At 34.2% G+C, this 72,089-nt stretch overlaps 1 protein-coding gene across 3 annotated transcripts; it reads left to right on the plus strand.

Annotated features, from left to right (window-relative positions):
• The first annotated feature begins 27,596 nt into the window (after positions 1–27,596).
• LOC123544433 (neurogenic locus notch homolog protein 3-like) lies at positions 27,597–58,424 on the plus strand. 3 transcript variants are annotated; one of them, XM_053532013.1, is made up of 27 exons: positions 27,597–27,783; positions 29,118–29,200; positions 31,722–31,793; positions 32,028–32,124; positions 32,979–33,076; positions 33,891–33,950; positions 34,550–34,643; positions 35,848–36,063; positions 36,532–36,639; positions 36,880–36,990; positions 37,457–37,567; positions 38,168–38,278; positions 38,817–38,927; positions 40,023–40,133; positions 41,331–41,441; positions 41,750–41,860; positions 42,962–43,072; positions 44,304–44,414; positions 45,600–45,713; positions 46,109–46,219; positions 52,635–52,745; positions 53,273–53,383; positions 53,712–53,822; positions 56,266–56,399; positions 57,156–57,255; positions 57,579–57,743; positions 58,149–58,424. In XM_053532013.1, the coding sequence occupies exons 1-27, from the start codon at positions 27,711–27,713 to the stop codon at positions 58,391–58,393; spliced, it is 3,102 nt and encodes a 1,033-aa protein (XP_053387988.1). In that variant the 5' UTR covers positions 27,597–27,710; the 3' UTR covers positions 58,394–58,424. The 3 variants fall into 3 exon arrangements, with proteins under 3 accessions (XP_053387988.1, XP_053387990.1, XP_053387989.1); XM_053532014.1 differs by lacking the exon at positions 52,635–52,745 and having other exon boundaries at positions 27,601–27,783; XM_053532015.1 differs by lacking the exons at positions 52,635–52,745; positions 53,273–53,383 and having other exon boundaries at positions 27,599–27,783.
• Positions 58,425–72,089: the final 13,665 nt, after the last annotated feature.

Genomic DNA, 72,089 nt, shown 5'->3' on the forward strand with positions numbered 1-72,089 from the left:
GACAGAGGTTATTTATCATATATTCATATAATAATATCAGTTATTTTTCAATTCACATGCTTGTTGTGCCTGTTTTTATAGACGTTTTGTATTCAATACCCGTGAAGCGTCTTTTACTCAAACACTTACTTGTATACTATCAATCATTTAACAACATATATAATCATACATTTGCTACATTTACTTGGCACTTTTAAATACAAGTATGATTAAATACATATAAATTAATTGTCTTCTGTTATTTTTAGTCGCACGAGTACTTATTAAATTTCATCTAGGGTTTCCAGTTGCCTGGCCTGTAAGGCTCTCTTAGCACGTTATATTTAAGGGTAAATATGTAACCCCTATACAATTTTGATAAATAATTCTTTTAAATTAAGACGACCTTCATACAAATTAATCTTAGACCGCTGACAAAAATAGATTTTGATATATCTGCGAATGTTTATATCCCGTCTTTTTCGTATACTTTACAAATAGCACCTGCCGTTGAATAATATTCAGTTGCAAAATGAAACGATTTAGTTTAATAACTTGTGAGAGTGTGCTCTACTTCTGAGCCATTGTATTTATATAGATATCAACATCACTGAAATAATTTTCACATAGTAACCGAATAATTTGAAAGAAGTGAAACTTAATACTCTGATACATGACTACGTTGCTAAACAACGCAAATGCGCTCAATTTTGGAATATACAACACTTGATTTCTCTTAACTAACATAACGGCATAAAACAAATATGGAAATTCACATGCCTTTGGAACTGTTGTTGAACAGAATCAAAGTGAAATCATGGTCCTATTTGATTTTCGTTAGATGCCACGGAGCTAATGTACCCTGTTTGCAGCTTTTTTCGTGGTGCTAAGGGAATAAATGAATAAAGGAAAAAAAAAACAATATTACGGTGTTATTATTTCCTATTAACTTCGTAAACCTTTTCTTTTCAACTATCTTTTCAAGCAAAACATCATTGTTCTAGTCCTGGTTTACTTTTAAATCCATCATGTTTCCGGTGCATGTGACCTTCACTTTTGTCAAGGGAGTTAATTCTAATTTCGCAGTTCGGCATCCGACTTAATACAGCGCTTCCTGTGAAATTGTATAGGATCCCTAAATTTTCAAAATAAATTTCGTGAGTAAGACATTAACAATTACTGCAATGTAAAATTAACATAGTGGAATGGTAACTCCGTCAAATAGTTGGACAACAAACAATTCATTACCAACTTAACTGTGTCAAATGACCGGCGAGGGCATTTAAAAATAATTTACCTACGTTTACAAAAGTAGGGTGTGAAACGTAATCATCTTCCAAAGTAGGTCAAATTTGTTTACTGTAGAGAGTGCTGCACATTGTTGTTCTCGCAAAAATCAAATACCGCGAGAGCAGATGTAACGCGAAAATAGTAGCAAATGGGGTGTGTTACACCAAAGCGACCTGGTGAAACATATGAAATGTGATATCCGTCATATAACAAAATGCCATATTTCAAATTCACGAATTACATTAAACTAAATATCACTTGTAAATTCGATGTAAGTAAACTCTACAATAAGCTTTCATTATCGGAAACAATCGTTTGATAGCGTTGTTGATTGCGTAGGTTGTACGGTATTATGGTAGAATGTACTGCAAAATATGTAAACATATACTAAATATGAATATTTCTGCCTTATATTATCACATGTCTTTATTTTATTACAGTGATATTTGAATATACATTTCACAAGTTTTGAAATAAAAATATTCTCCAGTTGATGTTTTGTGCGTGTGTGTTCTGTGTTTTCTCATATTGTAGAATAAACGATTTACATCATAATTATATCGTTTACACAATATAACATTGCCGATCCTAACTACATGTATATTTTTCACTTGTTCAAAGTTTGCTTAAGTTACACATTTGAACAATGCTTCTTTCAGTAAATATTCAAAACAAAAACTAATTGAATTCTGATAAGCTGTAATTACATCGGTTTGCGCAGCTGTTTTCAACATCTGTTATACAAAACTACTGAGATTTTATAACTTGGTCACTGATACGTATTTCTGTAAAAACAATGTTATTGTGAAATTTATAGAAATATAAAAGAGTAGAGCTTACTATGCAAGAGGGCTTTTCGTGTTTGTTTTTTGTAGTAGGACTATAGGCGTAGAAATCAAACAATAGACTATATAGAAAATGACACTTGTTTGTTGAACTTTAGGTCAAGGCAAAATAAACAATGAAAGAAAGGAATGTTAGAGAAACATTTTTGACTTGCTTTAGCTTTGGGAAAGCCAATGTACCACCCATATACAAGCGATGTGTGCAAGCGCAGTTTTCATTATTTATTGTTTCAAATTCCGACGGTCTGTGTATAATGGAGATATTAATATTTTGTGACGTTTTGCGAAAACAATGTTTTGAATTTATTTCATAATGGGTACATGGCACAGGCGGCATTGCGCAATCCCAGCTCGGACATCATTAGGGCCGCTCGCTGATCGTGCAGCCGACGTACAATATTCCATGGGAAGTTTGCGGAGACTGTACGGCAACTGCATGAAATTACACGATTTATGTATAATTTCAGCGTATTGTTTAAACGGATTTCTTTCGGCCTTTCCACCGAGAGCTTGAAACAAAAATGCACGATGCAACGCATATGCCATAGCCCGAAAGCACCTACGATGCCCCAAACATTGCAAAGAGAATCGTAGAGTAATTGATAGCACGGTGCCCGGGTGAAATGGTAATTTTGCATTAACCATTCTTTTCATAATACTTTATCAGTAGTCAGGAATCTGTATTAAATTTATTTCAATATAATAATTGACAATAGTTAAATATATTTATACATCTCCATGTTAAAAATATCAGAAATCTATGATTCACAAAACCTATTTAAAAACGACATGACATTAAGTGGGAGGTCATTACACGGCAAACATCATGCATTTAACATTGTGTGAAAAAATGGTTATACTTGGTTCTAACAAAATTAAAAGTTCATATTTTAATGTCCAACTATCTTTCTATAAACTGATGACTTATACATTTTGTGATTAGACAGATAGTTGAAATGCTATGATTAGGCGTATTTACTAAACAAAATATTTTCCCAAAATAAGTTTTATATGAACAGAAGTCTTATATTGAACACGTTTTTCTCTTTTCAGAAAAAAAATACTGAAATTTCATAGAAAGGCCCTACAATCAATTACACTTTTAAAATATTTACATCAATGAACAAATTTTCAGCGCACACTTAAACCTTAAAAGCGGAATTCGATTATAAATATTATGTGATATATTATGCATTCAGATAATGTTTGTCCAGTTTGAGGCACACGTTATTGAAATGCTCATGTAGGTTCTAAGCAACAAAATAATAGAAATGTAAAAATCATGTATTGCTATTGAAGTAAACCCTTCTGTATGTACACAAAGTCAGTAAGCAATGCAACATACACAATACGTTTGTTTTTAGTTGGGAGATAACAGTTATTTCAGGTGTCTTATAAGTTTATCGTGCTCTGACGTCTACATGTATGCTTTTTATTGAATTCATTTGTTTTAATTTGTACCTGTGCTCAACCGCTCATATCTGTTACCATGTACAGTGTAATAATCTCGTTGTTTTAGTGTGGCTATTCCTGTTTGACTATTGTCCTTGATTATATAGTCTTACAGAATAAGTCATACAGATTAAATATTTAATGCGTAGGTTCTGTGCTTTAATGCATTTGCACTATTACAGATGGTATTTTAATTGTTTAAGTACCTGTAAAATCTTTTTCAAATAAACATGTTGCGTTATTCAATTGAGTTTCACGGAATTGAATAGTTCATTACATATGAAACTTAATGGAAAAAATTTAAACATATTTCAAAGATTAGATGTCCGTAAACTTGAAAACGATTTCTACATGTAACTGTATAATACACAAACATAGCATAAACATCAAACTCATGCTAAACAAATCAATTCCAAAACATACGATAGCAATCAATACACCTTCTAAATCTGAGGATATTCATGTATCAACATTTGAGAATTGCGTGTTTCTAATGTCGCTGTAATAATATAATAACATCATATTATTTCAGGCAGAACTATTCATGTTTTTTTATTTGTTAACATAGTTTGCGGTATTGTTCTACCGTGACACAGTGTAAAACTGTCGAAGTCAACAACGCTATGCACAGATTGCCTCTTTGCGATAATGCAAGCTTCTTGTAGTGATTTACACTCATGGAAGTTACAAATTGTCATTTGGGTGAATGGAATTCGTGATAACAAATTTGGAATTTGAAAAATATGAAAAATAACAATTTCTAATATGGCGGATATCACATTTCATGTTTCACCAGGTCTCTCAGGCGTAACACATACACTAGTTCAATGGCCGTTATATTCAAATATCTAAAAAGAAATTAAATATGGCCATGATTTGGATTTTCAAAACAACAGCTACAAAGACATGTAGATTTCCATTTTGCTAGGTAAATAGAAATCAGGCATTGTATTTTCCAATAATGAGCGCACATTTGTTGAGTCAAAACGCAGTCATTTTAAGAATATCAAGTGTTTTGATTTCTTCAAAATTCTTTGGTTGATAGGTGAAGATTATTGCAGAGATTTTGCAATTTATATAAATACACAGGCTCATGAAAATGCTATTTACAGAAGTTTAGCACACTTTCGCAGATTATTAAACGAAAGTGTTGCATTTGGCAGCTAAATAGTATTCGACGGCAGGTGCTATTTGTGAAATAAGGAGAAAAACAGGATTTTAACATTCACGGAATTATTATTATTTTTGTTAGCGATTTTATATTTACTTGTAAGAAGTGTAAGCTATAGTCATTTCATGGAAACTGAATTTAAAAACGTCTATGAAAACAGACACAACATGTCTGAAAATTAAAATCACTGATACTATTTTTTTAATAGAATGGCTACCCTATATACATTATTTAGTTTCATATCAAACTATAGTGTTGATTATCATATTTACCATTGTCACATTAAATACGGAACTATATGTATACGTATTTTGTTACAGAATTATCAGGATTATTCCAAAACGTATACCAAGATATAAGAAAGATTAAAGATAAAGATGAGAAAGTTGAACAATATTTGTCATCATTTACTCTTAAAGGGAAAACGTTATATCCTATGAAGATGAAAACTGAAAAATAAATATTTCAATTGAAAATGTGTTTGCCTTTGATAAGGAATATAGATATACGTTAACATTTGATTGAATTTTATGTTTTAGGTTTTTCGACAGTTGGAACATTGTGTTTACAAGGAACGGAAGTAAGGTAAGGCATTATTATGATGTAGAGCATGTAAGAAGTTTATCTCTTTCAGCCTAATATTTATTAATGCTATAAAGCAGTTAACCAATTTGTACCGAAATTTGATTAATCATCCTGTAGTCCCCATTGTTCTAACATCATTGTGTCAAATAATATACTTTATTATACCCTCTTACAAGATATAGCACAAAATCGGCATGACTAATAAACTTTGCTTTATTTAGTCAATATCAAGATATCGCTTTTGCGGGAACTTTTTAAATCACAGATTCTGTCAAAATTTTGCATCGAAACCGTTACCATTCTATTGGAAATGTTTGAACTTAGAAAATGTGTGGTCAAATCATAGGTTTTTATTCAGAAACAAAAAAGTTATTGCTATTTCTCACTTTTACAGCACTTAAGCCGGAAATTTTGAAAAAAACAGATTTTCCTAATTTTTCACTGATTTAGAAACCATTATCATTGTATTAGAATCAGTCGGTCTTTCCAACGAATTCTCTGGTAGGATAAATGGAATATTAGATTACTGTCTGAAAAATTAAGATTTATTAGGCTCGTCTACGAAAGAATATGAGGCTCCGCAGAGTATAATATATATTTTTTTCAACTCGCCTTATAAATTAAAAATTTATCAGACAGTAACCTAATATTCTCTATTTGTGCACTCAGATGTGTTCGGTTTTGTCTTTTTTACAATTGGTTGAAGAACATTAAGACTTTCATCGTTTTGACATATAAATATGATTACACAAAGCTAGTACTAGAACGATTTTGATATCATACATATCATACAAGTAAATTAAATCATTAAACGATACCAACTTCTATTATTGTAAAGATTTGACAAATGATACAAGAAAATAACCCACTTTTGTTACATTTGATGTAATTCAAATTGCTCAAATCCGAGGGAATGTAACTGTTATGCAAACATTCGTTTAGCAAAACTAATTTACGGTCTTAAAAATTCCCTTATCTATAGAAAAAAGTAAGAGAAGACATAGAAAAACATATGTTTAAATTCCATGTGGCTGCTAAATCAGTAAAAGTTAAAAGGATTCAGTTATATTATATTTTGAAATAGATGGAATAAGTTAAGATTGATCAACTACAATTACTTCACGAATGATTTAAGCGCTTGTTGGATCAGATAAAGGACGGAAGAAAGCAACACCAAGGACAAAGAAAGAAGTATTAGAGTATATATTAGCTTAAGGATGTCAAATTATAGAATAAAAACATGATATATATATATATATCAAACAGTGAAGTTGTCGTTGATACTTGCATGGCTCATTTTTTGTCAGTTAAACAAAGAATAAAATCAAGGGATGTATAATCTGCTATATATGTACAAGAATTGGCGAGCGAGCAAGTGACCTAACGGTTCAGTTATTGTGATTCTGAATCCTGAAACTTGGTTATGTAGACGATAAAAAAGCGAAGGCATTGACTTCTGGATAAATAAAATCATTGTTTGAAGTTTTTACACGAAGGAATTATATCAAAAGTGCTACACCCAAAAGATAAAATAATACGCATTTCAACGAAAAACGGATTTTATGTAACAAAAAATCGCTGTTCGAGATACATTATTTCAATTCTTACAAAGTTCATTATCTGTGTCCTTGACGATATCTACCAAATGTTAACCAGTCTGGTCTTTGTCATACAGACAGTTATTTTAATACATAATGTCGTCATAGTGCCTATCTACCTTGTTTGAAAGAAAACATACACATCCTGATGTTATGGAATGCTATTTATTACAAAAGGAACTCAATATTTAATTGAACGTCTGGTAAATTGCCAATTAAGTGAGGTTTATCTTTGCATGGCGTTATATTTACTCCGCAAACATACTGTTGAATATTTTTTCAGCTTTTTAAACAATGTTACTAATTGTCTTAATTGTATCATCTAAAGGAGAACCAAAGATTGTTAAATGGTATGCAATTAAAATAACTAAACAATTGTTGTCTTTTGATAATTGCAATAAACATGATAAAAGTTATCCTGACAATCATCATGTTAACCTCCAGTTTAAGATATACCCAGTGCAGTTAACACGATCTATCATGGTATTGTTCCTTGCACATTTACAAGTCTCAACAAGGTACAATTTCGTTCAAAATAGCTTTATATTTGAGACATTTTGAATAAGCTTAAAACGTTTTACTGAAGCAGAATTAACGTTACAGCGTTTTCATATATCCATTGAGTAATAAAAATATAAGACAAAATACATGTTAAAGGTCAAAATATTTCTTTGCAAAGTCCGTCTTGATTGTATATTCACTGCAACTTTGTGTACTCAAGCTTTCAAGCGTGAGTTCGAACGTACAAGGTTAGAAGCAATCAAACTTCTTGAATGTACTTTACTGTTTACGGTAAATGTAAATACATAAGAAAATATCGAGGATATAAGTAACCATCTAATAAACTGACAATTTCGATAAAACCGTATACATTACCTTATGTTATGTTACTGATTAACAAAGAAAATAAATGAATTCCAGGGAAAAATGCGGTCATCCAATATTTCGAATATTTCCTTTCACGGAACAAATATGTAATAAACTTTGATGGTTGAAAAAAAAGAAAAAAGGAAACATTTCTTTTTCTTTCATATTTCATTGTTTTCGATGGTTAAAATATATTTGCGGGTTCAATGACCGACATTTACATTTGTAGAGTATATTCAGCTGACTTTGCGTTGTCCTCCTTATGAACGTGATTGTTTAAACTTTGTCATCTATATGATTGTACTGCTGACTTGTTCATGATTTAATATATTTGAAATTAGAAAGAAAGAAAGAAAAACAAACAATATGCTAATTGAAATATCTGTCACCATGGTAACTGCTTATGCATAAATGACACGACGCTCTGTCGAGTAACCACAAACTCAGTTTATCTAAGCCGTCAAGTAATTCTTTTACGTCTGCATGTTCTTTTCTTCAAAAATAGAAGGAATACAATACAATATAAAGATTGCTTTTCTTCTAACCACTACATTGTTAGCGAGTGATTTTACGCATTCATTCATGTATCACAGTAAACGAGTCTACTTACACTCTAATGTGTTAGACGAGTTTTTAGTACCGTTAAAAACACGGAAAGATATGTCCTTCATGCACAAATATTCTCAAACACAGAACATCACAATAGATACAAAATATAAAGTACAGATCATCAAATGAAAAACCATCCAACAAAATAAATCTTTATTTTAATTTAAAATAGCAGTTATATTTGTAATAAATATGTCGAAACAACAGAACACACGTTTATATATATATATATCTTTTTTGGAAGTATTTGCATTGACCATTTCTGGAATAAACAATAGAAAATATTGCTTGCCAATAAACCTGAAACTAAACTAAATGTGATGTATTTTGTTTTAGCAAGGTAAGAAGAACGTTAAACGAAAATACCGTAAAGCGGGTTATTTCTGCGGTCAAAATATTCTGCGTTTTGGCCCAAAAAATGTGACACAAATTTCTGCGTGTTGAATTACTGCGTTTTCACATAAAAGGAAGAAAAATTTCTGCCTTTTTGATGCCAAAGAGGAGGTAATTCCTCGCATGATCAAGCGTTGTGAGAATGATAGCGTATGAAAACAATAAACTAATTTATCAGTAACTGTTGTAAAATAACTTTGCATTAATTGAATACATTGTAGGATATAACAGCATGTGTATTGAAAAAAAGTCCAACAACACTTGCACAAACAGCAACTGCAAACTACGGTATATCGGCATAACTGTTACACATATATAAAGGTTACAAGAGTATAGTTTGGAAAATCTTCACACGGGATAGATAAGAACAACACAAATGAAATTCTCTCAATTTATTTCATTCACAGAAGAAAATTGTTTTTTGAGGGATTAACAGTTAGGACTTTGATTGACCATCACACCTAATTATACAATTACCGGTAATTGTCAGATGGCGACGGTAATTTCCAGTAATGGATGGATCCGATCTGTCAATTAAACCAATAATATTGGCCAATAAGATAAGGCGTTATCCGTCGAACCGTAGACTTTGTTGTTAAGGCGCCATTGTGTCTCACAAGCTTACCGTAACTAAGTATCTACAGACTGTAAAGTTCTAAATAAAAAGAGTACTCTTTTACGTTCTCTTCACGGTCATGTGTGGAAAAAGAGATGCTTTACATATAAAATGTAGATATGACATCTAGGAAAAGGGGGAAAAAAAACAGTTGTCACAGGACTTTCATTCCATGCTACACTCGAGAAAAACGCAATTTTCTAAGGCAAATAAAACATATACATGTGAACGGCGATCTCAAATTTCGGCCGCACTAAGAATTTTGATGCTAGATGTTCGTTTACTGTTCGTTTACTGTTTTTTTTTTGTTTGTTTTGTTTTCTCCTAAGAATGTCAGAAGTAGTATCGAATGCATTATCATTTTAGTTTCAACCGCACTCAACAGATTTTGTGTAAGAATTTAAATGCTAGATATTGCGCGAATAGATTTTTTTCTGTGTTTCTCGTTAGTGATGTCAGAAGTAATTTTGGATGCGCACCATTCGTTATTCATGTTTCATGCCTTATTTAACGTTGCAGATGGTGCGTGAAGCAACTGAAACGAAGAAAGATTGTTATGAAAATGATGTTGTTTGCGTTTCCACACTTAGAAAAAAAAACAATTGTAGCCAGTAACAAGAGGGCCATAGAAAAATAACGCCTAATTAACATAAGTTGCTGTTCTGGTTTTGATACAGATATAAATATGTATTTTTCATAGGAATCATTCGAGAGAGTGTGTTTCTGCATCTCTTTTCCAACTTATTATGTATATATTTCGGAATAATGTTCGTGAGTGCGTGTGTGCGAGTGCATGCGTGTCTAAATATCGCAGTAAGCAGAAAACTCCGTAAAGATGTATAGACATATATTTCTTAACTTTCTTGCTTTCAAAGTACAAATCTCAATGATATAGAATTAACATGCGTTAAATGATTTTAAGGCTTCTATATCTAATAGCCACTTAGATGTCCATAAACATTATTGTGTACATCTTGTAAGAACAAGTGTAACAACAAATGGTTTATCGCGGCCAGAAATTTGTACAAACCGGACAGAAGTTGCGAAATTGTCATTTGTGCAGGAAAGAAGCGTTTACCATAATGTCCAGTACTGGACAGGTATAGTGACCATGCACGGACACAGTCAATTTTCTCTGAGGGGGTCCGATCCCCCCCCCCCCCCCCCCCACTCTGGAAATTTTGAAATTTAGCACTTCATTTTTTGTATTCTGGGACAGTTTTATGGACTAACCTGTTAAATTTGGGAAAATGATAAAATCAAGCTTTCTTGAAGGTAAAATTTTTAGTTTATTTTAGATAAATAATATGAATTATGTCGGGGTCGTATGTAGCAGCAGCCGCATATACTTTACATGCAGTCCTAATGTTGCCTTTTTCAAAAAACATTTTCTTTCCTTCTTGTCTTCTTTCCTTTTTTAAAGATTTTCCAGAGCGGGTCCGGACCCCCGGTTCCCCCTTCCCCCACCCCCTCTGGATCCGCGCATGGTGACATATCATGCTTTCTGTTTATGCAGGTAAACTTGTGTTTGGTTAAATTTCAACAGAGCACAGTTGTCTGAACAGTGTACAAACTCATTACTGTTTTTTCAGGCAAGGGTGGAAAAAAAGTGGTAGACAATGAAAGCAGTAACATTTTTATTAAAAAAAAAATAAACAATTAGACAAACATTTCCAACATCTTTGGACGGTTCAAAAATCCCATGTTAAACATACGATAAAGCCCGAAACGCGTGAAAATGTTCCGAATGTAAATCGGGTGAAGTAAGCGCTCTATGTATAACAGTTAGATTATGCGTCTAGATTGATTAAACTGGGCGAGTCTACTTACTTATTTCTTGAGGATGAAAAAAAAAAACGTGTTTTTTTAAATGTTGCTCTTAAACAAGGGTGGCGGTTGAACTACTTAAAGTATAACAACAGTTAATTCACAACAAATCGCTCGGTATGTTTTATAATCAGTAGAAGCTAGTCGTATTTACGCTTATGAGACCTGTTTCACCCACAAGTAAAGAATTCACAGGTCCATCATGAAATATTTTCCCGAACGCGCATAATATTATACTTGTCCTCATCGGCCGCGATCAATAACGTCTATTTGTAGCATTGACTGATCAAATAATAAGATAATTTAATTAATGACATGAAAAAATGTGTCGCATATTGAAAAACGTGTTCTTTTCAATAAAATCATGTATTATCAATTACAGCTTATAACAGGCACCCTCTACTTGTGATTGACACCGATGTGACAATTGATCTGTTTCCTTTTGTCGTTGGCAGTGGATGATAACCGTAATATCTACTGCAAAAGTTTAATTTTTCAAATCGCGGGACATTCCTTCAGAAGGTAAACATAAATATTACAGAATTTCCACACCAAACGATGTTGTAGCTACCAGTATCTGTCGAGTTTCCACAAAAATACAACATATCAAATAAAATACAAAGATTTTAATCTACATTTAAATATTAAATATAAAACTCGTTAAATATAAAACTCGCAAATATAGATATGAATGAAATTTTGAATCATAATATTGCGATTGCGTTAAAGTAAACATGATCATGCACGAACATATAGAATTTACAACGCGCTGGTGTTATTCAGTGAAATAAACAAATTTAACTTTAATTTATTTATAGACATATTTCTTGTATCGTGATTTCTTTTTATTATATGTATCATACTATATACCAATAGTCTGTGAACATTTAGTGAGGTCCCAAAATAAACAAAATTATCAAGTTCTACGACTTTCATGTTTCTGATGACCTTATTAGAGCCGACATTTAATGGCTACATTTCACCATTTTTTTTTCATGGAGTTAATATAACCTTAAGTATAATCATTAAATGATTCATTAAGCGAGTGATCCGACAGGTTTTGATCTGTTTACAATAATGAGTAGAAAATTTAGACACTTTGTTAAAGAGAATCCGTCATAGAGGTATAATGTATATCCGCCATTTTGAAGAAAGCTTGTGAGACATAGCAACAATATCCAATGGGGCGTTCCTTATCAGAAAAATCGGATCTATCCATTAAACCATGCCATTGTGAACTTCGGATTATCTAGGGAAACATAGCGTGAAACAGCGTTGGTGAAAAAAATGCAGATTTTTTGCGTTTTATATTTTTGCTGGATGAATATTCTGCTGGAAATATTTTTGCGATTCTACAGAGAAACCGCAGAAACGCAGAAATATTCCCCAATAGAAATAACCCGCGATACGGTATATGATAAATTTTGTAATCTTAATCTCCTTATATATATTTCAAGTCAACAAAAGAAAACAGTCCATCAGTTTTGATAGTTTTGTATTATCCCAAAAGCTTGAAGTAAACTGGAAAATTAATTATAATTTTTATATTTTTTTTATACGGAAATATTTAAAACGTGCACACATGACAAATTTAACCAACTAAAGACGCTCTATAAGATACGTGCACATCGAAAATATCAATCGTGGAAATCTCCCGGCGTCTCGGACAGTGAACAGTATTTTGCTAAAATAGACCAATAAATATAAAGACAGTATTCTCATTGAAGTAGTAAAGATATTTGTTGAATAGGTGTAAATAAAATTTAATATGATTAATCTTCACTTAAGAAGCATAACAAGCAGCCTGATTTCTATATGTTTAAATATTTTGATTTTTGATATGATAATTTTTTATTATTACTTTTTCTATAAAATGTGTTGAAATAAGTTAATTTAATCATGTTGTGAACCATGTTATAAAAAAACTGTTTAGATAATTATGCCCCCATCCCTTCGAAGAAGGAGGGGTATATTGTTTTGCAGATGTCCGTCGGTCTGTTGCTATGTCTGTCTTTCTGTAGACCAATCCTTTCACGGATGATTACACTTCGTTATATGATCATAAATGTTGATAGGATGGATGTTTATAATCAGCAGATGACCTATCTTTATTTTGAGATCGGTAGGTCCCATATAAAGGTCACATGTGGAGTGGGGTCATTTCTTGTTCCATGAGCTCTTGTTCGAAAATAATCTTTATGTCTTAAGATCCCTTTAACTATATTGATATGAAGATTGTCGTTATACTTTAAGATAAGTTGACTAGCAAGAATTTTTAAGTTTAAACTATATCATATCTTCTTTTTACAATTTAGAGCAAAAAGACAGACATCAACGTGAACTCATTCCATCACTGTACGTTGTATGAAAGGAACTAAACAGAAGTTTAAAAAGATACATATTTTTATATTGTTTTATTGTTACAAAGTGACAGGTTAGAACCATATGACTATATAAATTATATTTATCCTGTCACTTGCAGTATTTTCGACCCGATATCAGGGTGCCGTATATCTTTCTTGATATACCGTCAGTTGACACGTGACCAGTGATATACGGTCAGTTGATCATGTGACCTTATGATCGATATTGTTGTCATAAGAAATTTTGCATTGAAACCATCACCATTGTGTTGGAAATGTCCGAACTAAGAAAATGAGTGGTCAAATAATGAGTTTTTATTCAAAAACGAAGAAGTTATTGCGATTTTGTCGGTGATTACGTCATTATATAAGTGACGTCATAACAAATATGACGTCATTAAAACGGTTGTCGCACACTTATTTTTATAAAATAAATTGCCAAATATCGGAAAATGAAGTAATAACAAGATAAATAGAATAATAGGTTAGTGCCTAAGATGGAGAAAGTTTATCTGGCTCGGCTCCGGACGTTATCAGGTTCGCCTTCGGCTCACCCAATAACCTCATCCACCTCGCCAGATAAACTTTCTCATCTACGGCACTAACCTATTATTCTCTATCTATATTCATATAAAAAACTTTCAACTTGAAGTTGTGACAGTAACGCGTGGATATTATTTCTTTATTTTTTTGTACGATAAACTAATAACATATAATGGACATTTTTGTTGGAAGTAGACTCGTATTGTAAACATTGTGGTAATAATATGTGTCTCGGCACCGCTTCGCTTGACAGGATTCTCCTCATGGTGACAAATTTACGGTTCCTTTCAAAGCAATACAATATTTTATGCTGTTTTATCTTGCTTTAGGTAAGTTTCAGATAAGTTTTACATTTTCCCACTTGCTAAGCGTTAATCCAACAGTCTGTTGCGATAAATGTACCAGCAACTTCATCATTCATATCTGCTTTTTACAGTTTACACCGGTTTTTGTACCAGTGCTGACATGACTTAACTCCATTTGTAATAGAGTGACTACTGGACCAATGACGACATTACTTATGTCGGTTTCGAACAGTGCAATACGATAACTGCCCCAGTGACGACATGATTTATACCTGTCTTTCACAGATACAGTGACAGTAAAGGTATAACATCATTCTATGGCAGTGTACTTCGATACTGCACTTGCGACGAATGACTCATGTCTGTTTGTAACAGTGTATTGTGATTACTGTACAAGTGACGACATGACCTATATTACAAACATTTTTATGAATTAAACCAGTCCTAGTCCTAGAATGAATAGATACCTAAAATGATTTTAGATATAATATTTCATTTTAGCAAATTGAACAATGGTATGATCAGTGATCCTGCATGACCCATGCAATCAAAATAGCAAAATATTAGTTAGACTTGTACAATGTACGCATTTTGAGTATTATGTTTAAGAGAGAATTTTTCTTGAAATTAGTTTTATTAGAATGAAGTTATTTTCGTCTCAAGCGTATTTTTGGTAATTCCTGATTAATTGCTGTCAATACTTATCCATTTTAAGGTCTTTAAAAGGCATATTCAAACTGCACATGAAAGAATGATAGATTGGTGGCAAAGCATTCGTGCACACACAAAAAATACTTATCTAAGAGCAAATGAAACAAGTGTTAAGCTTAAATCTGTCTTGAGCAAGCGTTCCATGTGACAGTATGCCCAGTATGATCCAATTGCGCTGTTTTGTTGTATATAATATTTAAAATGTTTTTCTCTTACTTAGATGTTCATGCAGTATAAGATAAAAGTATTTTAGGTTATATTACTGTTACTTGCGAAATGACTCATATCACACACACAGTGTATATCTAAGTAATGTTCTACTATCTTGTGTGTAACATATTCATACTACCAAGAAGGTTAATGGCTGAAACAAATGTTCATAACGTCGTGCTGATTTTGAACCTTATTTACGAGGTATGGAAAATACTAAAGGGTCTAGTTTCAAAAACGGCTGATAAAACACATTATTTATTTGAATGTCATAGCTACATTTTGAATGCACAAGGTACGTGCTGCAAGTGTTGAGAACTTTGTGATACTCTCATGTCATAATTGACGCTACTTGTTACAGTAAAAGCTTTTTAATGTATGCAAATTACACAAAATAGATCTGATGTTTCTAAGTTACGAGCATGTAACTTGAAATGATAAAACAATTGAAGATAAATCAAAATAATTCTCTATCACGACATCGTAAAAATGCGCAGCCAGAATGCGGCTATAAAAATCAAGATAATGACAGTGCTTAGTCGCACATACTCACCGTCGCAATGAAGTCCATATGATATTACGTAATGTTTGATAATTATATCAAGAAACTATCAATTATCTATTATTTATTAATTAATCTTAATTCATAAAGACAGAGAAAAAGGACGTCACTTTTTTTTTTTTTCAATAAAGTATTTTTTCAATGACTCAATTATATTCAATTGCCTCAGTTATAAAGATTTGTATTTCACGGTCGTGACCTGCGAATTACTCCGTTGTGTACTGGTAAAGAAGGTCGACATTTTCATTGCCGAGGCGGTCTTGGTTATATTCCTGGCTTGGGCCTGATGTATTGTTAATGTTGCATATTTATGCCCCCATTTTTGGGGGAGGGGGCATATAGATTTGCCCTTGTCCGTCCGTCCGTCCGTCCTTCCGAGAATGTTGTGTCGCGCCTAGCTCCAAAAGTATTTGACGTAGAGTCACAAAACTTTACGGGAATGTTGGTCAGCATGTGTAGTTGTGCACCTGGGGTTTTGCGTCCGGATGCATTCAGTCAAGTAGAAGTTATGGCCCCTGACTTTGTAAAAATAGGTCATTTTAGTGTTGTGTCACACATAGCTCCAAAAGTATATGACATAGAGTCACAAAACTTTACAGGAATGTTGGTCAGCATGTGTAGTTGTGCACCTGGGGTTTTGCGTCCGGATTCATTCAGTATTGTAGGAGTTATGGCCCCTGACCTGGGAAAAAATTGTCATTTTAATGTCATGTAGTGGGGGCATCTGTGTCCCATGGACACATTTCTAGTTTTAAGAAAGCTTAAAATCTCGCACGTTCTGATGTTCCTTAATTCAGTTCTATTCATATCATTTTGGCCAATAATCGGGAGTTCAGTCAATTTAATTACGCCATTATTGGTGTTGTTTGTGTTTGATTTGGAAGTGTTTATTGGAGACGAGTTTTTTATTTACACTCAATCCATTCAGTATTGTGCCACTACTTTGAGTGATGTAGAAATTCAGATGATATTTAATAATGGCAGACATACATAAGTAATTAAAGTTCGTTTTGTATCCAGTGCTCCCTGTTAGCTTGTTACTAGTATTCTGTAATTGTACGGTACTGCTGGTCGAGCGGTAGTGGTAATAGTCAGCCAAACTTGGGGTTCGATATTTTTTATCAATTCCTCGATCATTGTTTGTTCTTTCTGTTACAACGTTACTTTGATGCAGTGACATAACTTAAAGACCAAACCATTGTCGTTTCTTTTTATAAAAATATCTGTTTATATGTAGTGTGTAAAGATTGTACATTGCACTGGAAATTGCAGTAAAATATTTAAATAATTGTTCTCAATTCGAAGTGTCATGAAGTTTCATGTTGTCATGATATCTTCCTAGGTGTAGCGAGAAGATAGGTGTCACGTACTTTGCAAGATTTAAGGGTGTGTACTCGAACACAAACAGGTCAAATGATCTCAGAAGAGTTGTGATAACAGTAAATTTCTTATATAGGTTTTAAATAGTAATTCAATGAAGAACTTACTAAAGATAACAGATCATATTTATATTGCACTGCAGGGAAACATGAATTGATATTTTGGTATTATATTTCTTCAGTATTTAACAATACTGTATCAGAAAACATGTTATAAGATCAAGTCATTAATATGCATTTACATATATGTATAATAAACATGTAGCCAATATCATGTTTACGATGTAGCAAAGTGATATACAGTTTATATAAAATGAGTGTAGTTGTATAATATGTTACCGTCTTTTGTAATTCACACATTATCAAACAAGTTCAAAGACTAGATACATCATGGAAATACAGACGTAAATATATTATATAAGTTTCTTTACACACATGTCTAAGTCATTAGAAAACATTTATGAGTAGTACTGGGTAGCTTCATGAGTATGCTAAGTCAACGGAATGTATGTAGGCATTTAGTAATGCAGAACAACTCGTTACTTAAGGTGACGAGACATCTTTAAAAGTGAGTCTCATTTTTTTCGTAATTGAGGTAAGTATTTTATTATGTACCGTAACGATGGTTGATTCAAAGTGCGTAGACGTTTCCTTTAATAGTTTTATTTTGTAAAGTATAATATGATGGAAAAATAGTATCCTCATATTCAGTTAATGCTAGTTACTAATTAAAAATGATATGATTATGTAAATATATTTAAAATTTGTCAGACGAAATATCAAAGTCACTACACTGTTTCCGCGGATTTCCTGTAGCACTGCAAATATTTAGCTTTCAAATATCAAATAAGGTAAATAATGTATACGTTAGAACTGAAACTTCGTTAAAGCATGTTGACTTGTTTTTCAATTATGATGTAAAGTATAATTCTGTATTACAAAACAGCATTATAAATTTATAATTCTGGATTATAAATCAAAATTACCAATGTATAATTCTGGATTACAAAAATAAACATTTTAAATTAATATTTTTGGACTACAAAACAACATTATAAAAGTATAATTCTGGATTACAGCAAGACACTTTTTCTAGATTAATGCAAATAAAAATACTTGTTTTTATTGTTTTGTAAACTTCTTAATGAAATTTATTCTTTCAAAGCACTGTACAAACAAAACACTTTTTCGTACATCAATCAGATTCACAGAGGTAAAAAGTCATTATTCATTGTTTCAGGGAACCGTGTAACTAATGTTTTATACGCCAATTCGTCCAATACGTAGTAGATTTTAAAATAACATTCGCTATATTACTTTACATAACTGCTTATTATCAAGCATCTACATAAAAATACACGGTTTTCAGATGTAATTCTTTTCAGTGGTTTTCAATAACCACATAATATGAATTTGACATAATGTAACGTTTTTTACACGTTATAGAACTTCCATTTTATCTGTTTGACTTGTTAAAAGTCATGGCTCCAACACGTGGATAAAATAATCTGTAACATCATTGTTGCTGTTGATCTTTTCAGTGTCGGTACTATTTAAGCAGTCAATTTATCAGTTTAGAATGACACGTGAATTAAATTCGCGTAAAATGACATGCGTACGTGTACGACGTCGGACCCATTTATATATCATTAGTATAATTAAATGTACTTGATGTTTGAATTTGGAAGTACTCGTTTGCTATATATCTTTCCGCTACTGTTTCGTTTTTTGCGAACCTACTTTGCAACTGAAACTGGCCTTGTGTGTTGTGCTCTGTACTTTTGGGAAATCTACCATTACATTTTATTGTTTTGAATTATCAAAGATGCCTCGCGATCTTAAACAACAACAAGACATAAACAACAGCAAAGACAACAACATTTATTGCCATAAGATACCTGAATCAACAAATGCTTTTATTTTGTTGTAGATCTCACCCTCAACAACTTTCTTTTATGGAACAATACATAACATGCTAAAAGTTTGATTAGATATGTATCGCTTTCATACATAAGTTATGTCAGTTAAATGTGATGGTAGCAGAATTATTAATTTGTCACTTTATATCGAACTCTAATAGACCATCTTTTTCCCAGACAGACGATGTTTCAATTGTTAACATTTCTCCCGTATCTCATCGTTAAAATCACAATAAATATCTTTTATTCTTTATTCTATCAAATTGGTGCAATTCGAATGGTTGCACTTCACATCAAGACACATTATAAATGTAGGTGTTATTGTAAAACTTTTTCAGGGCTGAATAAAAAATTAATTAAAATGTCAATGACATGTATGATGTAAGACAATTATTTCCATTCTTACAAACACCCTATTAAATCAGCTAAAACTGAGACCTAAAAGAGTTATGGTAGTGTATGACTTAAGCTTCAATGACTAATGTTATATTGCAAATTATTTCATGTTGAAACTTCTACAAAAATGAAAAGCATAACACTGTCATGTGATTTGCAGTAAAAGAATATATTGACTCTAACGGAAAATAGTCTACAGAGCATAACAAACAGAAACGACCATATTACGACAATCATTTGAATCTAGAAAAGATTTACTTAGTCATATAATATACAATACTGTTTGTCTAGGTTACTGTAATAGTTTGTTTGCTTGATTCGTGTCTAATTTCATTTATGTAGTTTCGCTCCGTTAACCAAACCGGTTGACCTGGATTCTTTATCACTACTGTTTAGTTCGCCGAGAATTCCATATGAATCAGAGGTAGTGACCGAATACCTTCAGAGTATTTACTGTTTAACTGTCACAGAGAACAAAACGCTCTCGATTCATACTATTGTGCCAACTAAGCGTACTTGCCTGTTTTAACAATTCATGTTACGTTCCGTTCTCTAAATGAATATTATTTTCCATAAATAATATTCTGTTCCATGCAAGTCAATACAGTTAAACTACCTTGGCTCGAACTCGGATCTCTTGAACAACCGGGTCGCCCGACCTCATCGCTTGGTCCCGAATTTATTCCTTCTTTATTCTATATGGTTCATTTGGTGGTCTTTGCAGCTCAATTGCAGTGGTAATAACACCTATTCAGTCGAACAGACAATTTGCCATCGGACTGGCTTATTTTCACTAATTTGTTTATTACTAATGTTGGATTTCTTTCATGAGTCTATTTATAGCCTTTGTCTACATGTGACGTCATTTAGTACTGTTCTTAAGTATGTCTGCGTACATGTCCGTGAATTAATTGTTTTAACGTGTTTCTATTTGATAAGATTTGTTCTGGACTATCATTTATAAAAGTTTGCTATTCATGTCTCTCTTTTTCATGCTGTCTCACCAAATTATTCTAATTATATTAGCGTTTTTTTACAGTGTGTGTTTTTTGTCGTATCTGTGACATGTCTAAAAATAAATAGTAAAGCATATTTCTGCGTTTGTTTTTAATTTATCATCGTATCATACACTCATTTAAGTACAATATGAATATATATTTTGATGTAAGGTTTTTAAAATATCCTGCCCTGGGATTCCCAAATTCAAACATGGCTGTCATTTGGATGGCTCGAACAACGGAAAAATCGAACTTATTTCCACTCGACCTTCGAGTTCAAGCCACCGAAGTTCGACTTTACTTCAGTTTCAGTCTCGATCCAAAATTGGCTATATATTTTCAAATACCATCGTATTTGCATTTGCAAAATGCCCGAAGTTTGAAATCTACCGGACTTGGGACTTTGTGTTTTTGAAAAAGTGTCATAATTATTCTTTCGGTTAGGTCTAACATTGTAAGGTACCTCAAAAAGGGTGTAAGACATAACCATATGCAACACTATTTTTACTATTCAAATTAGCATTTTCTGTCATCTGTTGAACTATATCATATATTGAAATATTATTTATCAAAAGTGCATAGATACGTAATCGATTAATTGTTCTTTAACTGATATTCTATATCACCATGATATCTATCGAGATAATGTATACACTACGAATATAAATGTTCCTATTTGCTGTAGTTATCATAAAAACATTTACGTTCGAGTCGATATTGCGATATGTAATCATACGGTCTTAAAATGCAAACGATTATAATATAATGCTTGTCTTTGATATGTTTTATAAATTGAGGCTGCTCTATTAAGGATGGTTGAATGCTATTAATAATTTATCACAAATTAATAATATTTTTGTGAATGTTGCATTTTTATATTTTTAAGATTGGAGAAAGTGTATTATATGTCATTCCTCAAAAATACTTTGCTGTTGGAATGCATTCTGCTGGAGAAAGAGTCAAAGTTATACTTGATGCAAAAATGCCAATGATGTGAATGAAATGCCAACTGTCTACGGAGTTTCAGAACAATTAGCCACAATAATAAGTATAGACATTTATATACAGTCATGATCTAGTTTACGATGATATGAACATGTTTAGTATATATACATAAAACCACAATTGTGCTACTGTGTTTATGAACTTAGTTTGTACACGATGTTTGTGAATATTTTATTTTCATTACTTAAGGAAAGGTCATGTATAATGTACTTAGTAGTACACGAATACAGTGTGTGGTTTTCTCTACTTTCGACTAACCTGCAACAAATGCTGGTTTGTGCTTCAGTGTCTGTTGTTTTCGTTTTACATGTATATATAATAGGTTCAGTGTCATCCGTAATGATTTGTACTTAACAATAAAAATGTAATTAAGGCCTTCGAGAAGTTTGCCGTTTGATTTAGTCGCGAGCTTCAGAGGGTTAATAAAAAAATATCGAAACATCTGAACGATGAACTGTGGTAATTTAAACGGCAAAGAAGAAGACGATCTTGATTGTTTTCATTTTTACATCTTTCTTTAAATATTTTAACAAACAATATTCTCTTCATTTATTAAAAAAGTTATGAATCAGATGTCATGCGGCAATTTTACATCATGAGTGTCTTCTTTGTTAAACTCGCATTCTACTCGGTGCATTTAAACACATGACTAACAAGTGTGTTTCTGAAATACGTAAGATCAGTCATATGCTCATTCGTAAGATATTTGTAGCATTGCTTGACACACAGGCTATGTAGAATTGTTGACAAGTGAGGTATATATCTAAAGATTATTTCAGTTGATCTGTAAGAAACAAAGACTAAGGTAATAGTTAACAAAAGGTGTGGTATATATTCTTATGTTTATAATAATGTAACTAGACGAAAGCTGTGTTTAAAGTGTTTGCAATGTCTGATTAATTATCTTGATGTTTGATATTGCTTGCAAATATCTTTTGTTTCATACAGAAATATTCTAGAAGGTAAATGTAAATGTAAATACAAAATCCAATATTTCTTTTTCCTTTTTCTTTGTTAGCCATAGTACTTGGGAGCTCGTATCATTTCCGATCTAAATGTCAGTTCATTCGATACAAATACGTACAAGTTGGTATTAAAATGTCCTCTTACTACAAAAGATTTGAAACAGAAACATTAACGTGTTTAAAAGTATATTTAACTGTTGTCGAAATTTGCAATTTACTGCACACTTCCATTTCTTGCTATATTCACGTTGACGTGAATTTGTCTTTTGACTGTTTACACTGATCAATAGTGACTGTTGGTTCTAAAATATAAACTTTGACATAATGGAAGTCAATACGTTTACGTTAATCAAAATTCAGTTTCATTTTTATCAAGTGTGCATTTTTTCATTACTATATGTGCATAATGTTGATATGAAGTTATAAAATTAAATTATTCCTAACTCAAATTTAAATATTTGAGCCGCACAATGGGAAGACCAACACAGTGCATTTTCCAGACGAGCCTGTGCATCCGCGTAGTCTGGTCAAGATCCATGCTGTTCGCTTTCAAAGCCTATTGCAAGTAGAGAAACCGTTAGTGAACAGCATGGAACCTGACAAGACTGAGAAGATGCGCAGGCTGGTCTGGATCCATGCTGGTCGCAAATGTAATATGCGGTTTTTCTCATGGTGCGGCTCATTTTATAAATTGAAATTACATTCTTTTTTATTTCTGCTGTACTTAAACGTCATTTTTAACCGCGTTTAGTATATTATCTGGTATTTCTTCGAAAATTTTCTGTAAATATTTTTGCTTTTATGCACTCTAGCGGGAAAAACTATATTTTGAATGTATTGCCGTATTAGTCTATTTTTTCTGCTTGAAAGCTGCAGGTATTTTTATCTAAAAAAGATATAAGATCATGTCCATTTCCCAATATTTTATTTCAACAAGACTTATCACTACAAAATTTCACAGGCTCTGATCAAACAAATGAATAAGCATACTGAATAGCCAATAATTACAACTGTATTCAAATCAAAGCAACATATTCATAAATTATGATAAAACTTTTCAATTCCTAATCAGAAAATATATGATCAATTAACATGACACATTTTAAAGACAAATTCTTCTAAAAGTCTGTTTCTCTCACCATGTTTACTGGTCCTATTTGTTCAAGATTTTACTAATAAATCAAATAATCAGGTTGTCATCTATCAAAATTCTCTAATGAATGAATAATTCAATAAAACATATGAAAACTTCTTAAAAATCATTTCTTGTAAAACACTTCCGCATAAATTATATTTAACTCAAAGATCACTATTAGCCGAAAAGAAGAATTGAGCCAGAGTAGCCGAAGTACAAGAATCTGACAAATCGATTACATCAAGCCGATTCGTAGAACATACAAATAACCTGTAAATACTGAACAAGTACAGTCTTCTATATTTCTTATGAATCTAAATTCCTTTAACAAAAACTGTTCATAGACAAATGAAACTTTTCCAATAGTTTTTAAACAATCAGTTACTTACCATAAATTTCATACAAAATCAGTCAACAAATAATTCTATCATAACTTAAACATCCAAATAATTCATTATCTACCTTAGATGTCTTAGAAAGCAAAAACATTAATTTCATCATTTTACAAAAACAAGGTACAAACAACTTACCTAAAAAAGATATAAGATCATGTCCATTTCCCAATATTTTATTTCAACAAGACTTATCACTACAAAATTTCACAGGCTCTGATGCCTGCGGACAGTGGGAATGGACATTTATTGCAATAGGATTGTATCTTTCGGTCAATCTACAGCCAATCATTAAAGCGTATTCACTGAGTTACCAAGGTAACCTGACCCTACTTTGGATTATTTGACCAATCACAGACTTCGGGTGGAACAGAAACAGACCTTCATGACCTTAGCAGGCGGCATTCCTTATCTTACGTAACCTCAGCAATTAAAGCGGACTGTTAATTCAAAATACGATAAGATGACATCTGTTATATCTATGTCACATATATGTCCCTAATAAAGGTGTCAGATTATACTGGCTAAGATTATCATTAAGCCTGCAGAAATGGGATTAACATAATTTATAAGTCTGTAAAAGGCGATAAGAATCTGACATGTAGACTGAATAAGATACGTATCCGAGCGACAGGCAAGCTGTTCGCGTACCTCCTTTGTTTAATAATTCTACATCTTATTTTCTTTCTTTTACTATTTTTAAATACAAAAATCAACTTCAAGTTTCAAAGTTATTAAATCATCATATCCATTTATTTCTAAAAATGGTTTTAAAATCAATCAATAACTCTTTAACTTTATCAATTAAACATAAAATTTATTTACAACAATTTACACTAAAAAAATGCCGCATGGCACTTTCACTAAACAAAATAACAAGGAAATTGAGACGGGGTTCCTCCACGTATTTTTGTTACTTTTCAAAAACAAATGGCAGAATGAATCGCTGAAGGGCAATATAATATTTATATGTTTGTTGTGTTGCTTGTATTATAAATCAAATTATATAAATCTTCCAACGTCCATGTATGTACTTGTTTGTATTTCCTTATATAACGATGGTGTCATACATGCAATTTATATTTATAAACATTATGTCAATTACAAGGTTTTCAAAGAAGAACATGTCTGTTATATGTCATGATCACGAAACATTGATCTGATTTGCTACAACGAAATCTAAAAATCATCACATAGGTTGGTCGTTACTTCCTGGTCAAAATAGCAAACGACTTTTACAGAACATACGAAGGTCAACGACAACGCTTTGGTATAAAATGTAGGGTTATTCCTACATGTACGAAAAATGTATACATCCAAACAATTTGAAAGTCCATACGACAGGTGTATAGGCTAAAGATATACATACTATTAGGATTTTACTAGGCATTTGGCAGATGTTTGTTGCCTATTCGAGTTGTCACATCATACAATAGTTCTAGCTGATGTAAAGAATCATAGACGACGCGATTTTACAAGATAATATGCATAATAATAATATATTTGTGATAACATTTTGCTGCTACTTTCTATTATTTTTAAAAAGGTAAAGGTAAAGGTAAATTCTATTTACCGTCGCTTTGTGAAACAATTAACATAAGCTCTGTAGAGCTTTTTAGCGACCCTATATAAGGACAGTTAAAACCAGTTATACCTAACCCCCAGCAATTTGCTGGTACCCATTTACATCAGGGTCGACTGAAGCAAACGTGATAAAGTGCCTTGTCCAAGGACACACCGCAATGGGAGTAGCAAGGATTCGAACCAGGGGCCTTCACCTACGTAGGAAAGCGTCTTAGCCCTCTCGACCAATGCGTAGTACTTTACTTAAATGTAGTATAAATATTTTAATATAAGATATTAAATAAAGAAGTCATGTGATCACGTGAAATTCAAACACATTACTGTCCCCTGATAAAAGTGGGTCATGCACATGTTGTTCGAATACCCGATATTAGGTACACCAACTTGTAAAGGTAGCAGATTTTCTCAATAAGCGTTACAGCGTACCCGATATACAGAGTATTCTTGATGAGATATATTTCCAAAATTTATACAAACTTCAAAATCGAAAAAAAGAAACCACGAAAAGAACCAAAAGATTGAAATTAAATTTGGTCATGATGATCCTATATCGCTCATATGGGTCAAGCGAGGTCATAATTTCTTTGTAGCGGACCTATATACAATGCTAAATACTAAGTTAAGTAAATAAGCTTTAGCTTTACAGATATGATGAGTTTTTCAAGAATGTTTTCCTATAATTTAAAATATGTCACTTGAAAAAATGAGAACTTTACGGACCTGGCCATTTTGGACCCAAAAGGCACGTTCTGGACGAACTTGATAAAGGACACCTAGACAATGCGACATGCCAAAATGTCTAAGTTGAGGGTGCCTCAGCTTCAGACAGAAATATTTATAAAGTTTTCTTCAAAAAGTCTATGAAAGAAAAATGACCAATAAGCGGCGGTAGGGGAAATGCATGCTACCGTCCAGGCCCTCTTACCCCGGGTTGCGCAGAATGCGACATTTTCAATTACAGAGCAAGTCATTTCGCCGCCCACTTTTCGGCCCTTTCTTTTAGTCTTATTTTTTTTATCAAAGTTTCCTAGATTATGATTAATATAATTATGATGTAAAATGTGTGTCGTTTTAAATAATGTTCTACATAAAAACATGAAAATATTACTTTAAAAACTACATTTTGTTTTGCTTTGTAAATAACCGATCGTATGTAAAAATGCAGACAGCATGCACGTTTCGTAGCTTAAAGTGTGCATTGACTAATGCGGCCGTGTATCTTTTTTAAAGATACTACTGACAATATTATCAAGGCGGAGCGGTGGAAAACAAACACGATTGAACGTAACACATGTAAACATTTTAATAATATTTTGCAACACGATGCCCTGTTTTTGTAAAATAATGAACACCGAAATAGGCAAATAATAAATTACATGCAATTTCAGAATTTCAATTCAATTTCCAACTACAGAAAAAAGAAGTTATTGAATAAGTAACCTCATCTGCATTGATCTGTTAATTTATCACAAACGGGTGTGCCGCTCTATGTTAACGTTGTCACCTCATAATTAAGTGACTATTACATCGCAGACAGAAATGTAAACACAGTCGGGTAGCATTAAAGAAAGTCATCACCCACACATTGGATTATGTAGATAACGAATCAAAGCATCCGAATGTTGATTGATCGGTGAACATTTTAATTGCATAGAGCAATCACTCTGGATACAAAATTGACCGTACGCCGGCAACAAAATTATGTTGATGATCGAAACCATGGTAGAAGAACATAATAAATATTATTTTTAAACAGTTTTATCTGTTTCCTTCATATTCATTTGACTATAAACCACCTTTGTGCTTGAACGCATGATAATATTTCATGCTTATCAAGATTTATTTCACTTTCGTCATCAAAATTTCGATGAATCATCGTTAACCTTAAATTTGCATAGAAATCTGGCGGAATTATACCAAATTATTTTAGAAGTGGTGGAATCTAGTATTTTGTAGCAAAAATATATGTGAAATACGGACATATTTTTTTACAAGATATTCAGTGAAAAAAATGAAATTTTTTTCAGGAGCTGCCTCAATTTTCACTTCGTTTGTTTTCTTGGCGGCATGTCTTCAGTCAGTCCGTAAGTAACACATTTGCTTCCATGTGAATATTCTCTTTATATTTAGTATCTTCCTCCAAATCGTTACTCCACAATACTTAAACATCGTCTTGAAAATCATTTAAAGTATTATATGTATTTCCAAATAGTTTTTGTTTTAATTTTTTTCAGCATACTTGCTTAAAAAACTGAAACATATTAGTGAGGGCAGCATATAGTCAACAAAGTTGGTACTAAAGTGTATTTTGTCATTATTTATTTTTAAAGCGGAATCAACTCACGTGCAACTAGTTCCTTGTGTATAGGACAAAGTTTCACGCGCAACATACTTCATTTTATTGATGAAAAGGATAAAACTTCACAGGCAAAAAGTGCTAGACAACATTTTCCGTATAGAAAAGCGTGTTTTCTGATGTATCAGACAACATTTTATTTCAGACAGATTATTAAAAACAACAAAGGTAAATGAAAAAATTGTACGCGCAAATATAAAACTAGTCATTTTTAGAACTACATTTCATGTATGCAAACAACATGATTCGTGTAAATGCCAAAATGCGTCGTACATTAACAGTAGTTTACTGATGTAAAAGACAAAATTTTCACGCGCAAAAATAATTTCATTGACGCAAAGGACATACTTTTCACCCGCAGTTCTAAATAACTTTACTGATGTGCATAAAAATCACGCACACAAAATTAGTTTAGAGATGAAAAAGGACATAATTTTACGCGGGAAAAAAGCTATCAGATTGGCTTGATTCAACATCGAACTATCTCGATCACGTGATCGATAACCGAAATGCGCCGTGTTTTTTGTTTTGTTTTTTTTTTTCAATCTGGCTATTCGGCATGTCCCGCAACCAGTTCGAATCAGGCGAAATGAGAGTACTGGGCGTAATCAGGGTACACAATCGAGCCCGTCTATAGATATAAAGTACAACCTTTAAGCGTAAAGTTTAAACAGCTTCAGTTTTCTCATGTGTGTAACAAAAGCGTGTAGAACAAAATGTTAAGTTTATAGGTGTATGGGACAAAAGATTATTTCTATTGATGTCTAAGACATTTTCATTTTCATTTTCGGGACAAGAACCTTTATGTATACTAAAAAAAAATGAAATCTTACACTGTAAAATTTAAAGTCCTTCTATTCGTTATTGACTTATTTTCAATTCAGCTGAGATATACGCACTGAACCTTAGGCTGGGTATTGTGGTGATGCTTTTGTCAAATACAGCCAAACGCAGTTACAGAGTATCCCAACTATTCCTTAGAAAACAGTGATCTATTAAAATGTATATAATTTAAGTTGTGACGAGTAAAATAATTATCTTAAAAACGACATGTGTTTACAGTTTGTACCTATACTTGTCTGTTTGGAAACGACCTTCCGGAACCACAGGACGGAACGTTGGTCGCCGACTGCGGTCCCCATGAGGTTAGTATAGATGATTTATATGTATACATGTATATTTATGCATATTTAAGAAGTTTATACATATTAACATATTTTAACTTTCAATGCTTGTTATATTATTATTTATCATTATTTGTATTGTTTTAAAGAAGGACTTTTGACCGTAGATTATTCTTTTGCTGTCATAGCTAGTGTAAAGCATCGACACCTGGTTTCCTAGTAAGACAGAGTTACCACTGGACCACATCTTCTGTGATGTCTTGTATCAGAATATTGCTCTTATAAATCCTGTATTAGCCTGCCAGCTACGGGTTCGAAACTATCTGGCTGCACAAGGCAGATTGTCAATACGGGTAAATTACGGTAAAAGGGTGTAACTAGGTATTCTGTACTGGTGGTACGAACCAGCAACCTAAAGTAGCTGCTATATGTACCAACACATCCGTACTTTCATAACCGTATAACAAAATGTTGCGATGAAAAGTCAAAATCATGTCTTTAATTAGTGTAAGGAAGTGATAAAATTAATCATTATTTAAAAGTGGAATTTTAACACAATATACCAAACTCTTTCAGTCACCAGTACGAAATAATAAATTTCCAAATATGACTTTCATATCTTGATTGGGGCAGTCTTTTTAAGAAAAGACAAACCGTACGCAGTAATTCCTTCCCTTCAGCTTCAGAAATCTCTACGTAAAGGTAAGGGAGACCACTGCGTAGAAGACTAAAGGATGCGCATAATGCCACTTTAAAGTACTTTAAGTAGGGGTGACTATTGAGGCCAATTTTGACTATTGCAATACTATTGATATTGCTTAAAAACTATTGCGATACTATTCTATTGCAGGTTACTATTGCGATACTATTGCAATAGTTATCGGCCATCATATTTTATACAGTAAAGCTACCAACTGGCATTGTTACACGGTGTAAGAGACGGCACTGTTTATAATTGCTGTTAACACACATTGAGATGTTTGTACAACTGAAACGGACAGAAATAATTCTAATATAAATATTTCTTGCCTTCCTTGGCTTTGGAACAATAAGTAAAACAATAAACCTATGCAAGGTATACTCAAACGAATCGGCCATTTTGTTGCGAATGTCAACATGTTTAATAACCCAAAGCATCGAAAAAGACGAAAATTAACGGATCGGATTAAGGTGTACCAGCACTAAATGAAGGGTCCTACCGAACAGTTTGCTGTATAATACAAGTAGCCTTCTTTCTCCATGTCCATAGTACATTTTCTCATCTAATATTAACAGGTTACTTAAACATATTTAATCAAAGTTTGTAAGAAACTAAATTTATTAATTATCTCCCAGACTTCTCAGTCCTTTATGGTAGTTTAATTCCGTGAGGGTAATTATTGTAATGGAGTCGTAAACATTTTCTGAGCCGCAAATAAAGGCTGGCTCTGTTTCTTGGTTATTTCTGTATTTACTAAAATTTCAAAACTATCGAAACTATCGATTGTTGAAGGAACTATCGGCGATTGTTATTGGATCGTGACTTTTCTATCGATGCATGCTATCGGGACACTTAGTATCGCAATGCATCGATAGTTCGATGTATCGTTACACCCCTAACTTTAAGGTAGTGGATAATAACGTATTCTCCGAAGAACGCCGAAACCGCCGAATGAGCATGTGTTATAATCACACAGAGAGTGCAATGTTTCATTGTGGGTCCACAACCTTTGATAAATAGACAAGGCGAAAGATTTCCTGCGGCCAGAAGTTAAACAGACCAGAAATTGTTATGGATGTTTGTGTGACCACAGTCTAAAAAGTAATTTATGGTTGAAAATCGAGCTTGTTTTTTCTTATCGTACCATTACGCTTTAATGTAGGAAATATTACTCCATTCTACGTGTTTTACAAGTAGATCTATGAAATATACATTTCCAAATAAGTATGCAATACACAGAATCGCAACAGGAGATAATCTTTTTTTTTAATCAAAGAGCTATATGTATTTTATACTTCTTTGTTTTAATCTAATCTAAATTTATTTTTATAGCTCTTTTTTATTTCTTAATTCTGAAAGTCATTGTTTTGAGCAAAATAACTATATTTCCCTTTTATGTATAACATAGCTTTTATCTCAACTGGTCACATTCCTTGACTATTGAAACACTTTATTAGAGCTGTCACATATGTGATTCATGCTTTCACCTGGACGTCGTTGACATATAGAGTAAAACAACACCGAACCATAATCCAGGAAATTAAAGAGCATTAAAAAATCTGTTACGAAAAAACTAAGTATCAATATTGATCATTGCTGAAAGTTTGAATAAATTATATGAAATAATGAATGAGTAATTCAGATCACAAGCATTTCTCTATTTATCATATAGCTCGCCAGCTATATTGCGAAAACGGCGTTCCGTAAATGCGATAAACCAATCACATATCGGTAAAAATCACGTGATATCACCCATTCCCCATGTGCTACACTACTTGTTGCATTCCAATATGCCTGAAGGCCGCAGGTAATAATAAATGATGTTTTTTGTTTATTTCACAGACATGTTACCTAGAACAATATATTACCCCTGCTGGGTACGTCAGAAACAAGGTCGGCTGTAAAGACACACAGGTAAGATCAATGATTGACAAAAGACTTTAGACTTGCTTTAAAGATTCCTGTGATAATGTCAGTATATTATTACTGGTGATGGATACGTAGCAAGCAAAGTTGATGGTAAAGATGTAAAAGTAAGATAAATTTATCACCCGGGTCTGATACGTTAGTATGACCAGTTTACCACTCAGGCTGCAAGGTTGTTATAAGGTTTGCAGTGCGTAAAATTCTATGAATATTTCATTTTAGTTTTGTGGTGCGTCAACTGTCTCGGCACCGAACATGGGAATATGTAGTGATTGTTGCTACAGGGATCTGTGCGCTACAACGTTATGCGGAAATACAGGTAAAGTTGACTACCTTGTTAATAACGGAAGATTTATTAGTTTGAATTATCATAAAAACAGAAATGTATTTTTTAAACAATCAATACAGTCAGCATGATTTCCTGCCTGTAACTTCAATCATGTTGAAACAGAGTAACATTTTAAAGAAACCCTACAAAACAATTGTATTCTTTTGTATTTCCATGATAATTATACATGCTTTGCATGAAGAAAATGAGAAATAACAAGTATCTAGTTACAAATTGACAATGACATATATAAGGCCAAGACAATGTGTTTAATGTCTAAATATATTGTTAAACTACTGTAGCAGTATGCACGGTACTTGATGTATTAACGTGAGTTTATACCAAACTTTTTTTTACAGTGTTATTATTCTATGTTTATAAAACATACCGAAAAGAGAATAACTGATCAAATTGTAAAAACACATTCATTCAGGTAGGGCCTAAATTGTCTACCTGTCATTTTGTAGAATAACTGTATTATACCAGTGTTATCAGAATGATTTGCACGAAGTTCATGTGGCAGGAAAAAGTAGGTCACTAGGTCGTTGTGGGTCTTTGATTGACATACACTTTTCCTTATTGCTCTTTGTTCTATATGTGACGTCAACAGGAAATAGTTGCATTTTTTTTTTAAATAAGCTTTTGTAAGTTGTTTCATTATTGTTTTTTTACTTTCTTTAATCAGTTACACGAAAGTGTCGACTTATAAATGGAATTAAATATGAACAAAGCTTTTTCTGTTTGGTGGACGAAACAATGCCACCCAATGCCAGTCAGTGCTAAGTCTTCTCATATACGGTTATATCTTTTTATCAAAACTGTGTCTTATATATATTCGATTGTAGGGTGGCCAAACAACACTGGACCAATTTGTTACCACTGTGATTATAATGTAGATAGACCTGAACTGTGTGATTCTATTAGAGTGTGTGGCAAAGACGAGGTGGGTTTTTGTGGATATTTACAGCTTATTAGATTTGTATATATTTAGAAATATGCACGAGTTTTGCAGCGGAAACATTTCGCGACTGTAGGAGAGCAATATCATTCCCCGAAAGAGCGAGTGCTTATTTCTCTGTAAAATTGTAATAATCATTTTATTACATATATATATACTTCACTTACAATCATAATATAAATGATAAAAATTTGTTCTTTGGCCTGAGTAAAAATGAAAATATCGTCAACAAGAACTTTTAACGCGACTACATGCATAAAACTGACGTAGCAAATGATGTCAACTCAACAGAGTTTATAAGTGTGTAGATCTATGTAATAAAATATAATATTTGTCTGCAAACAATCTAGGAAAACAACATCAGTTATAATGTAAAAGATAAGAAATGTTCACATATTTAAATCAAAAGCGGATCCAAGAGAACGGGTCTGTAACATATCTACGATTCGGTGATCTTAAGGATGGCGACCAAAGTCGTCTAACAAAAACAATAAGAAGGAAAATAAAAAGAAGAAAAAATGAGTTGAAAGATGGTATTGTTACAACCATTAATGCTTAAAATACACTTCAAATAAGGCCCGATCGCAACATTGCCAAATACTTTCTGAGAGGGCACGGTCCCTAATTTCCAAACATAATCTACCAAGCCCTCATAGCAAATTTACTGATCTACCTCTGCAAATGAATAGGCTTCCTATATGACGTAGCTCACTTTTCAGATTTAATATGTATGTTCAAATAAATATTCGTCCTTTTTAACATAATTATTTTGACATGCTTTTTTTATTTTTATTGACAGTCTTGCGGTGTGAACCAGATGCCTGGCGGGAAATATGAAGTGAAGTGTGTGAGACAAGCGGTACGTATATATAACATTGTGTAAATATCCTATTTTCTAATGTGCTTGCTTTTGTTAAATCGGGCTTACGCTAAAATGACGTCACGTTAACGTGGGATGACGTCAATGTTTTTGTTGCGATTAAGAAAGAGCGCTTTTATATTTTATCTTATGTTTTAGATTAAGGGCATATTAGAATCGAAATAATGTATAGCAAAATCGTATTTTACCTAAATTAATTACACCCAAAATCGATCGGTTAAACATCGCCAGAATATTTCATTTGGGCAACGCCCTCGTGAAATTATTCCACGGATGTATAATCTCTTTCCGTGTATTAATAGCATTACAACACGGGTTTTCTATACATTATTTCTTAATCATTCCTGTTTTTTTTCCTACTAACATAAGAAATATTTTGTCACATGTTTAAGTTGTCATAAGGTCGACAACAGCCTTTAGTCTACCAATTTCGACTGGCTTTTAAACTTGTGGCTTCGAAAGTTATGATGAACTCACAGTCTTCTGCATTACGAACATAGAAAACACAAACTTTTCGTCTTTGAATTAATTCGCGTAACTTTTTACACAACATGTTTTGGTTTCCTTTCTATTTATAGACCTGCAGCCAGTTGTCAGCCTCCAGCGCATGCGCATCTTGCTGTAACTCTCAGCTGTGCAATTCAAAATGCAATGCACAAACACAATATGCAGGTTTGTAGCTTTATAAAGCGACAATATATGCTTCCATAGGTTGGTATTATCTGTCAGCTCTTTGAAATACTGGCAGAACAAATATAAAGATAAGAATTCAGTGCAGGTCAGTAACTTCTGGGATGTGTCTCCATGTCTACAATTAAACCAGAACAGAGTCCAATTTGTTAGGATCGAAGATTTGAAGTTATTAAGTGATCGCAAGCTCTGCGACTGAGAAATACTTAATCTTATTAAATCGTCGTGTATCATATGATATAAGAATTATTAACTATATATTCAATTTCCTACTAAACATTCCTCATCATCAATACTTCTGTTGGTATATTTCCTTTTTAATCAATAGAAACATTGCCAACACTTCAGTATATAAGTGCCAGAGATCTTTCGTGTTTTGCACGATTGTCACGCAAGGTTTTGGAGTATTGATACACATCGTAATAATCTGTCACTGCAAAGAAAATTCTGGCTTTTGTGAATCTTTTTCTTGCATGCTGTATTTTTTAATTAATAGAAGAAATGAACTAGAACGTATGCTTTTCTTTTGAACACAATATCGTTATAGATCTAGAAGCGCATGAATATACGCATAGATTCATAAATTGCAGCACGGGAGTCATCTTGCACTCTGGAGTGTAAGACGAGTTTTTCTTGCATATTGGACTGGCGTTTCCGGTTATTTTACCCATGCCGGCAAAACCGCTCTGGCCCCCCCCCCCCCCCCCCCCGCCCATGCCAGATGACTCTCGTGCTGTTAATGACAAGCCTCATTACCGCCCAATGCGCAGGTGCCCTCGGGACAGATATTTCTATCCGATTCGTAAACACATGACAGATATTATTATTCCAGTCCCGGCAAAAGCACGGGAAAATCCAGTCTGACATGTTAGAACATGTCTTCACTTGACTGGAACTCGTTTTTTTTGTTCTGAAAGTCTTTCGATATGCAAACATTAGTATTAATTTTTTTTTTTGTACAATAAAGACATTTCTTAGGAAGGTTCCTCAAGTTGATACTAGATTCTATTTGATGTTCAGTTCAAAGTACTTCGAGATTTATATAGAAATCTACTGGCACTGGCAAGCTTCACTCGGATTCCGTCTGTCCTGACCCTAGAGCGCTCTAATGTAAATACCATTTTTCCTTAACTGAATGTTTAAGTAACTAAATGATAATTCTTGTGTTTGTTGTCCCTAATTTCAGTATGTATGGACGATAGCACGTGCCAAGCACTAAATCAGACATTTTCGTCTGCCGGACAGGATGTTTGTACAATTGACGGTATGAAAATATTCTGCAACAAATCGTGTTCCCTATGCACGAGCCCATCTACAACTGCTCAGATGACGTCACAGATGACGACAACAGCATCAGTTGTAGCTTCCGTAACAACGGCACCAGCGGCACAAACTACTATAGGTACGAATTTGTTACTTTTTACAAGTAAAAGTTACGACAGCTTAGTGAATAAGGCACCAGCTCCGCAGTGCCAGAGGCCGGAGGCTTGATCCCTGTTAAAGGTAGATCCTGTTGCCAAATAGTTAGTTGAAAAATATTTACCGATTGCCAACCGGCTGGTACAAAACAGGAAACCGGGAATAAATGCTGTTCGATGTAAATGAGTTTCTCTGTAGTCATCATGGCTGACCTTCTTAGTAGGAGTGACACTGTGATTGCTCTATTATTTTTTCAAGTGTTACAACATAGATCTATTACTCTTTATGTTATTTCTGTCGTATTTTGTTTTGGGACTTGCTCTAGAATTGTGAAAAAACTACAACATGTATATTTAACATTAAGAGTAATATTTGCATAATTAAACCAAAATATCAGTGAATCCTTAAAGTTATTCCTTTTTAACTTTCTGATTTTGATATTTTCTACCAGCAAATCCTTGTTCGTCCAACCCGTGCGTTCATGGTGTATGTTCAGTCTCAGGAACAGCGGCAAAGTGCACGTGCTCTGCGGGATATATTGGCACACTGTGTGACAGACGTGAGTATTAAAATGTGAAAATAATTGAAATGTGACTGGCTGTGTGTATAAGTAACGAGATTTTCCACCTATTTGATATAAGAAGATGCAAGCTATACGATTTAAAAAAACAACTTTTTTCATACCACAAAAATAAACTTTCTTAATTTCAGTTTTCCACGAAAGTTAGCAAACACGAAACATAACCTCAATCAATCGTGCTTTACAACTGTTTTATGTCTTTGGTCTGCATTTTTTCAGGGGACCCCTGTTCAGCAACACCTTGTGTCCATGGCGCCTGCTCTCCTCTTACAAACGGAGCTTTTAAGTGTACATGTAAATCGGGCTTTACTGGTCCTCTCTGCGATGGAGGTTAGTAAAATCAGTTCCTTATTTATTTGAAGAGACCATATTCTTTTGAGGTAATAAATTCAATTCACATGGAGGCCTTTGTGTTAAGTTGTGGTAAGTGGTTCTAACTGAAGGCATATGTATATCTAAGCAATTGTTGTTGTTTTTTTTTAAATCTACGAAAATCTATAAAAGATTAAGACATATACATTCTTATACGACCATTCTGTTTGATTATCACTGTGAAAAATGAAGTTGTTTCTACGTGTACGTTTATAGCCTTTATGCAAGAGAAAAAAGATGAAGAAAATATGCAAAAATGAATAGCATAATGTGTTTGCCCTTACTGTTCGTTTATATGCGCATTATAATAAATTGAATTCAATGACTGACACCTATTCCCTTATTTTCCTTATTTTTATGGATCTAATATCATTGTACACATCAATATATTTCTTTTATATGAGCCCATGATGACTTTTTTCAGCGGTAAGTCCTTGCTCTACGAACCCCTGTGTCCACGGAACCTGCACAAACACCGGAAACAACTTCCAGTGTTCCTGCCTGACAGGATTTGTGGGGAAGTTATGCGATCATGGTAAGAAATAAATGATTTAACAAGATTTAGATTATACCTGATTATTTTTAGTCATATGTACATACATGTATTTCTAACATTTTGAAGAATATACGCTTTGCAAGAAAATCTTATTATTGAACTAGCTGAAATTGTCTAAAAGCAAAGTTTTCAGTAAATCAATATACATTTAAATACATTTATCTTTTGAATGAAGAATGTTCAATCATACACTTTTTCCGTTGAATAAGTTTTCTGTCAATATAAGTTTCTGTCAGAAAATAAACTTTCTTTTAGTTTTAAAGATATCCAGTGGCTATCTGACAATAAAAAATATCTTTATGTACATCTTGTATATAGTTCAGATGTAGAAAATCTTCATCAGATGTATTTAACTTTACTAAATATATATGTTAATTGTGTAAGTAGAGCTACGAAATATTCCATGATTTAATGTCATTTTGTAACATTCGATTGTAAAAAAATTCCAGTGTTTTAAAGTTAGTATACATTTTATTTACTGTAACAAAAATTAAAGCGGTTGAACATTACTTCCCTAACTAGTCTGCAAATATTATCATCTATTATGTTCTGTTTCTCTACAAATATCCTTTATTCTAGTTGACCCCTGCAAAGGATCCCCCTGCGCTCACGGTGTATGTACATCTTTAACGAATGGAACATTCCATTGCACATGCAATTCTGGTTTTACCGGTCAGCTATGTGATAAATGTAAGTAAATATGAAAATTAAAGTTTCGAAAAATGCGCCCTCTGAGCCTACTTTAGTTGTCCGACCATCGACTGTGGTTGCTGTTGTAGAAGTTGGTGATCCCATCGTGAATCATGTCAGTCAGTGAAATGCATCGATGCAAATTAAAGGTTTGTGTTCCGCTTTTCGTTCATGCCATGTGTCTTACATGACCGGGAACAGAAAAAAATTAATCTGATCGAGCAGAGCAGTGTCGACTAGCGATAGTGATGAACACCTGTTGCTACAATCAAAATAGAAGCAACAGTTAAAATGGTCTGGAAATGCTGTTTGCTATATTGTCTACGTTCAAAAAATGGTAACTTATTCACAATTTGGATGAAACTTTTAAATTAATAAAATTTCAGTACGGTGTCAAACATTCTAAATAAAATTTTGTTTTAGTGTACCCAAAACCTTTCAAGTCGACCTTAACTTTCCAATAAAGTATTTGTCTTTGATGTACCGAATAATTTGCAACAAACTAATCTGTTGTTCTTCTGATTTTCTTTATTTTTAGCACAGAGTCCCTGTACAACTAACCCTTGTGTTCAAGGAACGTGTTCAGCATCAGGGAATGCAGTCATTTGTTCCTGTTACCAAGGTTACGTCGGGACTTATTGTGACAGGCGTAAGGGAAGTTTCAAATTATAAAGAGTTACAGTTAATTCAATTTACCTACTGCTTTTTTCACCTTAACGATCCTTTTTTAGGATAGAGGAAAAGTATAAACAATTAAGGTAGTTCTGCACGGTCGGATTAAAAACTTATCTTCACTGTAGAATTTGATTAAACCATATGCCTAGACAATTCGGCCATAAACGATAGGGCGGCGTGTTTGTTTTGTTTTTTTTGCTAAACTGATTTGATAAGCATGGACCTCAAGCAAGTTTTTGTAATAGCAGTCTGTTAAAAAATCACAATTTCGAATAGAATGTTTCTTTTCTACAACGAAGACTTTAAAAAAAATTCTCACAGTTGTAGATGCACATATCAACTGTAATATGATGCAATGAAATGGACAGGTTTGTGAAATTGTTTTGAGAAATTAAAGAGATTCACACGTCATGCTTATTTCATGACATCATTTGAAATTGTCAAACTTTTTAATAGCAAATTTTATCTAAAGAATGATAGTAACGTCGTTTAATAAATTTACTCCCGAGTTGCAAATAGTTCATTAAATGATATACATGTCCGTATGTCGGGTACGTTATTCTACGTTATTCAGATAAATAACGTTGCGCCACTACTTCCGGTTAATCAAGCGTACACAACTACCTTAAAGGTAATGGAAATTTCCGTTCAGTTCCGTACTTTATGTATGTAAAATATTATTGAGGATGAAATCGACTTACATTAATATGTAACTTTTCTTGGTACGTTCATTTCGACAACCAGATAAGGTATTTTTCGCTATTTTTTTTTTTCACTTTGGTCCAAAATTATTAAAGTGAGACTGGAGACATGTCTCAACGTGCAGCCTTACCATTGGTTTATTTCGAGCTTGTGCTCAGAAGCAACCAATCAGCTGTGAGAATTTTGAGGCTGGTCACAAACCTCAGGGTTGAATAGTATTAACTGGAGTTTTACATGCATTTATCTTTGAATATAGACTACAACAATGGAACTGTAGAATGCATTAACTCTGCGTAAGCCATATCTTAACATACAAATTAAATCAATAGTTTTAAATGAACGAGGTTGTTTTTATTCTTTTTTCAAGCCGATCCCTGCAAAATTTCTCCATGCGACCACGGGGTGTGTAGCTCATTGACAAATGGGACGTTTTCTTGCACGTGCAACTCTGGGTTTACCGGGCTTCTGTGCGATGCAGGTAAGTCCAAAATCAAATCACCTTTGCTGATTTCAAAAACATTCCGAAAGACCAAGTCCGCTTACTAGTAAACATTTCGTAATAGTTGATGAAAAGGTTATATAACGTTGTGTTGATATTTCATTTTCATTTCTGATTTTAGGATTTCAAAACACAATTTTATTGTTGTTTGTATCTGAAAGATAGGACATAGTATCAATGGCAGCAGATAGCATCCCTTTTGAAGTTACATGAATGTGTCTACAAAATGATCTCTTTTTTTTTTAAATATTACAGTGGAATTTTACAAGTACTCAACTTTAAGCGTATAAGCGGCAAGTGAATCTGTCTTTGCGACGAGTGTAGACCACAAACAGTCTGCACGTCTCAATGCAGACTGATCATTCTCTGCACTGTTGGCTATTTAGTCAGTAAATTTTCATTGAATATCCCTTCGAATAATAAATGGTATTGCCAAAATTGAATGATGGGTCAGTCCATTTTAAGAAATTTAGCAGGGACAAGGTTAAAATACAAGTATCCCAGTCACTCACCGTGCTGTACTCTCACGTTGGTGTTGCATTTCAATGTTACATTTAATATAGATTATTATAAGATTACTTTGATATTGTTACGTCTAAGGTAACAACTGTTTGTTACTTAAAGTACTAAAGGTAATAGACAAAGAAACCCGCTACTATTTACAATATCATAATTTATGTTTCAGAACTAACAATTCAAATACCTTGAAAATGTAAACTAGTGGTAAACTTCCATTTGTCCAAATCATTTCCTGGTCAAATTGAAATCCAATCAGTATTAATTAAAAATTTCATCCAAAGAATATAAATCTTCTGTTTAAAGATAAATTTTAATCCACAGTATTATTGTAAACCCATCAAATGTAAAATGTCCAAACTGGCAATATTCTGTCATTGAGAAATACAGGCAAGGTTCGACCCTGTTCCCTGACAGCTTCCTGTTTAAAGCATCATGGAAGGTTCCAGCATTTTCAATTATCGTCAAGAATAAAAAAAGACGATTTAGGTAGAACCCAGAATTACTCAGACGTTAAAATAATGTTGACACCCTGTTGATGGACCTTTCAAGATAACAGTAGAATATAAACAACATACTGTCATACATGATGTCTAAAAACTAGGACAGGCTTTATAGCAGAAAAATAATAATTTGAAGCATATATAACAACATTTTCAGCTGTGAGTCCATGCGCAACAAATCCATGTCAGCACGGCACGTGCACGAATAATGGTAACAGTTTCCGATGCACGTGTCAGTCCGGATTTATAGGAAGCTTATGTGACAAGCGTAAGTATGTTTATGTATTTAAATCTACGCTTAATAATGTTTATACTTTCAGCACGATAGGTAACGTATTAATATTATAATTGTGCGCGGTATAGTAAATGGTCCTTTTATGTAAACTACTGGAATCAACAAGTTGTGGTATTGTGTAAAAATTCCATTACTTGTATTGTATCAGAATTTACATCATATATGTATCTTATCAGAGTTAGCATTATATGTAATGGATTAAAACTTACATTATAATTATGTCCCGTTTTGAAATTTACATTGTAATGTTGTATGTTTAAGTTGTGTTCTATTGATACCAGGTGACCCCTGCTCAGCATCTCCATGCATGCATGGTGTATGTTCGACACTTACCAACGGAACGTTCCAGTGCACGTGCAGTACTGGGTTTACTGGATTGCTCTGCGACAAAGGTAGGTGAAAATCTTTTACAAATCGCTTTAACTTAATATCTATTTTTAAAATGGTATGGTGATGTAATCATGAATTCTGTGAAAATATGAAGCTAAGTACTTTATTCATGCATCTTTTGTCACAAAAGGTGAATCTTCTAAGGTTTCAAAGTACTCGATTAGCTATTTCTGTTTACGTTACATTACGTAGTTATATTGAAAAACATATAAATTTCATCGACGTTGGCGATTTTTGTCGTTTAGCTGGAAAATAATGCCTAGTAGCCGTTAACCCTTATCATGCTGGACACAATTGATTCTAGATCTGCTTCTGCGACCAGTGCAGATCATGATAAGCCTGCATTCAGTGCAGTCTGAAAGTGACCTGCACTTTTCATGATTCAGTCAGTATCGTTTTGGTATGCACCCCTCTTAACAGTTAATGGTAATGTCCAAATTGAAAGATGGACAAGTTCATTGTAGAAATTTAGCAGGGTAAGGGTTAAAAGGTTAGAACATGTGTTACCGGAAATCTACATGTCGTGTATTTTGACAATAGTAGCTACTGAAGTCAATAAATAGGTTTGATGTTAAGTAATTAAAAGAATTAATAAAACCAATATTTGTACATCGGTCTGACATACAAACAAGCACACGACCCATCTTTTTTATAGCTAAATTTCCGTTTTTAATTAATAAAAGTCTACATTGTAGAACAATATTTTCTTCAAAAGTGAAACACTTCATTAAAAGTATTCAGCATTGAATCAAGTGCATGTTACATTTATTAACTGAATTTACCGAAAAGTATACACATATAAATAGCTTCTGATATCTCAGTGGTTCGTGTTCACAATTTCCACTATCACCTTTAAGAGTATGTACTATTCTTATAGTGGAACATCTACTAGAGGGCCCTTAGTGTAGAAAGTTAATTGAGAATTCGTACATTTTTGCATTAGTTATGAACAGCTGATTGTGTTTTCCTCTTTGTGATAGAAGTATATCTTGAAGTCATTAAGCCATTTATGTTCTAAATATTTCGCCTTACAAATCGTTAATTCAACATTACATGATTATATTATTTCATTATATCTTTATATTATTATCTTATTATATCAGCCACAAGCCCTTGTACAACCAATCCCTGTGTACACGGAACTTGCTCAGCTTCCGGGAATTCGTATCAGTGTACCTGCATTAACGGATTCGTGGGACCAAACTGTGATAAACGTAAGTTTTTGTGATAAACATGACTGTCTTCTGTAAAAGTAACGTAAGAATTCGTTATGAATAGGAGCAAATTGTGATAAACGTATTTCTTTGTGATAAACATCGGGGGTTGAGCGCAATACTGCCGTAACTCTTGGACGTTGATGTCTTTGTAGTTTAATTCCTCAAAGAAAGAAGTTACGGCATTATTGCGCTCAACTCTCGACATAGCTTTCACCGATAACTTTCAAGTAAGTACTGTATAGTGGGTTATATTCACGGTGCCAAATATTTGCGTTTTTAGAGTTTCTTGATTTCGCGGAAACTACTTCGACCGCGAATTATATACCTTGATTGTAAACAACATGAAGGGCGGTGTCTCTTCCCAGATATGCAAATAATAATAAATACGCAAATTTGAGGTAGATTGAAAACGAAAGTAGGATTTACATTTAGATAAGGAAGGAGTTACGGCAGTATAGCTTTCACCGATAACGCTCAAGTAATTATTTTTGTTAAACGTTACATTATACAGCATCCATTAGATTTTGATATGAAGGTTAAGTGTCAGTGGTAAACGTTAGTGTGTGTGTTAAGTATAAATAAATAATTGTGTAAGTCTGCGTGACTACTCTAAATATCTGGTGATGAACGCAAGTAGAAAGGGGTATCATCCTGACTAACGCAAGTTTACGTTACAAACGTGACGCAAGTCTCTTTGTTATTAACGTGAATATTTGTGATAAATGCAAGTCTTTGTAATATATGTGAAGTCTGGACATTGAGTAGCTATTAAAACGTAATTTAAAACCAACATGTCTGCAATTAGATTCTAAGAATGTGCTAGAGTTGTGCTAATTGACTCGCAGAAATGGAAGAAATTACGTCTTTATCTAAACCAAAATGACGGCTCATTACGTGTAACCATATACATCTATATACGTTTCAGAATATGCTTCAAATTGTATTTCCTCAAAAGAAATTCTATACGACTTAAGGACTGTATATAAGTCGAATCACAGCACACGTTGAAATTACTAGGGTTAAATGCTTAAATTTGTCTGCTAAAAAGTTGTTTTCTTAAAAATACAATATTATGAAGTAATGAATAAATGAATAAACAAATAATTTCATGTTCTTTATGGTATTGTTCAAAAGGGTTGTAGTAAAAATAAAATGAAAGTTGTTGTAGTAAAAGATAAAATGAAAGTTGTTGTCATTTCTATCAAAAAGATTTTCCACTTTCTTACAGCCGATCCCTGCCAGTCCTCATCGTGCGTGCACGGTGTTTGTACAACTCTACCAAGCGGAGCATTTCAATGCACATGCTCTTCTGGATTTACGGGTCAACTCTGTGACGCAGGTAAATAAAGTGATACTACTAGCTGGAGAAATTTGCATCCGATGAGAATATATGTATTATTAAAATAAAACAATAGCTAAAGGAATTGAATCCTCTCGCGGGGCGTATGTTCTCCGTGACTATTTGATGAACGACATTGTGTCTGAAATCATTAGTCCTCTTCCTCTGATTCATGTGGGGAAGTTGGCAGTTACTTGCGGATAACAGGTTTGTACTGGTACAGAATCCAGGAACACTGGTTAGGTTAACTGTTCGCCGTTACATGACTGAGATACTGTTGAAAAACGCAATGACCATGATGTTAAACCCAAAACAAACACACAAACAAACAAACAAACAAACACACAAACAAACAAACAAACAAACAAACAAAGGAAATGTTTCCTTTTCTGTCATTGTCAAACTGCAGATCTTACACATTTTATTTCTATTAATATATACAAATATATAGGTCAACACATCATCTGCCGCATTCTTAAAAATGGGAACGTTCTTATAATTCAAAAGGTCATTATTTTTTACCTTGTTGTAAATTTCAGTCATGTGCCCAGAATAGTGTCTTATACACAAAGAATACAAATGTTTTGTTGTATAAACGAAGAGTTTATAATATTGTTTTTGTTTTCTCTATTTATATATAAAATGCCAAATATATACATGTAAAATAGTTTTCAAGAACTATTTTGATACAGTTTTTTTTTCAAAATAACTTCTAAATCCAGTTCATTGCTATCTTTAGAAAAATATAAAAATAGTAACAGGTCACCAGTGTAATAATTGTTAAAGAAAAAATGAGTAAAAGTTAAGATAAAAATATTGGGTTTTTCGACCGTTAAAGAATTCAAAGCAAAAATATAGGTCTATACTTTTTATCTTGAATTCTTTGTTGACATATATCTTAAGGGCTGATCTATTCTCAAACATTCTGAAACAAGCGACATTTTTTCAGAGTTTGAAAATGATAAAAGTCCTTTAGAAAGCATCTCCGAACCTGATAGATATCGTTTTTCATTTTATCTGTCTCTATTAGTTCCTACAATCTAACTTTTATTTTCACCTGCCTTATCTTTGTTCAGTGTCATATATAAATTTTATGCCTAACTTGGTGGAAATGAACATGTTGAAATATTTCCCACAGAACTGGGCGAGTAGCTTTAACTATATGTTGCTGTTGATATTTTTCAGCTATAAGTCCTTGTACAGCAAATCCTTGCACTCACGGTACGTGTTCAGACCGTGGAAATCACAACTTCCGGTGCGCGTGTCTGACCGGATATATTGGTAAACTTTGTGACCTGCGTAAGTGTTTTAAACAGTCTAATCCTTTAAATTTTCATAGTTAAATTTGTAGTTTTTATAATATTTAAATTTATTTATTTTATTTTCGACTGTATCATTAATAAAGAAAAGTGTACAGTACATATACTATTATTTTGCAATAGAGAACAGAATGTTAGATATATTGTACATTTCGTGAAAAAGACTTGGCATATATCAATTCGACTAAACCAATATTAAAAAATCAGGGTCACTATAAAAAAGGCGGGACAAATACGATAAAACAGGGCCAATGCTTGATTTAAACATTTTGACTGGTTAAATTGGTTAACCTGTAATTATACTTTCAAATTGATATTGTATTGACTAACATAACAATATAGTGCCGAGTTCTGTTTTAAATAATTCCATTTCAGCCGATCCATGTTCACATTCACCCTGTGTTAACGGCGTATGCACTACCTTGTCAAATGGTACTTTCACATGCACGTGCAAAACTGGACATACAGGGCTCCTTTGTGACAGAGGTAAGATATGTTAATTACTGAGGTGATTGTAAAGTGCATCTCACCATCGATTGCAACCGTTTACACTATCTTTTTGAGAATATTTCTTTCATACAACGGTGAAAAATTGTGATAAAGATGACTTAACGTCGATGCTGATTTACTGGATGTTTTAAGTTTTTCAGCCTCTGTCATAATAGACGGGGTGGGGCTAGGGGCAAACATACATGATCACAGTATAAAGAAACGAAGGTGAGGGACCCACTTATAATAAAGTTTCCAAACAGTGCTCAAAAAGAATAAAAAAAGTCGCTCTAGGTCGGTTAAGCCCCAGTCATATTTAAATTGTTTTCAAGTGATAGTTCAGTTCCGTCAAGGAGAAGGTATTTAGTATTCGTTGCCAGAACTTTGATAATGAACTGGGATACTTGAAGTTTTCTACAGAAAATGTAGTTTGTCGTGTAATGCATGTTTTTTACATACAAGCTTTGCCGATAGCAATGTTTTTAATAGACGGGTTACATTTAACACCGGTATATGTGGAATTTCAACTTATCTCTCGATTGTTTTACTTTGCGATATACATGAAATCGTTTCGCCATTATCAAAATGTTGACTAGTAACAGAAAAGAATTATGTTTATTAAGGTAGAATGAGTGCTTAGCAGTGTTTAATTTCTGGCTTTGAAACGTAATCCAGTTGTATCATGTATATTGGTTATGTAGATTTCGCTTTAATACGCTTAAGTTGACATATACTAGTATACAATATATGGGACATCAATGAACTAATTTCTTAGGCAGATATGCTACAGTTAATAACAATTGCATTATTGTGGGAGACTTGAATTTCAATCCCAATATTCTATCAGGTCGAGATGCTGTCAGATTTACCGGTGTATTATTATTATTATTATTATTATTATTATTATTATTATTATTTATTATTATTATACCACATCTATATTATAGCACTCTTTTCATGCACATGTACACGTTCAAAAGTGCTTTACAGAATAAATTGCAAACAATACAAACAAATACGCATACAAAAATGATGCATTCCAAATTAACCAAAATCATGAATGTAAAACATATAGATAAAACAAGACAAACATACATACATATTTAAAAATATTTAAGTGACCCTAGGATAAAATACTGTAGAGTCATGTGGTATGCACCAAAATGTGATTGGACCTACCCATGCCCGCGGGCATACAATAGATATTGTTATAACCTGGGATGACAGCAAAATAATATGACGTGTCGAGGTCATCAAGCCAGGTCTTTGCGACAATACTGGTGATATGTCACAACACCATTATGCAATTCACTTCCACGCCTATGCCGAAAAAATGAGAACTTTTAATCTATCGACGTAAGTTAATTCAAACAAGACATCTCAGCGTCCCTTGCATTGAATATTTTAGAAGGCACAGACGTGGATCAGCCAGTGAGTGTATATTCAAATGGATTATCCTTACGCTTCTCTACGCACAAAAATATCGTTCTTCAACCTAGCTGTCGTGGTTTACAGAAGAACTTTGTGAGAGAAAACACTCAAAACGAGGCTTGAGAGGAAATGGTGTAAACCTAAACTAACAATCTACCATCAACTTTATAGGGGCCAAAGTGCTCCTAATTAAGGCCCTGACCGACTACTTCTCTGATAAAGTAATGTAATATTGCACTGACCATAAATGTTTGGCAAAGATAACCAAAATTCTGCTATGAGACAGTCAGTATGTTGCCCGTCCCTAAAACTCATTCTCAAAAGAAATTATAAACATAAGGAATGACATTATTTTCGCGCATAGCCAAAGTGATTGCGTAGCAGCAGACTTGAATTGTTTAGAGCATCAGGCAGTAGCAAAGTGTCTTGATCATTTGGCTCAAGCAACGCCAGAAGATTTGTCAAATTATACAAAAATGTTCAAACAAATCCTGTGAACTTGACCATTTACCAACATGGCTTTTAACGAAAGATATTGATGAGTTCTTGCCGGTGATAACAAACATCATAAGCACATCAATAGAATTAGGTTAGGTACCAAAAGTGTTTAATAGTGCGTAAGAAACCAGGTCTTGAACAACTATTCTCAAAAAACTACAGGCATATGTGTCTAATCTCCCTTTCATTTCATAAATCTTAAAAAGCTAGTAGATGCGCGTCTTGAGCGGCAAGCTGCACGAGGAACTTATGTCTGGCCGGTGGACCGGTGGTCTAGTGGTAACACGCTTGACTGTCAATCCAGAGGTCAGGGGTTCGAATCCCGGTCCAGGCACTGGAAGTTTCTGAGATGCTCTTGAGTGTCTCTCACCTAACTAGAGGCCTGTACTGGTTCTTCCCAGGAAAGATGGCTTCGCGTGTATCGGTGCTATAAACCGGGCACGTTAAAGAACCAGACTGTCTATTCGAAAAGAGCTAGGCTAAGTTAGCCGGACACGTCTGTATCTGAAAGTTCTCTCTGTCTGTTCTAGGGGCTTTATCTCACTCTGTCCCTCTGGTCTGATCGCTTTGTGTCTGTACTAGAAGAGGATGATTTCGCGCCCTGTGTGGCTGCACTTGCTGTAAAGCGCCTTTGAACGTGTTTATCATGAAAAGGGCGCTATATAAATCTGGTATAATAATAATAATGATAATTTCTGCGTACAGAAAGTGTCTTTTAACTGTGCCGGCTTTAATAAAGGTACAGAATGACATCCTCACATCCCTCGACCAAAATTCTGTAACAGTCCTCGTGCTACTCGCCTGCAGCTACCACATGACTGACCAACAATACTATCGCACCGATCCGAACATCATTTTGGAGTCAAAAATAAAACACGTGCATGAATGTCATCATAAATAAGTGACCGCCATCAAACTGTGTGCGTTGATGGTGAGTTGTCGACGCCTATGTTGATAAAGTACAGTGTGCCCCAGGGATTAGTACTTGGTCCAAATAACTATATCATGTACACTGAACCCGTTGGTGCCATATGCAGATGTCATTGACTGCATGACTCAATTATACCTGTCCTTTAAGCCTGTCTAGAAGTTGTGGCTAAAAGTTAGGCTTTGTGCTGCATTGAGAGTTGTCTGGCTGAAATTGTCTCGTGGATGCATTGACACATGCTGAAGCTCAATGCTTATTAACGATGGTAATGTTATTCACATCAAAGCATAACTGCAAATACATTGAAGGCGTCTCGGTGAAAATCGGTGACTCTGTGATAAAAACCACAAAATGTGTGAGGAATCTTGGTGCAGTATTTGACAACAGTATGAATATGGAACAACAAATCAACTCTTTGTGCCGGCATGATATGCACAACTGCAGAGAATAGGTCAAATCAGACGGTATCTTACCAGTAATGCCACAAAGACCCTTATTAGTAGCCCGGTTGCCTCGCGGTTAGACTACTGTAATGCCTTGTTAAGTGGTATTCCAAACAGCACACTTGACAAGTTGCAACATGTCCAGAACACGGCAGCTAGCGTTATAACACCGCTTCTGACGGAGCTTCATTGTTGCCAGTGAAATACAGGATGCATTATAATGTTCTAACCTAAACCTTTAAGGCTCTACACTTTTAGTTCCCTGTCTTTATAAGGGATGTGATAGAAGCGTTTAAACCAGTCAGAAACGTTAAGCCAAAGACTAAAACCATGATGTATGGCAATCGGAGCTTTTCGTTCAATACTTTCAAGCATTAAGGAAACTGACACGCTTGCTGCTTTCAAAAGACTGCTTAATCACTATTTCTTTGTACAACATTTCGTAAACTGACCAATACATTTTTTATACGCCCGAAGGGACGTATCATGTTATGACGCTGGTGTCCGTCTGTCCGTCTGTCCGTCCGTCTGTCCGTCCGTCTGTCCGTTAGCAATTTCGTGTCCGCTCTGTATCTCTTGAACCCCTTGAAGGATTTCAAGGAAACTTGACACAAATGTTCACCACACCCAGACGACGTGCAGAGCGCATGTTCTGGATGTCTCACTTCAAGGTCAAGGTCACACTTAGGAGTCAAAGGTCATATCAGTTTGTTTCGTGTCCGCTCTGTAACTCTTGAACCCCTTGAAGGATTTCAAGGAAACTTGACACAAATGTTCACCACACCCAGACGATATGCAGAGCGCATGTTCCGGATGTCTCGCTTCAAGGTCAAGGTCACACTTAGGAGTCAAAGGTCATATCAGTTTGTTTCGTGTTCGCTCTGTAACTCTTTAACCCCTTGAAGGATTTCAAAGAAACTTGACACAAATGTTCACCACACCAAGACGACGTGCAGAGCGCATGTTCCGGATGACTTGCTTCAAGGTCAAGGTCACACTTAGGGGTCAAAGGTCATATCAGTTTGTTTCGTGTCCGCTCTGTAACTCTCGAACTGCTGGAAGGATTTCAAAGAAACTTGGCAGAAATTTTCACCACATTGCAACGATGTGCAGAGCGCATGTTCCAGATGACTCACTTCAAGGTCAAGGTCACACTTAAGGGTCAAAGGTCATATATGATTTTGCTTTGTGTATATTGCTCTGCATTGCAGTACTCTTGTTTTTATTTGGCAGATCTCTTTTTTTGTACTTACAATAAATTTTTTTTTGAATTACTTCCCTTTTATGTTACTATAAATAGCTTATTTTGAAACTTTTTTATTATTGGCCGTAGGGAAAAACCGAGACCACTTTTCTGTGGTACAACATGGATGGTACCTCCAATTTTAAGGTGTATTTTTACATACCTGTACCTGATAAGGATTTTTTTGAAGACTTTCAATATTTTTTTTGAGGACTTAGATTTTTTTTTGAAGTTTTCCTTTTGTTGTTCCAGTCCTTTGGGGCTTCAACAGTCAAGTTCTCCCATCCTATGATGTAAGCCTTTGGGCGTATATTGTCCCGCTTGGCGGCGCTGTTGTTCTTTTCATGTGAAAGCGTAGAATAGTATTTTATCCAAGGGTGACTTAAATACTTTTAAATATGTACATATGATTGTCTTGTTTAATATATATGTTTTACTGTCATGGTTTTTGTTAATGTTAAATGCATGTTTTGTTTGTATTGAATGTGAATATTGTTTTTATATTGTTTGCAATGTACTCTGCAAAGACTTTTGAACGTGTACTTGTGCATGAAAAGAGTACTTTATAAATGTGATTTAATGAAAATGATTATGATAATAATAATTGGGAAATGACGTCGGAACGCTAACCATATATGACATTGACATTTCCGAAGCTCCCATTTTACTGTGCAAATGCGTATGTGCTTTAATTACAAGCAAAACACCTAGCTGTTGCTTAAACATGCTTTCGTCCATTCATTGCTTCGGATGTTCGAATCTTTACACGCAAACATCGTGCTGCAGTTACAAATATAACGTCATCCGCAAGATGACAAAATGAATTACTAGTAATAAAAACAGTAACGGATAATTACGAAATGAACTAAAGTACGTGAAATATCTTAATTAATTTCTGTTTAGTTCGTTTACAAAACAATTTAGATTCACTTTCCATACAGAGACATCTTTAATGTACTTTTAATTTGAAGTCGGATCTCTGATTTCGTTTTGTTGCATATTTGGTGCACCATCTAGATATGATTCCTTCGCATCTGAACTACAAGCAACGTTTTTATTCAACAATATATATAACTGAATGAGTTAAATAACTTCTCAATTGGAATATGGCCCGCCCGCTTAGCTCATTAGGTAGAGCGTCGGTCTTCGGATCACGGGATCGTGAGTTGGGTGCCCGGGCGGGACGTATGTTCTCCTTGACTATTTGATAAAAGACATTGTGTCCTCAATCATTCGTCCTTCACCGCTGATTCATGTGGGGAAGTTGGCAGTTACTTGTGGAGAACAGGTTTGTAATATTACAGAATCCAGGAACACTGGTTAGGTTTACTGCCCGCAGTTACATGACTGAAATACACACTCACAAAACAAACAATTGGAATATGATATTCAAACAAACAAAAAGTAAATGTTACTTTTAAAAATGGCATTTTGTCATTTCCTTTTAGAAACATTTATTTCCAACTACATTTTGTTGTCCTCTTCGATACGGTAAAATCTAGATATTTATGTTTGTTTAAGGGAATTGCAGAAAGTTGGCGACAGATGTTAAAAGGATGAAATTCTATAATAATACGATCACCACTTTTCATGAGACATTATCTTCAACACCTTATTTAAAAAATATAACAAGTTTTTGAGATGTATGGCGGCTGACCTTTCCCCCAGAGGTCACCAGTATTAAACAGCTAATTGCCTTAAGCAGAAAGTCAGCTTACTTTTCAAATTTACTTTTCTAATTTCACTTTTTAACACTGATTATATTGTATAAGTAAATCGTAAGATATTGACAAAATTAAAAGTGTTATATCACATGTTTCATTATTTTTTTACATTCTCATTCTTTTACTTATTATTATCATCATCAAGTCATCTCTCCATGTTCATCAAACCCCTGCCAACATGGCACGTGTTCAACCAATGGGAATACGTTCCAATGTACCTGTTATCAAGGATTTGTTGGAAACTTATGTGACAGACGTAAGTCCAGTTTCAAAACAATATTGTATAAAATACCACTCATACACTCATTTTCCAGTAAATGCCTACTGCAGGCCTTTTGTATATGTACATTTAAGTTCCTATATAGAATGGAATTTTCAATTGACGTCAATCTCATTACAAAAAAAAAAAAAAAAAAAAATTAGGCTTCGTTCATATTGGTTTTCAACGTATGCGTTTGTAAAACAATCGCATGTCGTTTTATTGTGGCAGGCAATCAAAACTGCTTTGCTTCGCTTTTTGCTTTTAAGTTCATATTGTGTTGCATATTTAAAATTTAAATACCAATCAAGATCAGGTGTTTTACAGCATACAAAGCTATGCATGCTTTTACTATTTTTCTACACGCATGCTGTCGAATTAGCTGGGTAACATTTCTTTTAAAGCAAATGCGATGCTGGACAAGACTTTAAGCACGTGACTAGAGTGTTGTTTTATTTCATTGATCCTCAGAGATGTTCTACAAACGTTTGACTGTCTCATCTTGTACATGTAAATGCTTGCAGGTGATCCTTGTACCTTGTTACCATGTACGCACGGACAGTGTTCTTCTGGACAAAGTGGCGGCTTTCACTGCACATGCGCAGTGGGATACACAGGCGTTTTGTGTGACACTCGTATGTTTGTTTTTGCTTTATCCATTATAAATGCTGTTTGTTTATAGTTGATATACAGGTGATTTGCTTCATATTTGTTGTATTAAAATTGTCCAAGTATATCTGGGATGCAAATTCTGTGATAGAGGGGAATGACTCCATTTTTTCAGACAATAATTAAACATATATTTACACTTTACAGGATGTAGACAACCGGCAAAAAGGCATGGCAAAACGCATGGAAAGTAGTGTTAGAATTTTGTTCTTGGAGAAATATCTCTTTCTTTATTATATCGTCCCCCGTATTGAATAAAGGATATTTTTCTTGGTTATGCCATATGTTTTACAGCAATATCATCTTGTGCAAGCAGTCCATGTGTCCACGGATCTTGTACCAACAATGGGAACGGATATACCTGCAAATGTGACTCAGGCTATGCTGGAACTAACTGTGACAGAGGTAAGTGACTCGGGCTATGCCGGAACTAACTGTGACAGGGGTAAGTGACTCGGACTATGCCGGAACTAACAGTGACAAAGGTAAGTGACTCAGGCTATGCCGGAACTAACTGTGACAGAGGTAAGTGACTCCGGCTATGCCGGAACTAACTGTGACAGAGGTAAGTGACTCAGGCTATGCCGGAACTAACTGTGACAGAGGTAAGTGACTCCGGCTATGCCGGGACAAACTGTGACAGAGGTAAGTGACTAACTGTGACAGAGGTAAGTGACTCAGGCTATGCCGGGACTAACTGTGACAAAGGTAAATGACTAACTGTGACAGAGGTAAGTGACTCAGGCTATGCCGGGACAAACTGTGACAGAGGTATGCGACTCAGGCTATGCCGGGACAAACTGTGACAGAGGTAAGTGACTCAGACTATGCCGGAACTAACTGTGAAAGAGGTAAGTGACTCGGTCTATGCAGGGACAAACCATGACAGAGGTAAGTGACTCGGTCTATGCAGGGACAAACTATGACAGAGGTAAGTGACTCGGGCTATGCCGGGACAAACTGTGACAGAGGTAAGTGACTCGGGCCTTGCTTGGACTAACTGTGACAGAGGTAAGTGACTCGGGCTATGCCGGGACTAACTGTGACAGAGGTAAGTGACTCGGGCTATGCCGGAACTAACTGTGATAGAAGTAAGTGACTCGGACTTTGCCGGAACTAACTGCGTCCGAGGTAAGTGACTCGGGCTATGCCGGAACCAACTGTGACCGAGATAAGTGACTCGGGCTATGCCGGAACTAACTGTGACAGAGGTAAGTGACTCCGGCTATGCCGGAACTAACTGTGACCGAGGTAAGTGACTCGGGATATGCCGGAACAAACTGTGACAGAGTTAAATGACTCGGGCTATGCCGGAACTAACTGTGACAGAGGTAAGTGACTCCGGCTATGCCGGAACTAACTGTGACAGAGGTAAGTGACTCAGGCTATGCCGGAACTAACTGTGACAGAGGTAAGTGACTCCGGCTATGCCGGGACAAACTGTGACAGAGGTAAGTGACTAACTGTGACTCAGGCTATGCCGGGACTAACTGTGACAGAGGTAAATGACTAACTGTGACAGAGGTAAGTGACTCAGGCTATGCCGGGACAAACTGTGACAGAGGTATGTGACTCAGGCTATGCCGGGACAAACTGTGACAGAGGTAAGTGACTCAGGCTATGCCGGAACTAACTGTGACAGAGGTAAGTGACTCGGTCTATGCAGGGACAAACTATGACAGAGGTAAGTGACTCGGGCTATGCCGGGACAAACTGTGACAGAGGTAAGTGACTCGGGCCTTGCTTGGACTAACTGTGACTGAGGTAAGTGACTCGGGCTATGCCGGGACTAACTGTGACAGAGGTAAGTGACTCGGGCTATGCCGGAACTAACTGTGATAGAAGTAAGTGACTCGGACTTTGCCGGAACTAACTGCGTCCGAGGTAAGTGACTCGGGCTATGCCGGAACCAACTGTGACCGAGATAAGTGACTCGGGCTATGCCGGAACTAACTGTGACAGAGGTAAGTGACTCCGGCTATGCCGGAACTAACTGTGACCGAGGTAAGTGACTCGGGATATGCCGGAACAAACTGTGACAGAGGTAAGTGACTCCGGCTGTGCCGGGACAAACTGTGACAGAGTTAAATGACTCGGGCTATGCCGGAACTAACTGTGACAGAGGTAAGTGACTCAGGCTATGCCGGGACAAACTGTGACAGAAGTAAGTGACTCAGGCTATGCCGGGACAAACTGTGACAGAGGTAAGTGACTCGGGCTATGCCGGAACAAACTGTGACAGAGGTAAGTGACTCGGACTATGCCGGGACAAACTAAGGCATGCTAGTCATTGTTATCTTAGAAAAATTGTTCCAGGAACAATCGCACTTTGGAGCATTTGATAGCGTCGCTGGTCATTACATATTAAATATTTATTCTTCCGGATGATTTTATATTGAATAAAGAGGGAAGTAAAACATTTTTAGTTGAATAAACAGACATAAACATATATGAATATTATACAACCTGTTTCACAGCTGGAAACAATGTATTAAAAAGTCATTTTTATATCGCGAAATCTGCACACATTAGCAGCGGAAATATTTGCGACTTTACCAGCGCAGTATTTTCAGCGAAAGAACGTGTGCATATTTCTGGTGCAGATCTTATAGTCGTTTTATTTCATACGTATATACATTTTAGATTTTTATATCAGTTATATACATGTGTTTTTAAATTGAAAATACCGCCGTTAATGAACTTCTTAAGGCAACGACACACTTCTATGTGCATGTACTTTAACACAAAAACATTTTTCAACATATAGAACAAATTAAGAGAAAGCAAACTTTGAAGAACAACAGTGACCAATCACGACATTGCTACAAATACATTAATTTGGTTTCAGTTATCAAAGACTGTAAGGACATCCAGGACAACAATATTGTGAGTGTTACAGGCGACAATGTACATCTAGTTCACCTTAATGGAAACCCAGTGAACGTGCTCTGTGACATGAATACACTTGGAGGCGGCTGGACGGTATGTTTAAGAAATATTCTAACAAGATTCGATTCATTTTCCTATTAAACAAAGAAAGCTGAACAGTGAATTATTATACAACAATTTACTGTTCTGACGTCACAATTATTACGTCATATCGTCTAACGGCATGGCGGCGCGCTGGAAGAGAAACCGATTGAAAACTGGCAAATATTTAATGAATGCCGTCAAGGATGTACTTTAAAGTCCATGTTTACGTGTTAGAATCGAAATAATATATCTCATTTAGTGATTTGCTCTTGAATAAAATCATTGTTTGTCGTTCAGATGCGTATTATTATATCACCTTATATCACGAGGGCTGTGATATAATTCCTTCGCATTTGAACTCCAAACAATGATTTATTCAGCGACAAATCACAAAATGAGATATATTATATATCTCATTAAGTGAGATGTCACTAATTAAATCATTGTTTGCAGTTCAGCTGCGAAGCAACCTCGTGAAATAATAATACGCATCGCATCTGAACGACAATGATTTTATTCAAGAGCAAATTATTAAATGAGATATATTATTTCGATTCTAACACGTAAAGACCAGTAAAAATAACAGAAACATTGGAATTTGTGTCAATTGTGTTGTACAGGTACACTGAGCACACACATTTCTTAAGTACTTAATTAAATCCATTCATATATGTTTTAGGTAAAGAATTGCTGTCAGGCAGCGAATGCATAGGTCTAACAAGAATTCCAAAGCTTTTTTCAATGCCAATATCTCTCCGCTTTCAGGTGTTAATGAATCGTGAAAATAACAAACAAAACTTTGAAGATCAAGATTATTCGTCATATGCATCTGGCTTTGGGGATATTCGAGAAAACTTTTGGACAGGTAAATTATATAGTCACATGAAAATCAGTTTTAACTATTTTTACTGAGGGGAGCTCATCGATTTTTTTTTCTCTAAATTTATGCCGATACCCCTTAATATATGGTGTGTATCAAAATACGCAGGTAGTATAATTATTAACATAGAATCATGAAATTTGATATCTCAAATCCTCTATCTCCAGGGTAGGAATGAGATGCCGGCATGGCTTCACTCGACTCTACCTCAGCTGACAGGAGTACGGAAACGAATGATTTGTATGAGTAGATTTGATCTTTACCAATGAACGGAAAATAAAGTTACTTAATTTGTACTTGTATTTAAGGTTTGGAAAATATGAATGGTATAACCGGGGACGGACAGAGGTACCAGCTGAGGATCGAGCTCACTGTTGCCAATGGTACCACATACGTTGAAAATTATGACGACTTTTCTGTGGGGCCACCAAAAGACTTCGTATTGCATGTGGGAAAATACAATGGAAACGCAGGTGATTATTGCAATAAAATACGTAATTATTCAATTTTTGGAAACGTATATGATCAAATTATTTTGTTCATTGGTATATCTATTGTAAATTTACATTTCGTAATGTTGTACTTATCTTTTTTTATCGATCTTATAAACTTGAAACTAAGAAGTATCAACAAATAAGATATTTCTAAGCTGAGGTATATTTCAAATGGACATTATCATTTCACTAATATAGAAGCTGAAGATTAAGATGGTGGTCTCCTATTGACAAGGAATAAGTTCCGTGTTATTGTGTAAGTTCTGTAGCTGATTGTCATGAGCTACAGCTATGACCGAAACATTCTGAACACATTTTAAAATACGTAATGACGCGTTATTGTAGGATTACTACATTCAGGAGTAATTAACCTTTACATTCAAGGTGACTCTCTGTCTGGACATGATGGTTTTGGGTTTACAAACAAAGATGTTGACCATGATAGTAACTCCGGGACAAACTGTGGTGTCTATCTGCACGGCGCATGGTGGTTCCACAACTGCTACGATTCCTGTTTGACATGTCCTTACTTGACCCCGGGAACCAACAAGTGTCGGTCGTTCTCCTGGAACAGTTTAGGATACTGCATTGCCCTAAAATCTGCACGAATGATGGTTCGACCTATGTAGTAACTTTGAAATAAAATTCGTTGAAAACTAAGTGGCGTTTTACTATTTACGATATTTTAAAGTGGGTAAATCAACGCGCACTGGATGGGAAAAAAATGAAAAGGTATCTAAATGATACTACATAGTAAGGTAGTTCTGCACGTTCGGACTGATTTTTTTTTACAGTGTGGAATTTGATTAAACTCTGATTTTTCAAAACTTCAGAATATATTCAGAAATTTAAACAAATGAAAATGAATACGGTCGTGTGCTTGATTTGATGTTTTTGTGCTAGACCGATTTGAAAACATTTGGACTTCGAGCATTTTTTCATAATGGGTATCTATGGGAAAATCACAGCCTTCACATCATTTTCGGTAATATATTTTTTCTACAATGTAGGTTTAATGGACTACATTGGTAAGATCGGAAAAAGTAGGAAATCAGTAATAGAACGAGTACGGTTTCACAAGAAGAACCCCGTTAGTCAAGTGACCCATACGCTATTTTGTATAATGGTCCGCCAATATGAACAACGCATTCGGCTATTAATTTTGATTGACAAATTAACATTCCATTTTAAGCGTTGGTACTAGATCTATTACGTGAGAAGCGTACTTTAACTGAAATAGAGAACGGTTTCAGAAAGTTCAACATTTTCCTACAGTATGCTACATGTAGGCGGAACCTAAGACATGTTCTCTAACTTAGTTAGAGTACGGCCTATAACCACGCCTCATTCTGATTTAAAGAATATTACAGATAGAAGTTAACAGTTTATAATGACACTGCAGGTAAACCATGATACAACATCTTACCAGTCAGCAATATTTAACCAAGGTTTACAGTCAGTGGTAAACTATATCGAAAAAGTGTAATTCATTTCATTCGCTATTCATTTTCTGAGGGAATCATGGCACAGATTTTTGATATAGGTCTCCATATTTGTTTTATTGTGATATTTTATCATCCACTGTCACAGCACACATCAGTGCAAGGCTACTCGTCTTTTAGTCATTTCACATTATATTCTGCGATGAATTCTTTTACAATGAAATAAAACTATTTCTCTGAAAATGCCATAAAAAGCATTAATTTCAATAAAAATCCTACATCGATGGAAATAAGTTTGGGTGTTCCGCAGGCTTTATCATGTTTATAAACTACATGTGTGACACAGCTTACAAAAGAGTTTACCTGACGATTAAAGGAATATTTCACGAAAATATTACTGATAGTATTACTGATAGAAATATCGCGTAATTTACACTGTAAATTATTAGAATTGGTCCTTACAAATTGATAACATGGTATAAAGTGTTCTTAAAAAGCATAATGAAATAAATGTTTTATGATATATAATATTCCGTATTTCAGATGCAATCACCGAACAACAGGTAATTACTACTCAGCGCATGACCTTTTCTCGCATAAAGCATTGTCCCTCTCGTTAAAGCAGATTTCCCCCTTTATTTGTTTGAAAAAAATAGAAAAGAAAATGCTTTTAAGTCTTAAAATATTTCATAAGGATGTCTTCAGTAACATCAGAGTTATTGCCCTTTAATTAATCTAAAATTCATGAATTTTCACACAAAAAGTTACCTATTGATGGATCTTCTTGAAACTTAATACAAATATAGATCACTAAAACGTTTTTCAGCTATATTTTGTAAGCAGAATTGGATCCAGCTAAAAGTTGCTCGGTCGTTTTGAACATAACCTGGGTATATCTGGAAGCTACATATCTTACAAAATATGTCCCCTCATTCACGAAACAGCCTAGTCAACGGGTGATATAAATTCACTAAATTTGCTTGTTTAAATGATTATTTCAATAGCTTTGATGGTGGAAATTGTTCAAACATCTGATAACTGCTAACCAGTCAGGTATAAAGAGTAGAATGATTTAGTCTTTACCAGCGCGTGTAGTAGCTTAAAAGAGTAAATAAATAAATCATATTTCAGTAATCCTAAAAAATCAACACTGACAGGGCACCGTATGTCAGTAATACACAGGTATTTACTGTAGACGAAAAATTAGTTTTTAAGGTCCACATAAAGGTACATGTTTGTCGCTATAAGAGTCATCGTCAATGTGGAATTGGTGATTTTAAATGCACAGTTTCAATATAAATAAATTGGTATTCAATTCATCATCACCTTTTACTTGAAAACGGATGAATTTCAAATATCACAATATCACCAAATTGATATGTATATGTGTATACTAGTATATAAGTCTCTTGTAACTCTATATTGAGTGGCAGCACTCTTGTGTTTTTATATATAATATTATATGATGATGAGACTATAATAGATAAATAAACAAATATATGTGATCACTCATTGTCCGTCGTCCTTCCGTCCATCCACAATTTCTTGTAAACACCACAGAGATCACATTTTGCAATCAATTTTAAACAAACTAGCACACAAATTGTATTGGCATAATATCTCCTTTCTTTTCCAAAAACTGGCAAGATTCCAGTGTGAGGTCCAGATATATGGCACTTTAAATGGCTGATATTTGCTATTTTGAATTGTAAACACAACAGAGACTCAATTTTGCAATGGATTTGAAACAAACTTGCACGCAGCTTGTGTTTGCATAATGCCTCGGTTCCGTTCGAAACCTGGCCAGATCCTCTCATGGGTTCTAGAGTTATGGCCCATTTAAGGGTCGAAATTTGCTACTTGGCTTTAACAACCTCTAGCAACCAGTGTGTACATACCACGTGGTTTGTGACGTCATTTTCGGGTATTACGGCAAGAAAATTAATAAACAAATCGATCGATTCAGAACTTAAAAACACTGTAAGTACTTCATTTTCTCACCGATTTGAATAATTCTTTTACGAGGCTCAAGCAAAATTAGTGGGCTATGAACGTAAGGCAATGAATTTCTGAAATTCTAAGCAGTTTTTGCAAAGGTCCGTTCCAACCCTGAAATGCTGCAAATTCTTGGAGGGTAATACGGCAAGAAAATCCTGTGTTTTACAAAAAATTGCAGGATTGATTTGCTTTACATTGTTGTGCCTTTCACCGCTGTTTATTTCTGTCCCAAAAAGACCAGCGAACGACTTTACTGGAAATGAAATGATAGGTTTCTCACTGAAAACATATATCTTGGGAAAATGCTAATACGGCAAGAATGATATGACGGCAAGCAGATTCATTTATACACCTATTGTCCCTAACAGCAGTTGAGATTTGGTTCTCTAAAACTACTTACTTCCGTCAGCAGGTAAGTAAATAGGCCCTACCTACTTAGTGCATGGTATGCTAAACTAATTTGAACCTTTTATAAACAGTAAAGCCCTGTTTAATTTTTGAAGTGTTGACAAAACATTTTCTTTATTAGAAAGAATAATTCAGGGGACTGTTTTCAACGTTATTGTTACCTTTTCATGCACTTTCCGTCCATAGGAAGGATAGGGGCTTTGCTGTACAAACAGTTGTACTATGTCAGCGACATAGGACTGGCATAGTCGTCTCGGGATTTCTTTTTAAAGTCTGTTTAACACAACTTGAAAATATTTTTTACTTATATTGTTGACAAGTTAAGTGATTGTATAGGCATAGTCTTACATTCCATTTTTCGACCATGAACATGATTCTGAAACGATATTTTGAACGATTGTAATATTGTTCATAAAAGATACTTATTGTTTGTAAAAATAATTTTATACTACGACAACATACTTATAGGGGTCTGAAAAATGCATGTATTACTGTACAATTTTGATAATAGATAATGCAAAATCTTAAGAATATTCACATTTACAATGTTACGTTTATCAAGCAGGATAAACCTTTTCTTTTCATACTTTTACTTATATGCTCCCTTTCTAGGGCATAAAGTTTTACCACTATATGGTTTCATCTTTATATGACTGGATACATGATTCTTAATTAAGTTTCATGATAAGTCGAAGTTATCTTCAGTAATGATTCTACGATTCTTACCATACCTTGGATCGTAACTTGGTAAACAACAGTTTCATTACATGACCTGTATTTGGAAGATATTACTCCGACCCTTGACTCCGTCTGACAGTATGACAACTATGTTTTACTGACCAACAGGAGCAGATCAATATCATACTTAAATGTGCTCTTTGTTTTATCATTAATGTTTTATTCAAAGCAATAGTTCTTTGTCTCACGTTCGGTGTGGTTTTTATGAGATACAAAAATGTTTTACTCAAAATCGAATTCATCACATTCTTCTAGTCGTTGTTTTACGTTATGGATGTGTCCAGTTTTAGAAAATATTCTAACATATTACTGTAATATACGTTTTTGATATTGTTTTTATTCTTAAAGGTGCATCTGCATTTTACACTCTAGTATGACATACAGGAAATACGCATAGTTCTGTTATTTACAATTATATAGTTTACATTGTTTAAACTGCGATTAATGGACGATACGGCAGGTGCAAAGTCAAAATGGAAAAGCTTTACTCTTACAATAATATATCATATACGTTTATCATAGTTTCCCCATCGTCAGTAAAACTTTTTGTTTACATAAAAGATAATTTTGAAATACAAATTTATCACAAAAGGATGCTGCACAGTCTTCATTTATGAGTTTCAATGTGCGTGAAATATCGTTGCGTATATGGAAACTACAAATCTGGCTTGGTGGCCTTTTGTTGATTTTGCATTTGTTGTATTGCCATTGCTTTGTTGGGTCTGATAAAATGAATATTTCCAATTTTACATTTTTACATTTGACCTTAATTTCGTATGAATAGCAAAAGGAAAGGCGCGAAAGTTACATCATTGCTGCTTAGTGATAACCTACCGCTCTTCTTACGACGTCAGCGTATAGTCAGAAAGAACGTTCCTTAGACGACATCGCAGTTGTTCCGTCTGGTGAACAGAATCGCCGGGAAGTTGATTTTAATGCTCAATGCTACAAATCATATGCAATTCATAATATCATATAGTTTACAAATGGAAAGAAAATATAATGTAATTGTAAGAAATTAAACTTGCCGATCCTATTAAACTTGCCGATCCGATCCTATTGCCGATGCTATCAAATTGCCGATTCTATTCTGTCGTTCATTTGCATGAACACCGAAAAAATCATTTCATTTCTTAGTTAAATTTTACTGTTAATTTCAAAATGTTTAACCAATTTTTAAAAGTGTGTAATTATCTGCTTATACTATCATATTTTAATGTGTTATTTTTTTATAGTAAAAAACCTTAATGATAACTTCTGTATGTATCAATGAGGTAACAAACTTTACATTTGAACTCGCTTGTTGGTTTCTGTGTCTGAACTCGGATGTCTTAGATCGTTTCCCAAGTTTAAGTTTAGTCTTTGTCCACGTCATTACTCTTGAAAGTTAAAATACGTCTTCCGAGTATTCGTCTTCAACATCAGGTTTTTTCGTATCAATGTTTGTAGATCTATCACCGTAATCTCAAAATCTCAAAGACTTATCCTATATGAAGTTTCAATATATTATCAGGTATTGATCAGAGGCCCAACTCTCACTAATGCTTGATAAGGAAACTAATAATGTGAACATTTAGGATATATTTTTTTCAATTATTAATACTTTTTGTTCACTTTTAGGCAATTTAGTTGTTAGCATTCGTGGATACAACAGTATAGGTACATAGGGACTCATCTTTAAGATACCTCTTGAGATTATAAATAAAGTAAAAATTAGGAAACTTCTGAAAACCCGAAACTATTAGATAACAAGTAATGAAACAAAAACAAAAATAGATCTATTAACCGATCTTTAAGAAGCATTGAAAAAAACCCGTTCTTTCATATCACATCATACCGAAATCAATCTTAAAAGCTAAAGAAATCTGTTAACAGGTATTTTTCAAGAGGAAATGAATCTCAAACACAATAATCTGCCAGACTGTTCGTAAAGGATATGAATCTGCTTGTGGTCATATCATTCTTGCCGTATTAGCATTTTCCGAAGACACACTTTTTTCACGGATACCTACCATTTCATTTTAAGTAAAGTGGTTCGCGAGTTTTCTTGGAACCGAAATAACCAGCGGTGAAAGGCACAACAATGTAAAGGAAAGCAATCCTGCATTATTTTGTAAAACACAGGATTTTCTTGCCGTAATACCCTCCAAGAATTTTCAGCATTTCAAGGTTGGAACGGACCTTTGCAAAAACTGCTTAGAATTTCAGAAAATCATTGCCTTACGTTTAAAGCCCACTATTTTTGCTTGAGCCTCGTAAAAGAATTATTAAAATCGGTGAAAAAATGAAATACTTATGGTGTTTTTAAGTTCTGAATCGACGGATTTGTTTATAAATTTTCTTGCCGTAATACCCGAAAATGACGTCACAAACCACGTGGTATGTACACACTGGCAATAATAGAATTTAAATTCCATGATGAATCCGTCAGATCCAATCATAGGTTTTCGTAGTTACGACCCCTGATTTATCCCTGAAAGAGTCAAAACTTGGCACAATATGATCTTTATTTCTTACGAAAACCAGCTAGATCCCATAATGGGTTCTAGCGTTACTGTCCCTGAAGCGACAAAAATACTATTATAGCCATATAGAGGTTTCATTTATGCTTTTATGTGATACATACATCACAAAATGGTAATCTCGATGATCTCTAGGCCAAGTTAGAAATTGGGTTATGTGGTCACAATGGCAAATCAAATTGAAATATTAACATCACAGAGGCTACATTTATGATCCTTTCTTCTCGAAAATCGTTCCGAATGTTTATCTTGATAATCCTTACGCGATATTTAAAATTGGATCATATGGGGTCAAAGACTAGGTCATCCGGTCAAGTAAAAGGGAAAGCATTATAGCATTTTAGAGGCCACATTAATGCCCCTGTCTTAATGAAACTTGGTCAAAATGTTTATCTGATGATTCCAAGGCCGAATGTTATAGGTGAGCGATAAAAGGTTTTGTTATATTGTTCCTCTCATTTGAATGCGTAATTATATAAATAATTAATTATGAACGCATTAAAATATGAAAAATAAAAACCTTAGAGTAGTATAGGAAATAATGTTTGAAACTTTAAATAATATTGCATTAAACATTTGTTCAAGAAAAATTGCAGACTGTATTTATACAATGTAAATCAGTTTTTCCACAAGCATTTGTAAATAGATATCTTAAAGATGTTATACTGGCGTCGCTTGTAACTGCAATAGATAAATATTAAAAGATCATTACAAAATCGATTTATCGAGGTGTTTAAAGTGTCTTATATCTAAAGTTAACCAAAACTTTTAGAGAGCGCTATTTAAATAAACGTTAGGTCGTTCGTGTCCGTTCTTAATAAAAGGAATTAACTACAATGTACTTCGACAATATTAAATGTTGTGAATTTTAACTATGACTTAAACTTAAGTGCATTAAGGTCACGAAACTATATGAATAAGTAAATGATTTTATACAAATAGTATTACAATATGAATGTTCTAGTTATGAATGCAAGTGGTTCGGGAAAAGGAAAAGCCAATGAAAGGAAAGCTGCAATTCGTAAAATATTTATACAAGAAAAACCGGATGTGGTGTTGTTTCAGGAATTTGGATGGAAAGATCTTAGTGCGAAACATTGGAAGGAAAATAAAATTCCCGAGTATTACAACATCTTTCCACAAGAAGCTAACAGGAGTGAGCAGATAGTCTATAATACAAAAACAGTTGAAGTGGTGAACATCTTTAAGCCAGAGACTGATTATGTTTTGAGTCATTTTCCTCCCACATTTAAGCCATTGGAAAGACTCAGCATGTGTTTGATTGTAGAAAAAAGAAACAAGAATATCGGATTTATATGCGTGTCTTGGCATGGTGTTTATAAAATCAAACCACACGAAAAAAAGATGAACCATGTCCAGTACTTACTTCAGTTCTTAAAGGAAATAAGTGACCGCATTAAAACTCCAGTTCTGATCGGTGGGGATTTCAACATTACAGTTGATAAGATTGCTGATATTGTTAAGGAAGAGGGGTCATTTGAAATATGTTGTTACAAGGCTTCCGAAAGACGACAGCGAATTATGGATGTCTTAATAAAATCTAAATCGCTAGTATTCAGAGTATTTAATGCAAAATACGTCGATTTGAAGGAAGATATTGATCTATTTGATCACGATCCAATTACATGCCAACTGCGATATGATGTTAACACTCTAGTGTGGAAGATTGTTGAAGAAAAACTTAACACCGAATACTTTTTTCAACAAGATTTCGCTGTTAGTTTTGCACTAAAAGTAGCTCCACCCTATGATTCCGAATCGTCATCTTCGTCATCGGGATCTTCATCGGGATCTTCATCGGGATGTTCTTCATCGGGATCTTCGCCGCCATTGAGATCTTCAGTGCCGTTAGGGTTTGGGTTACGGTCAGAGGCACCATATTCGCATATTTCTACTTCGACTTTGTCCAGATTGCCATCCCCATTGTCCCTTCAATTGTCTAAGCCCAGAATAACTAAATTCTATGATAGTCACCGAAGCTTAAAGATTGTAATTGTAACAATGACTGATCCGTCACAATATTCATATTATGTTGTATGTATTTATAACTGTGAGAAAAGTTTTCGGTGGTTTTGGTCTGATCTTGAAGATGGTAAAGAATATGCAGAAAATATTGTTTCTGCATACATCATGAACACACGTGGCGGAAATAGGGGCACCTTGGGCATTTTAAAAACTAATGAATGAAGTACAGGAACAATAATCAAGTACCTAAAATTGCGCATTTACAACTATAACAACGTCTTTTCAACTGTTTTGTTTATAGTACTTGTTAGATGTTTGAAGCAACCCGTCTGTAATATTTTCCATTACAGCTTATTTTTTGTGGGCCTACTTTGCAAATGCGTGGCTCTGAGGCTGTGATTTTTTCTGCTCTATGCTTCCGAGAAATCTACCATTACCTATTATCTTTCTACCATTCCGGACCAAGGACTTCAAAGAGTGAACTAATGAGTAACCAGCTTCAATAAAAATCAAGCAGACTCACTTCCTGCTTCGAAAAAGTTAAAATATCAAAGTAAATATATTCCAGGTATTGATGAAACGCAGACGGGAATGACAAATGATTTCTATTTTCGTTTCCTGCATAGTTTCAAAGTAGCAAGAAAATTCCCTAAAATTAAATATATTAAGCATGCGAAACCTTGATTTTTTTTTTATTTTTACATATGTAGCAGTGTATATACAATGTATATAATTTGTCTATGATATAGATAGTCTGATTAGCTCAGTTGGTAGGGGATCTGACTTGAAAGCAGAAGGTCGCAGATATGTCAACATTTCCCCGTTTTATATTATTTTTGTATGATGATTAGCCACATACACACGCTTACGCAAATGTAAATGATTATAGCAATAAGTGGTTTTATCTATGACTACATTTAGTGATTAGTCTTACTAGTTAATATACCCGGTACTTGTATTTTTTATCCTTTCAAATACACTTGATAAAATTAGGTGTATAAATTATGTTGTGCTATTGTTATTATTATCTATTAGATTTTGATGAAAGAATTCTATTCAAATGTATAAACTAACATATAAAAAGGGTGCTTTGATATTATGTTAAACACATTACAATTGAAAAAAAAAGACGACTAACTTAACGCGCCGCGTTGGTAATCGAAGAAAGAAAATCATAAATGAGTTTACAGTTTTCAATAGCTCCTTGAGAATATCTTGGATGATCGTATATTTGAAAGAGAAAAAACAACTTGAAAAGAGGTAACTTGATAATGTAATGAACGGAGTTGTTTATAAAATATTGATTTCTACCGTTATATCAGCCAAACCATTAGACTATACCTTAGATATATATGGCTGATAACGCATTTGAACCGGTGATCTAAAACATAAAGTCCTGCTATCTAATACTTTTTTTTTCTATCCGATATGCATTGAATAATAGGTTTTGTATTTATTTGTGAAATACACGTTGTATTTAAGACAGATTGTTTAAGTATAGGATAAATAAACACATGTAATGTTAGAACAATTTATATTTTATCCTTGCAATAAGTTTAAGTTGCACTAGTTTAAATACTGCGATTTTTGACGTTTTCGGTTGATTTAGTTAGCTGGATCCAAGTACCATACAGAATGTTAGAAAGGAACCAGTCAATTGTTAAAACGGATATTTGTACGAATTAGACCAAACTAAAACACCTAAAAACAGCGGCAGTGCATTTTTATTGATAGCACAGCAGCGTCAAAGCACAATTAGGTAGGAATATGGCAGGGTCCAGTGATAACACTGACTACTACGATTCCAGGGGTCATGAGCTCCCCGCCTATCTCAACTAAAACCACAAACATTGAGTCGCAGTAACTGTAAGCAAAGAGGGAAGTAGCGAATACAACTTCACATTGATATGTATAGCATTGCACTTACGTTGATAAGTGTTTAAAGTACTGATAAAGGGTATCTTAAATCGGTAGGCTAGTCAATATACAAATAAGGTTATTTAAACATATTTGATAGATGATATTTTCCTGTTAGCATGAATTCAGACAAATGAAATATCAGTGGTACTTAAATACGGAAAATTAGTGGTTTTGAAGCTCTCAATCTACCGCAAAGAAAATATTTGAAATACTGGGAAACAATATACAAGGCTCATCTTTTATTTATTGCCGGGTAACAGTAAAAATGTGAAAGCTATCGACCGAACTACCGAGTATAAATCAATAAAAAGCATGTTTGTAACAAATGTACATCATATGATTGTCAAGCACAAACCACATATCTAAAAGTTGCAGGACTTCTAATTTCTAAACATCTGAAAAGCTTGTGCGTAATTTGAGTTTGCTAAGTAATTTCAGAAGTAAACTACTTGTATCAGTTTTAGTTTGTTTATACCATTATGTCACACAATAGTGCACTATATCCCCGTTTACATATTTACAAAATATCTAAGACATTTTAAGTTTTTATTTAAAGACATCTACAATTTTCGGGACCATTTAATGGCAGATGTCAAATAGGATATATAATAAAACAACAAAATGGGGTTACCCCATAGTTTTCACTAATTCGTTTGCCACGGATAATTACTACTGGTCTGAACACTACTCAGATTGATAAAAGCCGCTTTGTATATACCCTCCTAGAGGTTGAGATGATATACTGTTAAATGACTATCCACAAACTGTTTAGTGTACTCAGTTGGTATGTATGGCAAAATAAAAGCTTAATATGGAAGGCTTATGAGACATTTTGCTCGAATTCATCTTACACAAATGTGCATAGAATGGATCGTGACTATATTTTTGAGTCGGGTTGGGAACATTTTTATAACGCTTTAAAAGTTCAAGCGGACTATTACCAACCCCGACATGTACGCTCTGTCTTAAACTTTTGAATCTCAGGTATAGAGGTATTGTTACTAAAAGTATCATTTAAGTTTTCAAAACGCTGATTGCTCTAAAAACGAACAGGTATATTTCATACTGACACGGTCACTCTTTGTCTGTACGATATGTATTCGATCCAAAATGTTCCTGTCAAAATAGCGATCTTTTTGCTGCCAATAGTCACAGTGACAACACAAAGGATTTTGTAGTAAAGAAGTATTTTTAACTTTTACCTGAAAATCTAAGTAAAAAGGGAGATAAATCATAAAATTTTGATCGCAAGAATTATGAATATTGTGTTTTGATGTTGATGAAGATCGTATGATATTTGAATAGATTGTACATATAGGGGGAGCTAAAGCTTTGGTACAAAACATTAGATGTGTGCCGACACATCTAAAATTTGTTATCTCTTATCTTTCCCATTATCTACTTGTTTTTACCTAGATTCTGTTGATAAGCAAATTGAAATTAATTCAATATGACGTTTCACATAGGTTTATCAGGTAAAATGTTAAAAATATTTATAGTCAAGAAGTAACAAGAGTCAGTGGCGCAGTGGTTAGCAGGTTGGACTACAATCCAGCGGTCCGGGTTCGATTCCCGGTCGCGGCTGATATCCCGACTAGTGTTCAATGCTGGGTGATATGCTTAAATTGGTACTGTTTCCAGCAGTATCGACCTAGACCGGATGCTGGGGAGGTAATTATAGCACCTGCCTTGGGCTCGGCTGGAAATAAGTTGTTCCATCCATTCTAGGTGGGGACTTTCGTCGACTACCCACGTTAAACAAGAAACTTTACCTTTAAGACAGCGCGCCCCACTATTCGGGGTTTTGACAGTAAAATGAATCTATGCGAGACCTTTACTTTAAAAGGAAGATACACAAAGGGGCATAATTCTGTCAAGAACACAAATTAGGGTTATTGGGATTGTTACAACACATGCAGATGATGACGATAAAGATATATTTTGAGTTTCAAGTCATTATCTTATGTAGTACTAATGTTATGTCCAGAAAACGAAGTTTGTTAAAAAAGTTTAAGTACAAAAGGGGCATAATTCTGTAAAAATACAAATCAGAGCTATGAGGTTTGTAACCACACATGCAGACGATGATTATAAGAAATCTTTTTAATTTCAAGTCATTATCTTTTAAAGTACTAAAGATATGTCTATAAACGAAGCTTTCGAAAAAATTTAACATGAAAAATAATTCCAAGTATAACAACTTTGTGACCTTGACCTTGGGTTTAATGGGCTCAGCCCCTGCACATAGTTTGTTTGTATGCTGGACAAGGTTTATGTGAACTTAAAATAAGACATAAGCAATAGTAACAAAGATATGACAGAAAAACAAAGGTTGCCAAAAAACTTTAAGCTAAAAAAACCCCTAAGTATAACACCTTCGTGACCTTGACCTTGGATAAAATGGGCCCAGCCCCTGTACATATTTTGTTTATATGCTGGACAATGTTTATGTAAAGTAGAAATAAGACACAAGTAATAGTAACAAAGATATGACAGAAAAACAAAGGTTGCCGAAAAACTTTAACCTTAAAAATAACATAACACCTTTGTGACCTTGACCTTGGGTATAATGGGCTCAGCCCTTTCACATACATTGCCTGTATACTGAACAATGTTTATATAAAGTTACAGTAAGATATAAGCAACAGTAACAAAGATATGACAGAAAAACAAAGGTTGCCGAAAAACTTTAACCTTAAAATAACATAAGTGTAACAGCTTGGTGACCTTGACCTTGGGTATAATGGGCTCAGCCCCTTCACATACATTGTTTGTATACTGAACAATGTTTATCTGAAGTTACAGTAAGATATAAGCAATAGTAACAATGATATGACAGAAAAACAAAGATTTTTCGGAGCGAGTAAAATAGCCCCCCTATTCTCCGAATAGTGGAGCTAAAATTACTTGATAGTTGAGAGGCTGAGATTTCATTACATGCACGTAGAAGATACCTGACAGAAAAAAAAATAGTTTAGAATTATAAGTCCTCATGCAGGATTAAATCGAATCTTTGATTTAATCATATTTTATTGCTTCTGAACACATAATACATAGCACATATACATAATAAGTAACAAAAGCAAATGGGTTGGGCTACAAGTTATTGCAACATTAGAAGTCAGCCCTTCCCAAGTGCGTAACATTAATAGCAAATGAAAAATGAACGAGTGTATTAGTTTAATTAAGCATTCCTTATACAAAGATATATGATAGTGATAATAACTACAAAGATAAAAAGATGAAGGAGAAGAAAAAGAAGAAGAAGAAGAAGGGAAATATTATGATGATGATATCAATGTAGTAACAAA

The sequence above is a fragment of the Mercenaria mercenaria genome, chromosome 19 (assembly GCF_021730395.1).
Source record: "Mercenaria mercenaria strain notata chromosome 19, MADL_Memer_1, whole genome shotgun sequence".
NCBI classification, from domain to species: Eukaryota; Metazoa; Mollusca; class Bivalvia; order Venerida; family Veneridae; genus Mercenaria; species Mercenaria mercenaria.

What these genes read in the sequence shown, in the direction of transcription:
- LOC123544433 (XM_053532013.1), top strand. Translation starts at nt 27,711, where the DNA reads ATGAAATTTTTTTCAGGAGCTGCCTCAATTTTCACTTCGTTTGTTTTC. An exon ending in AGCGGCACAAACTACTATAG is followed by an intron (nt 36,064 to 36,531) that starts GTACGAATTTGT and finishes ATTTTCTACCAG; the next exon opens with CAAATCCTTGTTCGTCCAAC. An exon ending in CGGTCAGCTATGTGATAAAT is followed by an intron (nt 38,279 to 38,816) that starts GTAAGTAAATAT and finishes CTTTATTTTTAG; the next exon opens with CACAGAGTCCCTGTACAACT.